Source organism: Colius striatus, chromosome 1 (assembly GCF_028858725.1).
Source record: "Colius striatus isolate bColStr4 chromosome 1, bColStr4.1.hap1, whole genome shotgun sequence".
Taxonomy (NCBI): domain Eukaryota; kingdom Metazoa; phylum Chordata; class Aves; order Coliiformes; family Coliidae; genus Colius; species Colius striatus.
In genome coordinates this window covers 97,928,529-98,000,617 of record NC_084759.1, presented here as the reverse complement: position 1 = coordinate 98,000,617, position 72,089 = coordinate 97,928,529, and the positions used below count along the sequence as shown (strand labels likewise).

Below are 72,089 nucleotides of genomic sequence, written 5' to 3'. Positions count from 1 at the left end.
TCATCAGGTATTTTAGCAAATCTGTTTGCTAAAGAGAGACAAAAAAATTTCACTTTATAAAACCATACATTTATATAATTGTAGTGATGCCAGCTAAGCTGACATTGCTTTATATGGCAAAAACTAGGACAGTTTTGTGAAGAAATTGGTAATAATGACAATAAAGTGAAACCCAATTTAACTGAGGGCCCTGCCTGCTGTATTAGTTTTTATTTCAAAGTTCTCAAAAAAAAAAAAGTTGTCTTTTTACCGTTTCAAAAGAATTCAAACGGAAACATAGTATCGGAAACAAGCTGAAAAACTATAAATACTCAAGCTATGACATTAAGACACCACAATCTCAGAAAAATGTGAGAAGGGACAGCATTAACTTTTGTTGTTTGTTTCAGGGAGGGCAGAAAAGCAAAAGTCAATTAAGGTGAGGACATCCGCTGCTAAAACTGCCAGCATTTATTGCTTTATGTTAATATCTGTGGCTCCATTCCCACAGTATTTTTCATGTATCCGTGGACAGCTGTGCTTGAACAGAGGCCCATTGATTTCATGTCATTTGAGCATCTCTTTTGCATTTGAGGGCTTTGATCTGTGTGGCTGGAAGTCTCTTCTATCCACAGCAGAGTCCTGACACTCACCCACCACTTTCTTAGCACATCTTCACTGCAATTGTTCTTCACTACTGCAGCTCTGCAAAGAACTATGGAAATATGTTGTGCCTTAGATCCTGTGAGGACTAAGTGGCTGTCCAGAAGACAGACGTTAAATGATTAGTGCCAATGAAAAGAGACCAGATTAGTGATACTGGAGACCACTGCATCCATAGCCTATGTGGCCTATGAGGTTTCATAAGGTCTCCTGTAGGTGCACGTAGATAGACCTGCTTTCCAGCAGGAGGGATGGAGACAAAGGGTGCAATGGCTGTTCAACTGAGCTTGATGAATTTCTGAACTGAATTAGACATATATCTGTCTCCTACCACAGCAGAGGAAAGGATACACCAATGAAGGAAGTACCTTCCAGACTCCTGTCCCTGAAAAGCTACTTACCATACATGCATGAGCTCTCTCCTTGGGCTTATTTCAAAATGCAAACAAGCTTGCGAGCAATGTTTGATTATCCAAGAGTAGGGGAATGCAAATGTTCTGACACCTCAAAAAAGCCTCCAACAAGCAGTTGGCCTAGGAAGCTGTGGCTAGGGAACATTTCCATACAGAGATATGTTTGATTGCAGACATCAGCATTTTGTTGGGGAGGCTGCCTTGTCCAAAATTTTGCAGTGTGTGCATATGTCATTTCAAGCATAACAGCTAGCAAAAAAGGATCAGCTGGTGCTCTAGTCCTCAAAGCCAAATCCTACAGTAAATGCTGCTCCATGCGTGAGTAATTCCTTTGGCTCTGTCTGTGCTGTCTCTGGGACCATGAGTCAGGGAGCATAGTACAAACCTTGGCCTGCTCTTTGTGTGCCTACATTGCTGGCAAGGGGATATCCAAAGCCGAGTAACCTCCCAAGCCCTGCGCTCTCTTTATCACATGCGAAATTAGGTTTTGCTATGGGAAGTAGCTCATTTGTCCTAGGGTAGATTGGGCTAAGGGGTAGAAAGCCCTTTCATCTCATTAAAGGAAAAGGAAACCCTGCTGAAAGCATTACTTACTTCATGACTCTGAATTAGTTCTAGCCTAAGGTGAAACCAATTGACCATTGACCTTTTCAAAGGGACATTGTCATCTTATCCTATTTTTTACCATCTGTGGAAAAGACTGGGTTTTATGACTAGATTTTGTTTATTAGCTACTGCATTATTAGGTTAGTAGATACCATGGGCATAGTAGTTCATGTACACTTCTGATCTGTGGCATCACTGGAGATGTTAAGTTGGATTTTTGAATGCTTGGCTTTTTTTGGTTTTGACATATGATCTGTTTTTAGAGCTATCATGGAATATGAAGACAAAATATAAGCAGTTAATTTAATGAGTTTACTGTTTGTCTTAGGAGTCAGAAGAAAGAAATTCGGTGATACAGGGCGTGTCTGAGATACATAGATAATGGTCTTATACTGCAAACATTGGCCAAAGTTGGATAAAACTGGGATTTCTAAATAGGAAAATATTTTGCTGATGGGGATTTGAGGATTTGTGTGCTAAGAAAGGGCTAGGGGATTTCTTTATGCAGCGTGGAAACACTCCCAGAATTCATCCTCACACTGAGTTGCTTTGTCATCAAACCACTGCCACTCAGCTGTGTATAGTCTTCATGTAACTGTGGCTGTGGGGAGAGCTGGAAGCATTTTGATGGTGAAAGAAGACTGAAATCTCATAACTGAAGGCACATGCCTTTTTAAATAATTTCCCCTGAAAAAAAAAAAAAAAAAAATGCAGGAGTTTTGAGCTGTTATCTAGGTGTCTGCTGCCTGTCAAGGTGATTTGAAGTGATCATAACCATACAGCATAAGCAGAAGGTGAAATTGGATTGATTTTACAAGGGTGCACATATATTCCTGCACCACAGGAGTGCCCTTAAGGAACTTGTAGGAACTGCAGTGTCTGTCTTTCAAAGAGCTACTGCGGGCAAAGCTCCTCCCACTCGTTTTGCCTTCAGTTCTCAAAGTAGGTAGAGGTTGCTACAGGCATTTCCTAGCCCTAGCAGCTCCACAACAGCTTTATGCCAAGAAAAATGCCTAAAAGTCTGTTTTTTTATTCCACTAATGAGCATCCATCTGCCTCTGTGGTGTCCTGCTGTCACTGGTTGTACCTCCTCATCTTCATCTCACTCGTTCTGTCAGGTGGGCCCCGGCTCCTGCACCCCCAGGTGAGGACAGCATGAAACCAGCACAACTCCCTTCATCTCGGCTCATCTGTTCTTTAGAGAGCTCATACACATTAGAAAGCAAAACCTTATGGAGAGCTGTAATCTAGGATAAAATCCCCACACTTTCCAGAAACAAATTTAGGGAACTAGTGACACATGGCCTCCTAGCCACGTCAATGATGGCAAATGTGGAACATCGATCTAGTTAAGCTGTCCTGTAGTATTAGGACCACCCAAAAGATGGCACTACACAACCTTCAGTCACGCACATACAAAACACACATACACACACACACACACACACACACACACACACACACACACACAGATGAAACTTGCTTGTAGTACTTGAATAAATAGTTTACCAGCTTAATTCTGTAACTCTGTGTGCAAAAGGAGAAGTCGTCTTGGATAATTCTATGTTAGACCATCAGGAAAACTGAGGACAAACACTTTTATATAAGCAGATAAACTTTGCACTGTAAATATTACTTTTGTAGGCCCACATGAAAGCCTCCGTAATTTTGCAAATGCAACACTTGGTGAGCAACCCAAATGTGTTAAAATTATTCAGAACCTAGGCACTGCACTGAAAATATTTTTTTCTTTAGAAACTACTGATGCCACTGCTGTACACTGACCTTTCAAAACCTGTGGTTATTGGGCCAAAAGTGCTTTTATTTATGCGGGTGCAATGTGGAGTCACCCCACCAGTGCTCACAGAGCTCCAAGGAATGAAAAGTGTTAGCAAAGGGGAAGCTCCAGCCTATTGTCAGTAGCTTTTTTTGATAGGTAGGTCTGGTTATTTTGATTTTCAAATTAATTTAGTTGTTTGTCTGTGAAGAAAGCAACACATTTCTACTAGTCACCATCCATCTTTTGATGGAATAGTTGAAAGTGGTTGCCTTTAAAACTGCAGTTAAATTAGGAAGATAAAAGGAAAATGCTCAGAAACTAGGAGAGATGTGGTGGGAATTGAGCAGTGTAAAGTCTGCCTGGACACAAAAATGTCTTTCACCACTTTCTCCAAAGCCTGTCCCTTCAATGACTCAAGTACTTTGCTCACTTCTGCCTTCCTTACTGCCACAGCTGGCAGGGGCGCATATGGAGTGCTGAGCTCTCCATAGCTCCATGCACTTGTGAAATTAAAGATATGTAAATCAACATTATCAGCTCAGAAAAGAGAGTCAAGGTTTTACGTTCAGGGAGGCATTCTTTTTCATATTTTCTTTTTGATTTTTTCTTGTTTGGTTTTTGAGTAGCTTAGGTAAGGCATTTGGCTCATATAATAATTTAGTTACAATATGGTTACATTATAAATACTGTTTGGTTATAACCAAATAAAGTAACTGGGGTGTCAAGAGTTTTCTTCAGGGAGTGAGATGGAGCATATTCACAAGACTTTAGTGGCATCTGCATAAAAACTATGCACAGACATTGAGGCAGCAGCTGCCTTGATTACATTTGTTCCCCATGGAGAAAAGAAGCCAGAAAAGAAGAGATAGTGGAAGTATACACACAATGAATAGGCCAGGAGCTGGGTTCTCTTTGTGCTGGTAGCACAGCAACGAGGTCTACTCACTGAGACATTCTGCACAAGGCATAGCATTCAGAGCCACCATATATTTCATAGTTACATTTTGGATCTCATTGTCACAGCTTGTGGAAGCTAAAGGCTTAGTAATATTAGATGTGCAATTGGGATATTGAGTTGTAATAATCAGCACTGATACATGATTCAACCGTTGACTTTAAAAGTACCACTCAGTTTTAATGTTGGATATCAAGGTGGAGTGAAACAAATATTATTGCATCTCTCCAAGGCCTTCATGAGTTTATTTTAAACAACTTCTTACTAGTAAAAAATCTATGAATAAGTCTCAGCATAAAAATTAGATCCCTCAATGGGAATATATTTTGAGTGGGGAGAGGGAAGCAAAGCATTTTTTCTGACCATCATTGTAATACATATAACTTCACCTTCTGAGAGGTTTTGAATTCGATGCAGATATTTCCTATACCGGATAGGATGTATAGTTTCTTACACAAGCTTGAAGAGAACTTTGCAATGAAGTAGGAGCTGAAAGATGTAAAGGGGAGGGATGATAGAGAGGGAGAGAATCTGAACTGGAGCATTACTAATTCTCACAATGGTAGCTCAGTGAAAAACAATGTTGCAGAACAAACCTGCCTTCATCCAGTCAATTTTTGGAAAGAATTATAGTAATTCAGAGCTGAGTTTTTTACTTAAAAACTCTTTGGAAACAGTATACTGCTCCCAAGCACTTTCAACCCTTTTGAGACCTGGAACAAGATTGATCTCACTCAGCTTCAGACATCTGCACTGTAACTGTCTGCATCTGAACCCTATGTCCCTTTGTCACTGGAAAGAAATACATGTTTGTAATGAGCAATTCATCTAACCTGTCATGGACATCTACTGTAGAATGTCATGAATAGTATGTGCTACGTGCTCATTTTCTCTCTGTTGAATCTAGAAGGTACCTATAAAAACAGTTTCAGATGCAAATTTGTAAACCCAGGAGAAGAAGCCACTTCCCAGTGTCAAAATTTTCTTTTATTATTGTTTTTAAATTTAAAGTTTATGAAACAGTTGCTACAGTTTTATATATTCAGACTTAAAAAAATAATAAGAGGAACAGTGTAATACACTCTTTGCAGACAACTTGCCACTGCAATAATTTATGACAGCAATGTTTGTCCTCATAGACCAACTTGCGTAGAAGTCAACCATTGTACTGTAGAGCAGTCTGTAGAGCAGTCTGAGGCCAGGGTTGAGTTTGTCTTCTCAAAGATGGAAGCCTTCTCCACGTTTAAAAACCTAGACAATGGAGAGAAACAAGAACCTGTGGGGTGCTGTTCATCTTATCCTAAGGTCAATGGCAAGAGCAAGTCTTGTACCTTTCAGGTGCCTACTCTGTTAGTCATCGAAAATGCCTGGGTTGACTGATTAAACACACTTCAAGAGTTGCTGTAGGCAAGATCTGTGCTCCTGTCTGCAGTAAGGGAAATGCTTCTGTGGATGCAGCTGCAAGTGGGGACCCAAATGAAAAAAAAAAAAAAAGAAAAGCTGTGAATGTCAACCTGGTGCTGAAAGCAGCTGTAAAATATCCCGGTAAAGGAGAAACAGTTGTTTTATATCTCTGTTTTGGAGCCTGGAAGACCACAATGCGTTCCTGCCTGTCTGTTCTGCTCACTGTGTGACTTAAATCAGGCTAGCGATGACTTTTATGTCTACCAGTTGCTTCAGCTGGAAACAGGGGTAGGGATACCTTCTGATGCCTCTTTGTTTGTCACCACTTCATTTGACCCACATAAGCATAGGCAGATTCTGAAATCTTGCAGCTCAACTTTACAGTTGAGGGAAACTTAGGGATGTTTCATTACCCAGTGTAACTTGTTTGGAAGAAAATCTAGGCGATGAATTAATCCACGAATCTTTGGAGATGCAAACTTCACTGCCTTTTGCGTCATCGTACGTCTATGCTTTTCCTTTTCTTCTTGTCTCTTTTCATTCTCCTGTTGCTGCAATGCATGCTGGCTCAAGTTTGGGAACTGGAGACAAAAGTAGAGAGCAGTCATCCATGCTGGAGACATCCACAGGAGAGGGCTCGTGTAACTCCACCATTAGCCACACCACTCACCTGCACGCTACAAACACACACGAGGGGGCCACTTTATGACTCTTGCCATTAAACTCAGCAGTTGGAAGGGATTGTTTAAATACACCGTAGTCCTATTGCAGTAGGTCTCTATTGTATAAAAGAAGCTAAAATGCCTAATGTACTTCTTGGGGAGAAAAGGGTTTTAATCAGTGAGAAGTGCATTAACACAAGATGCTAAGCAATGGGGGTCCCATTGCAGAGCTTGGAAACAAAATCATGGTAGTATCAGCCTCATAGTTTTGGACCCTGTGTCTCTTCTGTTACTTTTCCTTCCCCTCCATTTTTTCATAGTTTTAGGCTTGTGTGTTGTATGGGCTTTTGGGTGCTTATACCATCTACATGATGTTTCTGCCTTTTATTGGCAAAATATCTTGCGGACTGAAGCTACTGTGGTGGAAATTATTAATGATGGCTACGGTTGCATTGACTAATTAGTACTGGAACTCCAGTCCTCTCTTGTTCTCACACACAGCCAAAAATTCTCTGAGTTACTTGTGTCATAATGGTTGTGTTGCACTCTAATAAAACTTCCAAATTCAGACTATGTAAGAGAATTCCTGCTTTATAAGTGGCTGTTCACCTCATTGCTCTCACGATTTTTGATTCATTCTATTTTTTTAACATTCTTGTATGTTCGTATTCATCCGTTATACAGGGACTTGAAAGAGCAGCAGATTAAACTGTTTGCTCAAGTGGTCTGTTACAATGTTTTCTCATAGTAAGAGAGCATGAAATCATCCAACTATCTGCTGGAAAATGTACTAATTATTTTCTGAGTGGGTAAAAGGTCATAGCCAACAGAGCAAGGGAAAGACAAGCAAGCTCCACATAACTGTGCATTGGAATTACGCCTAGGGAGGGAAAAGAATATTTAGAAATACAGTCTACAAAAATAATTTTAAAGCTTTTCTAAAAGCCTTCCCATGTTGTAAAACAGGAAATTTAAGAATTATTTTGTGTCAAGACCAGAAAGGCCTGCTCATAGAAGCAGAGTTTTGCTACTGGCAAAGAATAGGAACATTTTATTTTCAAATTGGTAAAGTAAACTTTTATAATCATGCAGGAAATACACCAGGCTTAAGAAATCCTGCCATTGGCCTCTATGGTAGAATAAGAGAGAGAAGGAGAAATAACTCACCAATTTTTTAATTAGTATTATACCGAGACTTTTAAGAGAGTTTGAATCCCAAATGTGTGTTCTAAGAAAGGAAAACATTTTCTTTCCTTAGCCAGACCTGGGGGGTGGGGGAGGGTCTCTCCCCCTCCCCACCTCTCCAAGATTCTGTGTGGGTTTTTTTTGTTTTTTTCTTGCATGTATGTCTAAAAACAGAGTCATGTGTAAGAAGTTCACTTAATTCCTCACCTTTAGCTCACAGTTGTTACAGATTTTGTTTGGCTTCCAGTTTGCCAGAAGGGAAAGGAAGAGTGTACTCCAAGCCAGGGAATGCTACTGTCCACTGAAAAATGTGTTTGGATGGAGGAGCTCTTTTTCATGGATGGATTGCGGCTTTTGGCAGCAAAGGTGGCAGGAAGCAGTTGCCATAACTACTATACCATTAAAGAATTTTAAAAAAAGGTTTTAAGTGCAGAAGCATTTTTGGAATTACGAGTTTGTTAACCATCTTAGTAGAGTCAATCAGTTCAATATGATGAGTGACAGGATACCAAATGTGGTCTCTTGGGCGAATATTAAGGACATAGTTTTCGGGCTATATTCAGGCATTGGCTTGTAAGGTACATAGAGGAGGAAAATATGTAGACAGCCAGAGAACTGAACATAATCTGCCTTGCGTGGGATTTCAAGGCTTGGCTAGAATCACATTATGGTGTTAAATAGCAGACTTAAAAATAATAATATATGCTTTCTGAAACCTTTAAGAATGGGATTTCCAAATTCACTGAAATTATTTAGAAATGTGAATTACATTTTCATTCAACACTAAGGACTCTACCTTAATATTTATCCATGTTTAAGTGACAGACACTACTCAGATAAAAAGCGCAGATACAGTTGGTTAACGTTGAGTATTACTGGAGTAGACCAAGATATGATTTATCCTGGGTCAAACCCAGCTGAAGGTTTTTCATCCTCAACATTACACCACACATTATTGTCACTGGCAAATTGCTTTGGCACTTTTTTTTGGTGTGGTGCTGGGACTGGAAAACATTTCACAATTTCACACTGCTAAAATAACCCTTGTCTATTGCCATATGGATACTAATGTAGTTTTTGTGGTCTTCTAGCTACTTTCCTGCAGTGTTTTCAGATGCATCCCAGATTATTTACTCACGGGACCTTTCCTGAACTAGTCAGGTGAATTGGATTCATACCCCTGCTTAAACACTGGCTCCAAGGCAGGCTTCATCCCTTCATTCTCACAAATTTCTGGGATCAACATGTATGAGACTGTCCCTCAAAGAGCAACTCACTGATTGTGGTGCACCTTCAGCCAGGACCCTCACTCTGGTCCCATAGAGAGAAGAAATGCTCCCAAGTTCCTGTTTCGTTCCACCAACGGCTTTCTCTTGAACCAAGAGCCCTTAGGGGAGTACTTAGTCAAGCTTAAATCTTGACCTTTTGCCTCTGAGGTATATTTCCTGTGGTACATCTTACTAGTCAGAGCACGTGTATTGAAGCAGCTTTCCAGTCTATCTGCTCACCCTTTGCTTTCAAAGCAAGTGTCACATTACGAAGTATGTTAGGAATGACTGGTTCACTCCCATCCCTTTGTGAATTGTAATATATAGTACAGCTACAATTGCTTTCATCCAAGAGTAGGAACGTCCTGGCATATCTAATTAAAAAAATCAACTAAGACTTTATTTCAAGCTTTAAAAAGGCTTAAAATGATAAACCCATCTAGGCTGCAAGCTTCAGATTTATTAGTAACATTCACAGAATCACAGAATGGTAGGGGTTGGAAGGGACCTTTAGAGATCATCTAGTCCAACCCCCTACTAAAGCAGATTCACCTTGATCAGGTTGTACAGGAACGTGTCCAGGTGGCTCGTGAAAAACTCCAGAGAAGGAGACTCTACAGCCTCCCTAGGCAGCCTGTGCCAGGGCTCCCTCACCCTTACAGGGATATAGTTTTTCCTTATGTTTAAATGGAACTTTTTGCATTCCAGCTTTTGTCCATTACCCCTTGTCCTGCCACTGGATACAACAGAAAAAAGGGATGCTCCAGCCTCCTGACATCAACCATTTAGATATTTGTAAGTAGTAATGAGATCCCTCCTCGTTGAGAACCTCTCCTCTTCTACAGGCTAAACAGCCCCAGTTCCCGCAGCCTTCCCTCATAAGGAAGATGCTCCAGTCCCTTGATCATCTTGGTGGCTCTGCGCTGGACTCTCTCCAGAAGTTCCCCATCCCTCTTGAGCTGAGGAGCCCAGAACTAGACACAGGACTCCAGATGAGGCCTCGCCAGGGCAGAGTAGAGGGGGAGCAGAACCTCCCTCGGCCTGCTGATCACAGTCTTCTTGATGCATCCCAGGATGCCATTGGCCTTCTTGGCCACGAGGGCACATTGATGGCTCATGTTTAATTTACTGTCAATCAGGACTCCCAGGTCCTTCTCCGCAGAGCTGTTCTCCAGCAGGTCAACCCCAATATCCAAATTCTCATAAATAATTGGACTATCAAGTCTTCAGCTACTTCTCTTAATGATAATCCATATTATCACAATCAAGAATTTTTGTACCTTACATTTATCTGATAAGTTTAATCTTGCACAAAATTATTCTGAACTGTCTGAACTCCCTTCTTACTTCTTGTCCCTTGCACTACTCCATTCTCTTCTTTCAGCTGCACTGTTTTATATTTTACCATTTCTGGTTTATATTTTAAAGTTTATTCCAATTAATGGATTTCTATGAGAACTAAATTAACTCCCTGAGTTTTCCAAAGTTTTTAGATGCTGCCTGGTTGCGGCTTACATATCGATTCAACATAGAAGAGATACTGTTAGTTCTGGGAGCTTTTCCGCCTCTTTTTTCTTTTGTAGGTGAAAATGAGATGTAACTGCATTTAGTTGGACTCGATCCGTAATGACTGTATGATCTCCTATTTTTTTTGTCCACATCTTTTTATTTTTTCCTAATCTACTAAGTCTTTAACATCTTCTTTTACATATATCCAGAAACCTGACTAGCCCCAGCAGCAAACCAGGTGATGATTTAAATAAACATTATGAATGTGGGCAAAGGAAACGGGTCCTGGAGTAGAGAAGGTGCAGGCTCTGGGGAACAAAAGCCTGACACTGGAGCCATACTGCAAAGACCTTCAGCAGGCTGAGGCAGGCAGAGACCTTTCGGAGGCAAAGCTGTTTCACAGTAACCTCAAAACCTGCCTTAGGTTCTGGCTCTGTCTCTGCTTTGCGTTAAGAAACTATTTTGGGGAAAAGAAAAAGAAGCCAAAAATACACAAAGAACTCATCCTAAAATAATAATTACTCTGATGGAAGGGGAAATAAAACATCCTTTGGTTCTTTTTCCTCTTCTCTGAAGGAAAAGTTCTTAATATGTAACACTTGTGTTCAGCGTTTCATTGTAACCAATGAAGAGCTGGTGTTTCTATGATGATTTCCTGCATACATGAAGAGGTTGAGGTCCTGCAGCTTCCCTCCTCCCTTTGAAGTGATGCTGAAGAGTGTTACAGCGTGCCTGCACTACCAAGACTCTGACTGTGTATTTTGGCATTTGAATGCCAGACTGGTTGGTAATTTCCCCTTAAATCCTCTCATAGCTCAAATTCCTGTTAAAGGAACCTATATCCCTGTAGCTGCTGGTTTACCATACGGAGCCTGTCTCCGCTCTCTGCGGCCTCTCTGCCATTAGGTTTACAAACCCCTCAGAAGCAATGCCATTTCATCTGCTTTTACTTGGTTGTGTGCAGTGTGTATTTAAAATGAAATATTGGCCAAAACCCCTCTGGATGGCTGTCAGATCTTAGCATGCCACATAAATATCTGTGTGAAAACATTCCTCCCAGCCCACACAGAATGCATCCAACACTGTTTTTTCTGGACAAAACCAGCTCTAGTACAGCAAGGCCTTTAGCAAAGGACTGCTTCCAGTGGGCAGGGCCCTGTCTTAAATCGACCACTTTAAAGTGCTCTGAAAGTTTGCAGGGCAATTTTTGTTACCCTTTAGTTACAGAGCACCTTTCCTAGGTAACTAAGCCTGTTTGCCAACCTGTTGGGTAGCTGCCATCTAAGCAATTGCCGAGGTGGCCTGCTGCCAGCTCCCAACTATTTCAAGATGTGGGTTACCTGATGCTCTCAGGCACCACGAGGCCGTTGTGAAGTTTGCTGGGCCGGTGCCTTCCTGCTTACCAAGCAGATGTCTCCCTGTGGTACCTTCACGGCTTTATGGCTGCAAGGGGTTGCTTTCCATTGGGCCCCTGCTGGATTGCCAGTCTAGGGCAATTTGCACATTTTTGTTTTGCAAGGATGTGCACTTTATGTGCACGGCCCTTTTGTGGTTACTGGTACAGAATTACAGGCAGATTTTATGTCTTCAAACCTCACTGGGGCCTTCGATCATGATGGCAGAATTACCAATGGGCATGAGAACACCCAGCTTCCATCAGCAGAGGGCCCACACACAACATCTGCTGTTGCAGCAACTTAAAGATTAAAAGGAGTAAGTGCCTCAGTGCATCCAGAGCAAAAAAATGAATAAAATCCATTTGGACTGTGCTCTCAAAATAACATCACAATTGCATAGAAGAGGTGGAGGGCGGGGTGGGGGAAGGAAGGAAGGATAGAAAAGCAACTAGCAGAGCCAGCACTATGGGAAGGATTAATTTCTGATGCACACCTGTGTGAAGTGCTCAGATGAGCTAGAGAAAGGCATGTCCTTGCACAAACGTATGGTCCAGAAGTTCATCCACCTTGGCCTCTCGAGACAGCCAAGAGTGGAGGCCAGCAGGACTCTGGTGCAGTGTGGCCGGACTCACTCCCTGACTCTCCTCTTCTCCTGGCAAAAGCGAGGCATGCCATTCCTTTGGTGCCCATCTGGCAGCTGCCACAGCTCTCTGGGAAGCATGACTGCCAACTGAGCGAATGAATGTCTTTAGCAGAACTTGGGCTTATGCAGTCACAGGTGTGCAGGAGGTAATGGCTTTAATTCCACAGATTTGGGACCTTTATGTAAAGTTTTACTAAGACTGAGGAATAGAGGGAAGCAATAATATACACACAAGTGAATCAAATTACAGATAGGCAAAAATACACCCTTACAAGCTTCCTGGGGCAAGGTGCATTAAAGCCGGCGAAGGGTCTGAAGCACAGGTCTTGAGAGGAGCAGCTGAGGGAGCTAGGGTTGTTTAGCCTCGAGGAGGCTGAGGGGAGACATGATTGCTCTCTATAACTCTCTGAAAGGAGGTTGTAGGGAGGTGGAGATCAGTCTCTTCTCCCATGTAAAGAGTGACAAGACAAAAAGAAATGGCCTCAAGTTGCACCAGGAGAGAATTAGATTGAAGATTAGGGAGAGGGTTGTTAAGACACTGGCACAGGCTGCCCAGGGAGGTGGTGGAGTCACCATGCCTGGAGATATTTAAAAGCTGTGTAGATGAGGTGCTGAGGACATGGTTTAGTGATGGGCTTGGCAGCCTGAGGTTAGTGGTTGGACTTGATCTTAAAGGCCTTTTCCAACCAAAATGATTCTATGATTTTAAAGCTAGTAAAGATTACAGAATGCAAGGCTTCTTATCCCTTACACCTTCTGAGACATCCTTCTCTCCATACCTAAATGCACATGCATTCTCCAGAATTTCACCTGGCTATCCTATTTTCCTGTATGTGTTCAGCCACACTTGGAGCAGTGAGACTATGGTGGTGATGGCCACAGTGACCTTTTTAATGAGTACGTCCTTAGGTTGCTTGCTACAACACAGGTTTCTTGAGCTGCTGTTTAATAAAAATGTCTGTTTGCTTTCACACCGACATGCTTTTCCCAGAATAATCAAACGAAAGCAGAGAGATTGCTGCCCTGGTCCTCCAAGCATGGAAAATAGTAATTTTTCCCTGGCTTTTGTTAAGTTTTTTTTCCCACGCATTTACTTTTCAACCCTATCGTTGGGTCAGCTTAGAATGCCGAGTGGTCTAAGTGTGATGTATTTATTACTTTAAACTTTGCAGAGTACAGCATAAGGAGGGTGAGGTAACAGTGTAAGCAATGTGGAAAGACTTGAACATTTTCTAGTTTAATTACTGGATATATTTTGAGGTTTCCAAAATGTATGTATTTTTTTTTTAAAGATCAGTTTGACTAGTGGGCTGAAATTGGATCAAATCCATCTCACATCCCCACCTAAAAATGAGATTTGGGTCTATGAGTTCAGAGACTTGGGAGTAGAAGTCTCCCTCCTCATACATAATTACATATAGTTTCTGAAGAGGTGAAATGTCGCATTATGAAGAGATGGAAAATACATTAAGAGAGAATGAGTTCATCTTCTTGATACAGAACAGTTCCTGTACAGTAACGGGATTATGACAGTGTTGGACATTTGAGAAAGTCTATACTGCTGTCTCTGCTCTATGATTAGCATATGAATGGATTTGCATTCCCAGTAATGGCTTTCTCTGAGCTACTGCAAATGCTAAACTGAGAAATAAAAATGGAATTTTGGGAAGATAGGACCTGACGTAATCACTCAGTGACACTGCAGCTTGCTCTGTAAATAAAACAAAAATGCGGAAGAAACTGGGTGGTAGCACTTGGGGAGTTCTCTGAGGCAAAAAAAAATATCTAAAAGTAGAGGACAAAGTTGTGGCATAGTTTGCATGTCTGTCATTTCTACTTGCAGGTGGGCAGGAGGAGACAAGGAGTCGGTGGAGGTTTTGTTCTACCCCAGCATCCTGGCTGAGGAAGGATGCACGGAGGGATAAAAAGCTGTTAATCAGTTTTTCACCAAAGACTGCAGCACATGACTTACCTCCCATAAACCCTGTAGGCTGGGTAAAGGGTTAAATTGCTTCCTACCGCAGGTTGTTCACTGCACCCTTCACTGCTGCTGCGCACTCTACTTCTGACAGGCAGTGAGGAGTCTTCATACAGTGTAAACATAGAAGCATGCTATTCTGAAACACCTTGATATGCATATAGACTATGTAACAGTAATACTACAAATATGTAATATTGTGCATATATATAGACATGTCCTGCCCCAAGAACTATCAGGACAGTTCTCTTGTAACACGGTTCAAACTGCTTTATGTGTAGAGTAATAGAACACCAGATGGATTTTTCTGAAGGCCTTGGGCCTCTCTATAGGTACTGGCAGCTCTGCAGAGCTTCATGGCTGCTGTTTGAATAACCTAGGAAGAAAAATTATTCCTAGGCATATATAGATTGTTTCTGTAAATAAGAATCAATTTCATTTACAATTTGTAAAACAAAACAAAGCAAAAGCTCTGCATTAAAAAAATAAAAAAAAGGCAAAATCCCCAAATGGTAAGGATGCCAACATTCAATAGATTAGAAACGCACATGGGGTAAGATTAGACAAGATGGGCTTGCTTTCGCTTTTGGAAGACATGCATTGTTTTTGGGAACAGGAAAAGCTTCAATTTAGTGTTGTGGAATGAGAAACGATAAGCAAGAAATCAGCAAGAAAACTAAATTATAATGCATAATAATATGGTCCTATCAGAAAAATAAATCTTGGTAGTACCTCACTTTTAAGAGCCACACTTCAACTGGGACATGTATCAAACTCTGTAACTACCTAGCTCAGCCCAGTCCCCTAATTACTGGCCTTACGCGTCCTTTGACATATCTGCTGCATTCCTACTTCTGCACACAACATACACGCTGCCCTTGTCTGTTCTGACAGGTTTTTACTCCTCTTACATTTGTTTATCTGGCCAATTCCGAATCTCATTCTGAATATCTTAATCCCCTATTTCTGCAGGACACAGCTTTTAGACAGAACCCAGGCTCAGGAGGTCATGGGTACATACTGTCTCCCTGGGCCGCAACAAATCAGAACTTTGTTTCAGGCTCTAGGGAAGCACTTTTTGTTCTAGTTCAGAGCCTCCTCTAGTTGACAGAGCCCCATCCCAACTAACATACAGTATTTACATATAGAAAGAGTATTATAGAATCATAGAATGGGAGGGGTTGGAAGGGACCTTTAGAGATCATCTAGTCCAACCCCCAATATTGATGCCATCAGCTCAACCTTTTCTTGCTCCTCCGTCTGTAGGGGGGCACAAATGGCAAAGAACAGCCCACAAATGTACCGTATAGAACAAGCATCTTGGACCTATGATACAGTTTATATTTATTACTTTGACTGAAATCACAGAATCAGATGTTTTTAGATTACAACTGGTAAATTATACACAGGTAATAGTTTACAAAACAAAATATCGGCCTTCAACATGTCACAGTGCAGTGTAGACCTTGTACAATTCAGTTCAAAGGCATTTCTATTTCACATGGCATAGTATTTCCGATGTAAACTGGCTGACATAGTAGTGCTCTAAAAATGTGAACTCTCTTCGATTAGAGACATACTAGGATGAAAAGAAGAGTTTTGTGACACACCTTGTTTTTTTTCCAAGGGTACTGGTATTTCAGCCAAGTAATGCACCAAGTGACACTTTCCAGCGTATGCTGACACCAATGGTGTGCATAAAGAGGCACATGAAAAAAACTGACACCACACAGTGTGCTTTCCCCTTAGTCTGCCCTGAAACACCTCTCTGGTTGTATCTTGTCTGATGTTAGGCAGATGACCTGGCAATAGGGATTAAATGGATTTATTGCTATATGGGAGCATTACGCTGTCTCTAACTCACTTGAATTTAGTATATTATTTCCTGTATCTGGTGAGATTTTAGCAATGCATGTATATTGTCTGTCAATCACTGTGTTTTATATGATAAGCTACCTGAAAATGTCACAGTGTGTATGATAAATCATGTAAACCAGTTCATATAAATTAAAAGACAAATGACGCTGTCACTTAAAGTGGTTTAAGTCTGAAGCAGCTCCTGCAAAGCCAAATGATGTAATGCAGTTACTCTGAATTTACAGAGTAACTGTAAATTCATAGGCCTAACTCTTTTGGCCTGTTTTGTGAGTGGGAGTAACGGAGACCCAAACATTTGTTTGTGTGTATGTGTAAATGTATGTGTTGATATATACACAAACATACACATGCACATACAAACACCAGGCATTTGCATTGAGCCACAGTTAAGTTCTACCTGTGCCCACGTGTGTGTTTCAACACCAATTATGCAAGGCTGACATTCATGGAAATGATTTTAGTGTCCTTACGCTAAATGTGAGCCTCTACAGACAACTTTCATGACAAATGGCATTGTGAGCTCTACTGTTGACCTGCAAACTCTGCAGTGGGACAGTATCAAGGTGTTTGGTACAGTGTGTCTGGAGTGAAGTTCTTATGCCACTCTCCTGGAAGAATACATTTGTGGTGTTTCAAATTTTGTACACTATCACCGAAAACTTGCGTTTCTAGTAAAACCTTTTAAAGCCTGAAGGTACATTTTATGGTGCCAGCTGAGGGCCTGACAATTTCTCATTAAGAGTCATTACCGGTACACATGATAAACCAGAAGTATCCACACTCCCAACGTTATTTGAAATCAGAATATTGAAGTAGCTTTACTACACAAGCTCGTATCAGTGTACCCACGGCAAAAGACCCTCTTCAAAATGTTACCAATGACAAGGATGAATGCAATTATGTGCTCTGGCAGCTCTACACAAATTAACCACTTAATTAAAACAGAGGAACCAGCGTCTTCAAACCAGCAACTTTTTTTCTTTTTTTCCTGAAAACTGCAGCCCACACTCAGAGAATCTAATTTTGGCTCTTGCCATACACTCCATCTTCCTCAGTGACAAAGAACAGCATGGCATTCCTTAGCACCAGGGCAAACACCCACCTAAACATGTCACTGAAAACTCAACGTCATTAATGTTCTATCCTTACAAATCCCATTTAAAGCCCACCCTAAAGATTGTCAAAATTAAGGCCTACAGCTGTTGCCTGGCATTTTGGAATGGGTCTGAAGTGAGAAGGCACCACTCACTGACCATCACAGATTGACCTAAAGCCATGTGCCTGGCTCTGGGTCCTAGGGAGCACCTAGACAGCAGTAGACTCTGGGCAGAGAGGCTGAGCTGGAATTTAATGTGTGTGAAGGTGGACACTAATAAGTGAGATAAATTCCAACAGTTTGAAATGGATTTCTAGCACTGTCCTTGTGGTGAAGTGGCTACAGAAGCAATTTGTATTGTTAAATAAACTGACTGTAGGAAAGCTTCAGGTTTGTCTCTGTTGCATCTTTTTCCTTACCTTGGGCCCAATACAAGTTCCCTCGAGTTCTGCAGTAGTTGGACTGGATGAAAAGTGGAAGCAAAGAGAGACTGTTCTTTTCAAGGAAACACTGGGAACACAGGCTCTGCTGGCGGTTTTTTTTTTGCATCTAATTTTGCCTGATGTGGCACAAACAGCTAGAATACAATGCAGTAACACATCGCAAAGCATTCCACATTAGGTCAGCTGTATTTTTTAAGAGCCAAACAGAATTTCTCTGTAGTGTCTTCCCTTAAACAGAAGAAGCTGCATGATAGAAGACTCACTTGCCACCCTGGCAGCTCAGAGAAACTTCATTCACATATGCAGGTCTTCCATTTACTAGAAGCCTGAACTTGTTCCAACTGATGGAAAAGGAGAAGGCTCCTATCGGCTTTGCTGGCAAATCGCTGAGGCAGGTGGCATGACCTGCATGCACCTCTGCACAGGTGAGTGTGTTTTCTGACTTCTTTAGGATCTGGTATGGGGATTTTTTTTTTTTTGGTGCAGAGACCTTTATGTCTTGCTAGTTGAGAGATTTTTAGAAGTGTAACAAGGAGCTTTGAGCATGAAGTGTCACAAAATCAAACATCTACAACTTCTCTAAGATGGCAGCAGAAAAAGAATACACATCTATACGGTGTGCACACATGTATACACATATACTCCTGTTTCATGCAGAAAGCTTTTCTAAATAAAAAGATGCAAAAAAATAACCAGTGCCATACATCATGTAAACTCACAAGGCATACTTTCAACATAAATTTGAAGCATAAATTAAAAGACAGCGAGAAAGAGAGAGATCGAAGACGATAGCAAAACATTTTAAATAGAATTTGCACAATTGGTATTTTTGTTAAATAAGAATAAATAAATTCATTACATCCGTTCACATACCAGTTGTAAAAACAATAAATTATTTATTTTTTTCAGTGCTGTGTTGCTTTTTTTTTTTTTCTTTTCACAATTGTGATTAATCCACAAGATTATTCCCTCTCCCCTTTGTGATAAAACTGTTTCCACAGGAGGGCAGCTACATCGAAATTTTTGTATACAGTCAAACCAAAGACAACAGGCTTTTTCCTATTGAGAATGTCTTACTTGAGAAGCCCATGCTCTAACCCACACTGAGGCTTAGGGGTACAACTCCACCTAAGGGCACTGGAGGTGGTCCCAAGAAGCCTGCAGTGGATTTATCACTGAGGATTGCTGACTTCTATGAGAAGAGCAATACTCCGGGTTCCTATCCCCTACATGCTTTCTATGACTCTTATTTGGCAACACTCGGCAGTAATGTAGATGAGGAATTTAGTCAAGAACAGAAGTTGAAATGACACAGTCATGTACCTTGCAACAACTTTTCGTTCATCAGCTCCATGAAAGAGCTGTGACTGACAGAAGCAAGATTTGGAACTGGAGCCTGATTACAAAGTTCAGTTAAAAAGCACGTGTTAACTAGAGCAGGTTGACCTGGTTTATCTTAAACTCTCAGTGCGGCTTCCCTTTGCCCTCTCACTGTACAAAGGCAACTGCTTTTTCTGCATGTTAACTTGCTTTATTTTACACTAGTAAAATAAAAGGGGAAAAATCACTATAGTGGTTTGTTCTTGTGCTTATTTATTTATTTTTTAAATAAATAAATTCTTTCTACAAAAAAGATACTCTTGATCTAAGGAGTATCTTTTATACTTAAATTTATACCCGCATATGGAATTGTTCTTCTGGAGCCCGAAGAGCATCCAAAAACTTTACTCATCCTGTTGAATATATAATAAATTACTACGATGATGCAAACACAAATTCTTGCACATCCTGTCTCTATTATGATAAAACACTGGAAAAACAAATGCCACTTAGTACAGCATCTGTATGCAGAGACAAATGTTAAGTCTACGCTGAGACACATTAAGTCTCCTCATTTTTGCATCTCAAGATGGTTTCTATTTGTAATGAACTTTTATGAGAGGTTTTTATGAGAGGTTTTAGAACATATGCAATACATATAGGAAAATAAGACACTTCAAAGTGATCTTCCATTAATAGGTAGAGAAGGCCTAAATCCTGACTTTCCAGTACTTTGGAAATATTCAGGTGCCTTGATCTCAGCTCTTAAGAGTGGGATCAGAGATTAAGTGGGGATTTTTCCTCAAGATCCACAGTTTTGCATAGGACTGCTCCTAACAAAGTGGCCACACCATTTTTGAAAGTTGAAGATGACTAGTAACATTCATTGGTGATTCTTTTTGACAGAGGAGGTCGTACCCTCATTACTGTTTACTTAGAACAGGGTGCAAAAATAGACACTTCTTCAGGTTTCACACTTGCAGATGTAGCAATTCTGTGCTCTTTTGAAATCATCACATGCTTTCTAAGAGTTCACACAAACAAGCCACAGTTGCAAAAACATGTTTGTGTCAGCCTGTAGCGAGACCTGCCCTTCTTGCTACACATGCCAACAAGCTCTGTCTACTGATCTCATGATAGGGATTTTCAGAAGAGCCTGGGGTAGTTTCAGTGCTCAAGTACCACTGACTTAGAGCTGTGAGGCTTGTCTGAAAATCCTCCTGCAGTCTCATACTCTCTTATGTGGCGGAAGGAAGGAAAGAAGGAAGGAAGGAAGGAAGGGAGGGAGGAAGGAAAGAAGGGAGGGAGGGAAAAAAGACAGATGAGATTCTGTTTTCATCAATGTATTATAAACATTTCTTTCAGTACCTGTTATCCTAAGGCTTAATTCAAAGCTGGCTGATATAAAAAGAAGCAATTTTAACAGGGTTGCTATCAGGCAACCCTGCATAAGGTGAAACGCTCATTCTCGGTCATAGAATTTCTAGGAGACAACAATGGGATTCAGATGTTGCTGCCAATGAAAACTATTACCAGCTACTGCCTGTACTGTGGAAACAGTCTTATTGATATTGGGCAAGTCCTCCACATCCTGATGTGGTTTGACTTCCTAGTGACCCCTCTTCCTCCCAAATGTGGTAGATGTACAAAACATTAATGTCTTCTATAGCTTTAAAAAAAAAACAAACCCAAAACACACACAAAACAATCAAAAAGGACACAGAGTTACAAACTTTTGCTGGTAAGATGCATACCAGAGTTAGACATGATGGACAAAACAGTGATAAAATATTAACTGCTTGCTGTGTTTTTTTGACCTTTATAGCCTCTTCAAAAGATGTAGGTACATTACACATTGTTAGATTCAAGGTGGAAGCCATAGAGAACATAACTGAGAAAGCAGTTGAACACAGGCTCAGAATATCTGAGTCGTAAGACACTTGATCATCTTACCTGTAATTTTTGGTTCTCTATTTTCTACAAAAATACAGTATGCCTTTGTTTTCTGGAAAGGAGAAGCTAGCAGCTATTGTTCACTGACAATAAGGACTCCAAGCTGTGACATAGCTGGAACTAGTGGAAGGTTTGCAAGCAACTTGTACACAAATTCCTCCTAGCAGTCAAACACTCCTTCTGTGCGTATGTGACATACACCAGGTGAGGAGTCACGGATGGCGCTGGTATTTGAGGAATGCATGTGTGGGGATCCCTGGTTTGCAAGCTGCTGCAATGCTCCTTCTGAGAATTTTTTGGTGGAAACACAGCATTTGTCATAGAATAATGATCTGCTGTCAGTAAATTCCTAGCACGAAAATGTGTTTCCTCTTGTCAGAACTGAAAGGTGCTAACTTTTTAAAACCAGCAGCAAGCTCTTCATTTTCCAGTAAAACATCTGTGGCCCTTTCTGAAGAATGGATCGATTCCACAAGGGCTGCAGATATACTTTGGTCAATCACTTTGCCTAAGTAGTTTGAATTTTTAATAGAACCAAGTGATATAAAGTGTCATACCAAATGAAATATATTTACAAAACAGTACAAATGGAGCTACTGTGGTATCATGGGTACACATGACATTTTCTAAGGACATACTGTATTAGAGGTAGGTGAAAAAGGGGAGATGACTCTGCAATCTTCAACTATCCCAGGATCCTCCATTCACTAGTTTTTCTTCCTTTGCATTATTTTATGTCATATTTTTGCAGACACCGAGGGCTTATCAAAACTTTTAACACTTCGGGTTTTTTTGACCTATTAAGATCACTCTACTATTATTTAAAGCAGTGCACATCTTCATTTGGTCCAAATAGGCAGATTCTGCCCATAATTTGAGACTGTATGTAAGTACATTGAAGCCTTTGCTTCTCTCTGTCTGGGCAGACCTAATACCAGTATGTCAACAATGGCTTAATCAAACCTCCTTTAAAGAAGATCCCAACCACAGGTTAACACTTTTTCAGCAAGCACTGTTTAAATGCTGACGGTCTCTGAGAGAGAAGACATCCCTTAGCTAGCTTTCCATGCCCATCTTTGCACTGGACGGTCCTGGTGTGCCATCCCGTGTCGCACGTTCGAGAGCAAGAAAGCCACGGCCCTGTAACCCAGCGGGGCTGCGTGAGCTGAGGAGTCATTTTGCCGCTGCCGCCGCTGCCACTGCTGGTGACGGAGTTAGTCATTTGCCCCTGCTTCTTTGGCACAAAGAAACTGTAGCGCACGTCCACCGGCTGGGTAGGATCCGTTGCGAGGATCTGCACAATGAGAACCTCTTTGGTGGCAGAGTGTCCCATCGCGTGCAAGAAATCATCCCTGTGGCTCCAGCCACTGTAGTTCATGACGGTCCCGTTGATGTCGATGATTGTTTCCGAAGTGGAGATCATGTATTTTCCATTGACGAGGTACTCACCATTTTTCTTCTTCAGGGCCAGGTAGGCAGTGAACCTGCTCTGGTCCTTAGTCTTGAACTGGCGAACCTTGATGTGGGTTGCCCCTTCTGGGATTTTCACAACGTCTGTGTAGCCTTTGCTGAATGAAGATTAAATGAAAGAGTATTCAGTAGCTGGTGTGAGATAAGCCTTAAATCTTACTGCAAAGCCCAGTGAAGTCACTGGCATAACACATCTCGCTTCATTTTGCTTGAGGCCTGAATCCGCTTGGCATGAGCCTCATCTAAGATTAATTTAATCAAGTCCCACTGTTTGTCTATTGCGTTGTTTTTTATGTTCTTGAAGAAATTTCTACCATGCTAACTTCTAATTGCTTAATCTTTCGCTTTAGTAATGATTTTACGTCAGATACAAGAGGAATGAAAAACAACAGATAGCTTATATATTTCAGCAAAGGGTGGGAGATATGAAATATGATGCATGCTTTGCCTGCCAAGGAAAGATAATGAGATATGCATTGGTTACAGCTGTTTCTTGCTGTCTTTGCCATAATGACAATGAAGGAAAGCATGAGCAGAGTAACAGCTGGATAGAGGTACCTTGGGAACATTTAAAAATAATCTTGATCACTGAGAAAAAATTTGTTTACTTTGAATTTCGTAAAGCTGAAGATTAATCGTCAAGTGTCTAACACGAGGTGCACACAAATGCTTAATTTGTACCATCACAGAGTCCTCTCAGTTGCTGCTTACGAAGTACTTTAATTCAGATTTAGAAGAAGATACTTAACTCTTCTCCTGAAAGTGACAACCACTCAAAACTTGCAAGTGTGATGAGACCTGTGACAACCATTCTGCAAGTACCTCGTATCTGAAAAGTTTAGTGCTGAAACTTTGGGGCAAAAAAAGAATGAGAAAATACACTAAAAAATATATAAAATCCAAGGGATCTCCTTTGGGATTGTTTAAAAAACAAATTGCTAATTTTGAGAATTTTTGGCTGCAGAATTAGAGGCTGCACAGACTACAGATGAAAACGCTTGTGTCAGTCCTCTGCTATTTCCAGCAGTTATGGGACAACGACTAAAACTCTACTGATTTAGCACCTCCAAAAAGCTGAAGGAATATGGTGTGGAAAACAGGTTGGTGGGGGGGACTTCTGCTCTTTGGCATCGCATAAGTATTTTTACATAACAGTTGCCAAAATAACTCTGTTAAAACATGTTACTAAAGTTAAAAAATCATGTGGTCAAAAATGTAAAGCAAAGCAGTAGAAATGTAACGCTTGATGTGTACAAAGAAGCACATGAAGCCTTAATTCTCCTCTTTCCCAACCTCTGCTGATTTGGCTTTACAGACTTTAAAAAAAAAAGTTTTCCAGAAAATTATGTTTTCACTGCTTTAGAAGACAAAAGTACAAACAAATGATGATGTGGCAATTGTCTGCAATGGGAAATGCTAGTTTCCCCTTGTACATTTAATAGTTTCCCTGTACATTCAATGCATGGATTGCTACAGTTTGGTTTATAATGGACAGCAAGGAAGGAGCTGCTATTTTTCAGTGGAGAAAAGATAATTTTGCTACAGTCACTGCCCTTTTATATGGAAGAACAGCTTACAGACAACTAAAGTTTCGCTATTTCAATGAGGGGTTTATTTTAAAGTAAATTACTTGCATTAAGGGAATTGTCTCAAACAGTATTTCCAGTGAAAAATAAATACTCATCACTCCAGAATTCAATCAAAATAAATTTAGAACATATTTGTTACTTATGAGTTTACTGTTGCTTTCTATATGAGGCAACTTTTTGAATGCACTGAGGTTGAATTTTGAATTTTACTCTCTGACCAGTCTTCTTTCAGTTAAAGGCATGATTTAAAGAGTGAGATGATAACAGAATCTCTTTGTTTCCAAATATATCTATGTCATAAATCTGGCCTCACTGAAATTCATGGAGTCCCTTCAACATTTTTGCTAGAGCTTGGATTCCAGCACAAGAATCACTACTGAATCGTATGAAGTACATCTCACACCGTCTTCTTCATTTAGACATCCCAGACATTTCAGTATTTACAAATTGGAAAATATTTCATTTATTTAATTACTAATTTGGATGGAAAGTAATTCTTTTTTGGCAGAGGTATTTTGGCATCCTTAGGTGAGTAATCATTCATGGTTTACCATGAAGAAGATTAGTTATGTTTATTTTTAGAATAAATTCAGTCTCAAGGCCATTTTTTACTGCTATTAATCAGAACCTCGAGATGTATAGAAATAGAAGGTCATTTCAGGAGTCAGATTTCAACTTCTGGCAGTTTTCAATATGTTATGTAAGAATTTAGGAGATACAAACCAAAATCAAGTTTATGTACATTTTAAAAGATGGTATACTAATGTAGCCACGGATACTGAGTAGAAACTGTCAACTAAAAGTTTCTAAGAGTAGATCACTACAGCGGTCCTTTGAGAACTTGCAATATGTATAAATGAAAATTGGAAATCCTCATTTTTTTGATGAATCTTAAGACTTGAAGGAAGGAAATAAGAATTTAGACAGAAAGCAGACTTAATTGATGCTGGTATCTTAGTACAAAGCTTACTGCTGCCCTTGGTGTGGTCAGGGAAAACCAGGAAGACAGTTCCTTTTATTTTATCTGTATTAAGTTTTATTATAGCTAAAAGTTGGACGGTGACAAAAGGCTTATGGATAGCTGCTATAAATATTTTGACTAAAAACCCCATCCATCTGGAGGTCAATGTTTTCCCAATTGATGTGAAGGGATACAGCAAAGGTCAGACATCTCATCTAGTCATCTAAGCTCCATATATCCTCAGCAGTGTGAAAAAGTACTGTTAGGGTATAGGTTAGGGTGTAATGCTGTCTGCTTCTCTCCACTAACTACCCCAGGAATCCATTTAACTAAATCAGGTGGGATGTCCCCATTGTCATTCAAAGTTAGATGAGGTGAAACATTCTCAGCCTGTAACTTGCTAAGCAGTATCATCTGGGAAATGCAGATTCAGAGATACCTGATCATTCTGACCCCAACAACTTTCTGATTAACTCTTCTCTTCCCTTTCTTCTCTCCTCTAGAGACCACAAGCCACCTGACACAGCAAGATTAGCAAGTAGCACAAGATGCTATGCCTTACTCTAGGCAGACTTCCTATTAACAGAGTGCTGGTCTGTATCACTGGCACATTGTGTCAGAAATGAACTGGATACAGTGTTTTGCCAGTTGATTATTTGCCAGGGGTAACGTTAAGAGGCTGGCTTTAAACATCAGGAAAGTGCAATAAAGCACAGACAACACACTTGTTTTTTTTTTCTCCTCACTCTTCATATGAAAGTAAATGTCATTTAGAGAGAAAGCAAGCAAGCACCTAGTAAAGTTACTATTTGCACCACAAGATTATGCTGAGGAATACTCAAGACCAATACCTCTTTTTGGTAAAAGTTCCCATGACTTTTGTGCAGCTGGAATTGTCTCCTCCACACACCCCACACTTGTCGTACAGGAGTTTTGAGCCGATGATGCCATCACAGCCAGTTCGGATGCACTTTCCCCGGACGCAGACCGAGTTGCTGTATGGCCGGCACTCAGTGCCATCGGTTACCTGTGCAATCCAAGGACCCACAGTTAAAACTACCATGGAGAACATTTGCTTTTGTGAATCTTTCTGCAGGGGGGCTGGATTAGATGATGTCTAATGGTCCCTTCCAACCCCTACCATTCTATGATTCTATGATCTGACTGGCAAAACCATTACTTATGTCACCTACTCAGAATAGACAAGCACCTACTCTGACCAAAAGCACCGAATTTCTCTAACATGCCCAGTACAAAAGCAGACGAAATTTAGCAAAAGGCTGAAAGCAATGACAGATAACTCCACTGTAAGACACTAAGATGACCCTGGCTTTAATGATGATCTCACAGCTTATTCATAATAACAATAACAGTACTCGTAGATAGCCTTGTACTGGTGCTATCTACATCTGAATGTTTCCTTACTAACATTCAGAGGCAGAAAACTCAAAGTATAAGCATGGGAGACATTTCTGTTTGAATTGCATCTGATAGAAAAAACTGACCACAAGTCATATCTGTACTAATTAGTGAATTATTCTGTATTAATTGCATCCATAACAGTTACTCTGGGCTCCCTTAACATAATTCAGTGCAAAACTTACTCTTTTAATTATAGTACTCTTTGTACTCCAGAAAAATCTCAGAATGACAGATGACTCTCCAGGCATAAACCCTTTTTACCCACTATTGGAAACAAATTAATCCAGAGTGCACTAAGAGCTCCATATTTTTCATGAATCCACACATTAAGACGTGGAAAAACTTACCTCATTTTACAGGCCAATTCTGGTCCTAATATACAACCAATCCATCAAACTGTTAAATCCAATTACACAGTTAAATCTTTGAATCATATGATTTACTTCTTTTCCCTTGTTGTAGGGAAAGGTTTCTAAGATACAGGACACTCTTAAACTGAAGGATGAAATCAGGAATGGGGATGCCATTACCTTCTGAGAAAACACCACATAATAACCAGTTCCTTTGGCTCGGCAGGTGAGCTTGCAAACATCTCCAGGAAGTACTCCAGCATACTTGGGGACCCATTCAACAAACGTCTTGACACCCTTAGCATCAGATTGATAGCCATTCCTTGCTTCACACTGCTCTTGTCGAAAAGATTTAGCTGTAGAATTATTCACATTGTTAGTGATCATTTCAGACAAAGTTGCAAATATCATAATGCTCACCTACTATTCAAATTTCTTTTTTACCTAATTTTTAAGTGACATCACTTAATCTCTTTACTTTGAACTGGCCTTCAAACCCTTCAACTGTTTTAGCTTGGAAACCTTCCCATGACACAATAAGCATTAAAGGACTAAAGTTTGCATTACGGTTCATTTTCCAGAACTGAAATTTCTTCCCATTCAAGTGTCTCTTCTGCATGGTGTCAGGGTAGGGACGGGGGAAGAATTACTGTATTAACGATGAATGTCTTGCCTTGGTAAACACATTTTGGAGAAACTACAGTGGGCCTTTGTCATTTCCTTTCACAACAGATGTTCAGTATTTACTCTCTGCGAGCGCAGAGGCTAGAGCACAAGAGCACCTTACCGTTGGGTGGGCAGGGGGTGACGTTGCAGGAGCGGTAGATGGCCCTCTTGCCGGTGCAGTACCGGCCGTTGTTCCTGGGAGCCGGGTTGTTGCAGTGGCGGTGCGCAAATTGAACCCCACCGCCACACGTACGGGAGCACTGTCCCCAGGGACCCCAGGACCCCCAGTTACCGTGGCTTGAAGCCTGAAATATATGGAACAGGGGAAGGTGAGGACATCGTGTAAGAGTGAATAAATCCACTGCATCTCAGAGGCACTCCTAGAATCATAAAATGGTAGGGATGGAAGGGACCTTTAGAGATCATCTAGTCCAACCCCCCTGCAGAAGCAGGTCAACCTAGATCAGGTCACACAGGAACGTGTCCAGGTGGGTCTTGAAGACCTCCAAGGAGGGAGACTCCACACCTTCCCTGGGCAGCCTGTGTCAGGGCTCTCTCACAGTGAAATAGTTTCTTCTTATGTTTAAATGGAACTTTTTGTGTTCCAGCTTCATCCCATTACCCCTTGTCCTGTTGCTAGATACAATAGAAAAAAGGGATGTCCCAACCTCCTGACATCCACCATTTATATACTTATAAATATTAATGAGATCCCTCCTCAGTCTTCTCCTTTCTAGACTAAAAAGACTTCTCTATAATAACAAGTCTAATAAAGACTTGCCTTCTCTCCTACATGTTCTCCTCAATTGAAGGCAATTCCTCAGTCATTTTAATCTGGGATAATGGGTCTAGGAGCCTTCCTTCTCCCAGCAGTTAGCTTCTGTCTTTTGTTTGCATATTGATGACATCTCATTTGACACTGTGCGTGCCTTGCTCTGCACAGCCACCTTCAGCCTGGTTCATGGAAGACATCCACGCACCAGAAATTGCACTCACAGTCTCATGTACCGCTCTCTTATTTTTTGCTGTTCTTAACAATTGGGCTTCTTAAACAAGGTCCAAGGGATTCGGCTCCCAGAATATGTTCATGAGGCTAATCTATGATTGATGAAATGCAGTTATTGTGATGTGTAGGTATTGCTCTGAATTTATGGCAAGAGATGCAGTTGTCAGATATAGTTTGCAACTCTGCTAAATTGAATATCTAGAAAAAGCATTGCAATAGCATGTAGAAGTATATATTTCCACATGCAGAAAAGAAGGGTGTTATAAGGGCTATAGCTTGTTTTGAATGACTCTCACAGTTCACAAATACCTTTATAAAGCTCTGCAAGTCCGTACCTCTACCATATGTGCAACAGAAGGGGCAGCGCTAATGCCCACCTGGTAAGTTTAGAAGTATCTGAACTGTGCAGTTGACAGTTCTTATGAGCCAGGGGACTCTTTAGATGTATAAAGTTGAGAGAGGTGACTGTCACCAGAGCTACAAACTTTCCTGCTTCAGAAATTATATTCTGGATGGACTTCATCCACCTTTCTCTTCCACTAGAGTTAGGGCACAAAAGCTTTTCAGATAAGAGCTGTAAATTAAATTTACAGATTTAATTTACCTTGCAGACCATTGCTAAAAAGTCAGGAAGTTAAGAAGGGATCTTTGACAATCTTTCCCCATGTCCTGAGACCTGACTTACTGAATGGGCAAATCTTCTACTCTGAAGGGATACTCACAGTTTTTCACTAATGAAGGCTATCACATTTCAAGAAGAAAACGTACTTTCTGAAACTCAGCAGCATTTTTGCTATATCCCTCACCAACAACATTCCAATTACATGCTAAGAGCAAGGCAGCTTTCAGTCTGACTTCCCTAATGTCCCTTTCACACCCACAAAAATCAGCGCCTTTGAGGATCATGCCCTCTTAAACTCCCCCGCGTGAAAGCTGGTAACTTACTGAGTAGTATTTCTTCTTGGTTTTGTCAACACATTTTCCCTGGAGGCAGATCCTCCCTTTTCCACATGGTGTTCCCTCCACAGCAGGCAGCTTCTTAGTCAGACAAACCATCTGACCCTGGCGCACTACTGCACACCAGAGGCGAGAGCACACATCCATACCAGGACACACTGTGTACTCGGGTCCAAACGCCAGTTTGCACTGGCGAATAGCATCATAGGTCTGTCCCGGAAGCTCCTCGGGGCCCAGGATCTGCTTTCTTGGTTGGTCCAACAAACAGTTACCTGAAAGAGCAAACCAACCCATTATTGCAAAGAAAGCAAAGATGTCATTTGAATCACAAGACAGAACACGGTAAAACTGCTAAAGGGATATCAGAGAAATCACAAAAAACCCCAGACCTGCAGCCAATGAGGCACTTAATAAAAACAAAAAGAAAAAATATCCCAACAAATCAAGGGGAAAAAGTAACCTGCATATTAAACTTAATGTTGGTGGTAAATCTAGACTGGGCTTTCCTTGTAAGGCATGATACTCGGTTGTTTCTGGTATTAGTTTGAAGAGCGCTATCCATTTTATAATAAAATATATAAAAAACAGAAAGAAAAGGAAAAAAATATAATATCAGCATGAAGAATTGTATCTGTTTTGAGATACATTGCAGAAGTCAGGATTTGTCTGGCACACTTTAAAAATGAGAATTCACATTTAGATTCTAGAGGATGTACTGATATTTTTAAAAAATATTATTGAAAACTCACTTGTTGACATTAAGAACTATTTATTCAGTGTAACCTCTTTTATACTTCATGAAAGGGATATGTGGTCTGGGCAAGCTTCACTTATCCTTGGCCAAAATAACTTACCACCATTTACCTCACTTTAGAACTTATGCTGGTATTCTTCAGTTTGGTCACTTGTGAAAAAAAGGTTATCTATAAAAACCCCACTGTTTATACAAAATGGAATAGAATTTCAAGCCATGTCAGTAAATTTAAACAAACCAAATACCCCATCTCTCAATGTATTGCATCTTCTTTCCAGAACACACACTTAATGCAACTATTCTTTTTTACCTCAGAAGACTTAAGGACATTTAGCCAAATCAGCCAAAAATTCCTTCTGCATCATCACTACCAAAAAATTCTTGCCTTGTTAAAGCTGTTCCATTTGTCCTTTGCTGACCCTGCTATATATCTTTATCCTTGATCTGCATTATGCTGACATTTTACAAGCTGTGCCAATGCTAACTGATAAGCAGAGTGCCATGAGATAAAGATAATTAAAAGTACCTTAGTGTTAAAGCCCATTGTAGTGTAAATTATTAGACATAGTGGTGAAGTGTGAGGAAGCACAGATTTTTTTTTCTGGAATTTATGAAAAGCACATAATTGGCAAAAGTTGCTGTCAAAAATACACTTTCTAAAAATAAGTAAAAGTGGAGGTCCTACTTCATATAGCTTGTGATAAGGGAGGAAGCTAGAACAGTGTTAATGAGGTGATGGGAAGGCACTAGCATGTCAGCATTAGTATACAGTACTATATATACTGCAGTTTATTAAACTCCCAGATGGAACTGTTCAGTACTAGAAAACATTGTAATAACACTTAAGTTTCACCATTACAGATACCACTGCTCATCACTGAGATCTACCAGGATTGACATGATTGGAAGTATGGAGAAAAAAGACAAAGAAAAGTCACATCATCCTTGCATAGACCCAATCTATCAATTCATTGTTGTTAACACCCACTTGAATACCTTTCATATGGGAAGAACTTACACATTTCACAAGCTTATATAGCAAATACAGCATTTTTTTCCCCTCCAGAACACAGGGGAATGAGATCCAAACTTCTCCTTAATCAATACTGCTCTGAGGAAACAAAGTGTAGTTTCTGCAAAATCAGGTGTTCCAGTTGATCTTACATGATAAATTCAAAATTGAAGATCGAAACATTTTACATTTTTATAGTAGCAGTGTCTACATTTAGACAGCTTGCAGTGAAGTGCAGGTGTTTTTACCACCAGCTGGTTCAACCTCCTGCTTGTAATGGTCAGTAAAGACAGTTAAGAAGCAGGTGGATGGTTTGCCCTGGGCCCCTGGTTGAGAGAAGAGAGGGCTTCAATTGACCACATCACGTTGCAACATACAGAGTGTGAGAGTGTGCATTTCCCGCTATTCCCATTTTTTGTTCTGAGTAGCAAAGAACATCTGTGTGCCCTGGAACAGATCAACATTGTTGTCTGATGACGGTGTTAATTAAGCCATTTCATTATCTCTCCTTAATGTTATGTGTAATATATCTTAGGAAAAAAAGAAAATAGAATAAGATGTGTGCAGGAAGCAGATAACCGGGATATAAATTAATTACAATAGAAATAGTTCTTGTTTCAGGTTGCACAGAGCACTGAGCACTCTGACTAAACACAATAAACTGCAAGCAATTGTACCACAGCCCAGTGGTTGGCATGACAATAAAGACAATTACTACCTTCAGAGAGGGTTGGCTAAAAGCAGATGGCAATAAATGTTGCATTTTCTGGACAATAACTGAGCCTTTTCTTCCTAAATGTCAAACTTCTCTCTGGGGTCATCTCATGAGTGTAAAACAAACGGTGATATCATGATAATCATGCTTATAGTTCTCAGAGTGGGCCTCAGGAGACAGGGAATCAAGCACCTTGATCCTCCCCAGACCTCCTGGTTGACCTTCGATGAGACATTTATAGTGGGATTTATTTAGCTGACTTGAACTGTATGTAACACTGGTGTCTGCAACTCAGTCAGCAGTCAGATGTTTCACTGCTCAGGCAAATGACTTTATGGTGTAAGTCAGCACCACTAATGTAACTGATGAGACTAGTCAGATCACTGATACCATTGATTAGACCCCTCTGTACTGTGACTGGAACCTAAATGCCCAGTTTAGGAGTAGCTACCTACATGGTAAATACGTACATATTATGGGTCTGCACCCCAACATCCCTGTTCAAATATAGAAAATGGTAACATCAGTACCTGACAAAGCAATGTTAAGGAATCAGAGAGTCAGGATTGTGATGGTTTCTGTACAACAGTGTGGGGTGAATATCTAAATTTATACAGGAAACTTACTTAAAGCTTTGCTAAGACATTGACTGTTCTTTTGTAACAGAATACTCCTCATAGATCCAAACTTATGAATTTAATTCACATTTCATTACTCTTACCCATAAGGAGCAGCAGATGAAACACTTTATTTCCTCACACCAATGCTGCCAAGCCGCTTGTCACAAAGCACAACTCATAAACTTGTGCCCTTCTGACCAAAACCCTAGTACAAACTGCTTTTGCTCCCTATCAGAGAATGGAAAAATCTCCTCTTCTTCAGTGTTTCCCACATAACCTTCTTGTGACTATCCAAAATCTGGTCACAAACATCCTAAAAGAAACCCTGGTATGCAAATACCTGTATTTTATTTGTTGCAATTGCTATTTCATGCCTTTCTTATCTACATTATGCCTGCAGCACTACTCAAAATTATACCCTAATGGTCAAGGTTTTTTTTGCTTCTGGCTAGAAGTACTTAAGAGAGATCAGGTTTTCTTCTTTCTGCATGAAGTTTGAAGAGAAGCTCCTCTTTGAAAACAGAATGGGAGGGAAAACACTGCAACTATATGACAGTACATCTGCTCCAGCTAAGCAAAAAACAATGAGCAACCCAAAAAGCAGACACATGCTTATTCTGAAGGAAACATGGAAATATGGCACACTGGCACTGTTTTACTATCAGCCCAAAGTGGTCTGCAAGGCCGTGTCATGCTCTACTAGGATCCTGTGGTTTCTGGTACATTCAGAGTACAAAAGAAATGGGAATTATGGAGCTATGGATTTATTCACTGGCTGGAATAAAAAGATAAAACCAGAAGTTCCTTTCCTAAAATAATGCAACAAATAAATAAATAAACTGCAATTTAAATGCTTTATTTTCATTTTTACTTCATAGATAGTGTTTGTGTTAAGATAAATCGATGGTTTAAATAATTAATTGAAAAATTATAAACTTCAACAGAGAATGTTACTCAGACAAGATCTCTGAAGGCCTGATCTAGCAAGAAAAGAGACTCCCTAAAGATCGTATGTTTAAAATCACACCAATAGCATCAGTAATAAAACAGATTCCTAGGAGATTATGAAGAGGTTCAAATTCTCTATAAATCATTTAATTATGTTGATAACTCTTAGAGACTACATGCCTGAGTGATAACTATTTAGGAGTATTAGAAAGGGCAAGGTACCCTAACCCATGTGTTAACAGACTGAGAGATCCTAAGCCCTTTACATGCAGCAAAGAATACATGACTTTGTGAAAAAAGTCTGCAGTTGAAGACTGTCAAACTTCTTGTATGAGAATTCAGCATTTGTGTTAAACAAGGAGACCATAATGCAGCTCTGAAGGATGTGAAGCTCCTACTTTTACCGAAAAAAAATGGCAGAGTTGTATTCTTATACTTGCAGGACTGAGTGTTACAGACCCTCCTACTTCCACATGGAGACTGGGTCCAGCTCATGGACAAGGATCCAAATTTCAGCCATCTCTCTAAGTACAAATAAGCCAAAGGTGGAAAAAATACTCTCTGATTTCTTTATTTTTGAAGTAAATAGCTAGCTGGATGTATAATAAAGAGAAAAGTCACAAGAAAAAGGGAAAGAAATGACAACAACCTTTCTACTTGCCTGCAGCAGGAGAGGAACAGGTGGTTCAGAGCTCCTTGCAGGGGTAATTTATGGATGATGAGGGAGGTCTCTTTCTTTTTTAAGCCAGTGAACTGTACTGTACCTCAGTAACTACACTCAAAAAGAAAAGCTCTCTGTCATGGTTTGACATGAAACCGTTTCTAGTAAGGGGGAAGGGACTGTAAAGATGGCTCCTGTAAGAAGTTGCTCAAAACTCTCCCCAGCTCTGAGCCAGACTCACTTCTGGGGCTGTGCCAATTAGACATCTCCATGATCACTTTTTAAGAAGCTGGAAGATGAGTTCTTCCTGTTTCTTCCTTCTTCTGCCCCTTCTTCTTTTCCGGCTGGTGGTGGTCCAAGGAGTGGGAAAAGAGAGAAAAACAACCATGCGGACTCCAAGGGCAGTGAGGGAAGAGAGGAGGAGGTGTGCTGGAACAGAGACTTCCCTGCATCCTGTGGAGAGAACTGGTGAAGCTGAGATTTGTTTGCATTTTATTAAAGACTCCCCATCAAGGGCAGTGACTATGGCCAGAGGAGGCTGTGTCCCTTATGAGGGACCCCATATTCACAGAAGCTGTGGGGAAGAACCCATGCCAAAGAAGCTCACTAAAATTATGCCCAGAAGAGGCTATGTCCCAAGGGAGGGACCCTGTGAGGAAGAACACATGCCAGAGATTTTCACTAAGGACTGCATCCTGTGTGAGGGACCCTGTATTGGCAGAAGCCACAGCTGCTGGGAAGAGCTACACCAGAGAAGTTCGCTAAGGACTGTGTCCCATGGGAGGTACTCCATATCAGAGCAGAGGGAGAATGCCAGGAGTTATCCTCCTCTGAAAAGAGAGAAGTAGCAGAGCTCATCTGTGACAGACTGACCACATCCCCCATTCTCTACCCCCCTGAGCCATTGAGAGGGGAAGAGGTAGAGATATCAGAAGTAGTGAGCTGGGCCCGGGAAGAAAGGAGAGATGGAAGAGGGAGATCTTAAAGTGCTGGTGTAATTTTATCAATCATCCTACTCCCTTTTTGCTTTTTGTTCTGTTCTGTTTCTTGTAGGTAGTAGATAAACTTTCCTTACTTTCCTCTCTAAGTTGAGTACTGGAGTCTGTTTTGCCCGGAACCATAATTGGCAGTGAGCCCTCCCTGCCCTTGTCTCAATCCACAACATCCTTGGTGATCTTTTTCCTCCCATTTCACTGGGGTCTCCACCATCATAAGGAGGATAGGGGGTGAATGGGGGACGCTGAGCAAGAGACTGTTGTGGTGCTTCATTGCTGGCTGGTCAAAACCACACAATCTTCATATGAGGAAACTTACTTGGTAATATTAAGCCAACGCCAGAGTAACATAGACCATAAAACAGGACAGTACAGATTAATGAATATAATAAAATTGAGAGAAAAAGTGAAGTCATTCTCCAATAGAGGAAAAGAGGAGAAAATATTTCAGAGTGCTGAAATTAGTGCACAAAACATTTAAAAGTAAAAAAATCTTTACATCCAGCAGACATACCATACTTTTTATCCGTAAGCATTTTGGTTACCATAACAACTTGATCCCTTCACTCAATTATGTCATTTTTATCTCAGCATTTTGGAATTTGAATAGTTTGTTTAAGAACTGCAGTTGCTTTGGGAGCACAATGAAGTCTTTAAAATTCATTAAAGAGTCAAGACCATGCTCTTCTATTACTTTTGGAAAATCAAAGTTTTGCACTTATTCTCCAAAGGGTAAATGACATATTTAACAACTATTAGTTAGATGACTTGGAAGGTAAGCTCCTGGGGCATAAGTAATCTTTTATCATATACAGCACAGAGGAGTCTTAATTCTAGTTTACAGCCCCTCTACATAAACATAATAAATATAATTGCATTATAAACATAATAAATGTTACTAATGGTGACAAGAACATATACACTCTGTTCATATCTGTAGCCTAATGCTAAGTAGACCATATCACCCATTTCAATTTCTGTAAGGAATAAGCCATTTCACTGTGTCCTCTGCTTAAAGTACACTCTGAGCTCATACCTATGGCATTTGGGAAGATAGGACTAATTTAATGCTTTTAAAAAAACCTCTCCATGTTGCAAACCAAATTATTGCCAACAAACACTCCATCAACTCTTTCTTTTCTCTTGCATTGGAATTATGCAAAGGGCGGGTGAGGCTCTGCCAGCCTTTTAGACCTTTGCCTTGTTTTGCAAGCACTTCCAAGATAGGCCTGAAGATGAGTAAGAAATAAACAATCTGGTATAAAATTTCTTATTAAAGAATCTGCTTACAGCAAATGCTAACAAGCAGCTGACACAAGGTGTGATAATACATACCATGACCATCATCAAAAAATTCTGTTATAGTTGCTGAAGTGCACTTGGACCAGGGCTTGGAAGCATCGATACTAGTCAGAATGGAGGACATCAGGCGCTTGTCTTCCATGGAGCCAAAGTTCTCCTCACAAAATTTGGAGTCATCATGGGAAAGCCCAAGCAAGTGCCCTATAGAAATGAAAAAATAAAGAAAGTGGAGTGACTACCTATAAGAGCATTTAGCAGCTGGAGCTCACAGTCAAATATACAATTTATACAAAATAAATTGTATAATTAATTCTCAAATTTTAATTAGCAGCCCAAAGCAGGCCACTTGAAACATGAGGTCTCTGCTTGAAGACAAATAAAAGCTGTGACAGTTTACACCATTACATATAGCAAGGAAGCAATGCCTTCAGTCATTGAATTGGTGCAATCTTTTCTGTAGATCAGGGATCCTCATCTTCTCTAGTCTCTGCGCAACAATTATAGGTTGCAAACAACACACTTTCTCTATGTAAACAGTAGCTTTAACTTTAATTTCCTTTATTTCACAGCCAATTTACTGTCTAAGAGGTAGAAGACAGAATAAGAACCAAAGGTACAGGGAACCCAAGCCTGAACCTAACACAGTCTTCAGCCTAGGCCAGGAGATGATCAATCAGACATCCAAGGCTAGACCAAGATAGCTTTAATGGCAAGGACAAAGACATCAAAGCTACTGCTGAGAAATAAACCTGATGTCCTCAAAAAGCATCTGAAAAGACACCTTGTATTATTCTGCAGTAGCTAAAAGTCATCAGCTTTATATTCTGGTATAACTGCTGTAGACCAGCTGTAAGGTAACACAAGTAGGGACACTGATGGCAAGACATCGTATTCTGATATTCATAGTAATAGGTATGACAATAATAATACCAACAACAACAATAACAACACCATCACCTACAATGAAGGCTGGAAAAGAAGAAAATCAGCTAATTTCACCTATTTGCTTTATAAAAAAAAATGCTGTTACGTTTTTATCTGCTCTGGGAGAGAAGCCAAGAGGAAAGAGATGGAGGCAGTACCCGCTCCCAAACTCTATTTGAGATTAGGAGATTAGCTATCTGACCAGAAGTGTGTGCTAAGGCTGCAGGAGATCAGAAATCAGGGTTTCTGTCCTGTTAGAGAAGCCAAGGTATCAGCTGGAAGCCTTATTCACATGCTGAGTTCCGACCTAAGGATGGAGCTACAGGAAAAGTGACAAGAAAATCTTGATCTATCACTTCTAGTTGTACCAGTGATGACTGAGAACAGTCTGTCTTCTGCAGCTATTGGGTCCCTTCTGGCAGGAAGGTGGGAAGGAAAATGGAGAAATGTATTTCTCTTTTTGACTCTGTTCCCTTGATGTGCACACACTTACCAACGTCATTCAGATACAGCTACTATTTGACTAAAAGTAGTCTTGTAGCATTATAAATGCTAGGAAGAATTTTTTTGGAGACCCTGGGTTAACAGTGATGAGAGCTAATACTCCTTTCCCTCTTATTGCTACTTTTTCTAACTGCTGTTGCAATCTTATAACACAAATATGTTGCTGCAAAAACATAATGAATCAAACTTTCCTACTAAAAGCATGTGTAATAACTGGTGTGTTCTACATGCAAGGTTTTGGCTTATTTTTTTCTGATAGGTAAACTCACATTCTTTTGGCCATACTTATTATATATGGGTCAAATAATTCTGCATCAGAATAAATATATGCAATACTCTGTACTGAGACATGGCTGAATATCAATATGTACATGTCAAGTTTCAATTTGATATAGCACTACATAAATACTTGCTCTGAAGAGATGGCATCTTTGTTTTATTTAAGCTTAATGCTGGTGCTGACCAAAATGGTTCACTATTAAGATTATTATTTCAAACAGATACATTTCTCTGACACAGAACCAAATAATCAGTGCATCACTTTTAACCTGTGGAGCAAATTCAGCAGAAGTGTCAGGGGCCAGCAGCTACTGTGCCAATGAGGACTATCTCTTGCATCGCCAAAGTCCAAGGCACAGTCAATGAGCATCCTCAGGAAACACAAAGATGATGTTATTTTTGGCTGCTGTTCTATATAGAAAGTGTTATCACTAACTTTGCATTCATACTCATGTACTGAATGACACGAGGTCACACCTCATGTCTGAGAACTATGAGCAGAGCTGACAGGTTTATCAACCTCAACACATGCCTAGCAGTCATATAACTAGAACAATTTTCTGCTGACATAGAGTAACTTCTTGCAACACATTTACCAGTGTTCCACTAACTTAAGCCCATATTTACTAGAGAGAGCTTTAGGCCTATCCTCTATCTACTGTTGACAGACCCTTCAGTATGTGCCACAGCTCCCCATTCAAATCAGGACCACATATGCTCTGTTTTGCAGAGCTATTCAATTTCTTGTATTTGACTTCAATCTCTGCACTTGAATATACTACCTATCAATGAAACGGAAATATCTGCAAAACAATTAGCCTAGCAAGCAAGAAAACACTGTGCTGACTAGACCTAAGCCTACAGCAAACTTCTCTGAGATAACTTGTATGCTTAAAGGTTGCAAGAAGAATGCTTTTGTGTTTAATGTCCCAAGACTGCTTAAAGTTGTAACTGTAAGAAATTACTTCACTGCAGCATGCTTGTGAAATAAGGCAATGAAATTCTCTCAGTGGAAAAGGAGTTTCATTTCTAAGTCATTTGACTTGGTAGTGAATAGTTCTGAGTGAAAAGAAAAGCTGGAAAATGGTTCTAAAAAGTTTATCTGAGTAACCTCATATGGCACATAATGCATGTTCAAGAGGATATGAATAATAGATGGGTGCAAACTAGCAAATTGAGAACCCCTGCTGCTTTGCATACATAAACATGCTGGTGTTATATTGCTCAGGACAATATTGGGATTGTTTCTGGCTTTTACTGGTGGAAGTTTCCTTTCACAAGAACCAAAGTGAAAAGGTTACAGGTGATTCTTCAAGTAACCCTGTATGTAAGCATAATACCTTTATCAATGATTTGGGTGAGGGGGTCAAGTGGGCCCTCTGTAAGTTTGTAGACTGCACCAATTTGAGTGGGAATGTTGAACTGATTGAGAGACCTGGACAGGCTGGAGTGATGGACTGAGGTCAATTGTATGAGGTTCAACAAGGCCAAGTGCCAGGTCCTGCACCTGGGCAACAACAAACCTGTAGTAACACTACAGGCTTAGGGATGTGTGCCTAGAAAGCTGTACAACAGAAAAGGATGTGAGAGTGCTGATCAACATCCACCTGAATGCGAGCTGGCAATGTGGCTCCCAGCAGCTGTGTAAAATGACTGATTGAGAATGGGTTAGTAGATCATCTGATGTTTTCTACTTAATGAAGCATCTTACTGCTGTTGACAGTTCCCACTGAGTGAGAATGACATAATTTTGCCAGCAGGATGGTGTTTAGTGAAGTTATGCTGTAGGAATGCACCAAATGGTAAAAGAAACAGATGGCGAGGAGGCAGGGTTTACCCTCATGCAAGTGAAGAGGAGCTAGCCTTCTTGTAAATTGGTTCCTTCCCAAACAGCAAAAAGACCAACCACCTAGATGGACTGACAGACTTCCTCACAGCCTTCCCTCTCCCCTTGAGATGAGACAAAATGTACATCAATAAACTGTTAAAAGCGGTATGAAAGAAACCTGCACACTTTGGACTCGAGTATATTTTGGAACAAGGGGCTCTTGGCAAAGTTCAGACTGCTTAGATCCTGAAGCAAGAGAGAGCCAACAGCAGTCAGCAGTCACCTGCACTGTCTGCACTACTTATGGTGGACCTTGCACTGCATAAGCTCCCCTACCCCAACAACTATTGAAGCTCAACACCTGTTATAGCCCAACAGGAAATAATACCTTCAATGGGTTTAAAAAGAATTCTTACACCTTGTAGGAATGGGGTGTATATTCCTAATATAAGGTGGGAATACTCCAAAATGATTATGATAAGTCAGCTAAAACTTAGATTCTTTCTAAATATCAGGACACAAAGAGTTCTGCAAGTAAATCAGGTGGCCATCAGAGCTGTGTTGGATGTGCAGTGAAGCCCATTGCACTGCAGCTATTTTCTTCCCAGAAGCACTGGAAAGCAAAACAGAAGTCTGGATATTTCTGGATTTTCTTAAAATATGATGCTAGATTATCTCTAGAGGTTCTCTGAGTGAAGAGCATGCAAAATTTACTCTAATCTCATTTATTTTCCGCTGATATCTCAAGCACAGGAATAAAAAAAAAACCAAAAAGGGTCCTCAGTGTGCAGCAAATAAAACACAGCTTTTGCTCAAACACAAATTGTGGTGTCTCTTCTGGAATAAAACCCAATAACCTTGTTAATATACATACATAGATCTCTATATGCTTGAACTTAACAGCATGTCAAAGTAAGCTCTTGCACTGAATTTGACCACAGGATACATTCAAAGTGACACAGTATGCTAAAAAATGCTGCAGATATTGTAATTTGTTTTCTTAAAAAAGCTCAGCTCTGATGAAGCATGTGTTTTTCAGTGAGGTCATGCCTTTCACCTAATTTTCAGTGAGGATGACTAGGGTACAAAAGAAGGTCAAGTGATTTGCCCAGGGTTACCCAGTTAGTCACTGGCTCTCATGGGATCACACTTCGGGAAGCTCCTGGCTCAACATTCCTTGGCCTGACGACCATCCCAAACCTTCTGTACAAGCCTCTTGCATTCTCTTTTACTTGACAAAGATTGCACGTGGTAACTCTTTTGAAATAAAATAATTTCTTTCTGTATCACTCAGAAATCCTCTTGGAGTCATAGGAATTCTGCATAAAAAATGATAGACCTAAGAAATAATGGCTAATAAAGTGGAGTTTTTTTATACAAGTTTTTTGAATTACACAAGCTTACAAAAAGCATGCATAGAATATAAAACTGGCTATTACCCTTTCTTCACACTTGAACTTTCCTTTAAATTTTCTTTTATTTTACTACTATCCATCACTTACAAAATTAAAAAAACCCAAACCCTCTATCTTTTAAATCACCAGCCTAACGGCAGTTTTTAATACTTTGGGCTTAAAAAAAATCTTCAGACTGAAGGAAACAATAGTCTGAAGTGCAGCTTCTTTTCAGGAGCAGACATTAAAAAAAAGACACAATCAGACATTCACACACAAGTCCTGCAGACTTAATACAAAATAAACTTTTGGTGAAACAGCTTCTTAGAACAGACTTCTGTGGGAGGTCACAGATACATTTCCCCCAATTTGCAGGCAAGACTGTCCAGGTAATGTCGAGTAGGCAATCAGAGACCTCTATGTCCACATATACTCAAATGATCATTAAAAAGATGTGGTCTTGGAGGTCCACACCGTATCTGCTATGCTAGTTAAGGGGGCACGTATAAGACACATATTCATTTTAACTAAAGAGTGGGAGATAGTGACACCCATTTTCACATCTGTACAAATCAGAGTAATTCATAAAGAATGTAATTCATGCCAGCTCATGGTAAATGAATGAACTCTGGGAGAGTAGATAGTGCAAGAACATAAAAATTGCATTGCCTGCTGCCTGTTTATTGTGTAATTCTGCCTTCCTCTCTGTACCAGAAGTACTTGTCACACACACAAAAAAACATTGGTAGTATTTAGCCGTCAAGGAGGAAAGTAATCCCTACTTTCCCCTGCAATTTGGAAGAGTGGAACTCAGGCACACACAGTTGAATCATAGAATCGTAGAATGATAGGGTTGGAAGGGACCTTTAGAGATCATCTAGTCCAACCTCCCTGCAGAAGCAGGTCAACCTAGATCAGGTCACACAGCAACATGTCCAGGTAGGTCTTGAAGGCCTCCAAGGACGGAGACTCCACACCCTCCCTGGACAGCCTGTGCCAGGGCTCCCTCACCCTCACAGTGAAACAGTTTCTTCTTATGTTTAAATGGAACTTTTTGTGTCCCAGCTTCATCCCATTACCCCTTGTCCTGTTGCTAGATACAATAGAAAACAGGGATGCCCCAACCTCCTGATATCCACCCTTTAGATATTTGTAAATGTTAATAAGATCCCCCCTCAGTGTTCTCTTTTCCAGGCTAAACAGCTCTAGTTCCTGCAGGCTTTCATTTTATGAAAGATGTTTCAGTCCCCTGATCATCTTGGTGGCCCTGCGCTGGACTCCCTCCAGAAGTTCTCTCTCTCCTGAGCTGAGGAGCCCAGAACTGTACACAGTACTCTAGATGAAGTAGACGTCTTTTAGAATCACAGAATCATTTAGGTTGGAAAAGACCCTTAAGATCATCAAGTCCAACTGTAAACATAACACTGCGAAGTTCACCACTAAACCATATTATTAAGATAATTTTTGATAATGATTGCTCTGAAACATTACGCAATTTCACTCTCAGTTCCCTTACAGTTGCAGAGATACTGATATTTCACTCCATATATTTGGCTTTGATGTTTTAGGAAGTGTACCAGCTTTTCAAAGCATAATGTTTGTTTAATCTAATTCTTCATGAGGTTACGTCTACACAAAGATCAGCACAACTCCAGAAAACCACTGAAAACTCGGGCAATGTTAGTAGTATGTCTGAGTCACTTCTTGAAGTCTATGGTTGACAACTTGTCTATCCATCTCCTTATTGCTCTGTCAAAATAACTTCACATATGTTAAGAGGGCAATGGTTCTCAAAGTATGTGGTGGCTAAAGAAAATCTCCAGCATATCCAAAACCTGAGGTTTCAATTTTTCTACATCATATCTATTTCTTCCTTCCACTTCTCCACTTTCCCATAAAAATTGTCTCAACTTCACTAAAAAGGGTTTGTTTTGTGCACCATGTGTGCTGCAGGTGCAACAATTATATATTACACATAACATTGTAAGTTAATATAAATATTGTTGGGCAAGCCAAGAATTTTTACCCAACATTTGAACACGCAACCTTCTGTACAGCTAATTTTTGTTTTTTGAAGCACCAGTTAAATTTTCTGCCCCACTCTGCACCTTATGTGAAGTCTTAGCTTTGACTCACTATCTTTGCTGTTAACCGAAGGGGATTGGTTCACGAGGGCTTAATTCAAGAGCTTCTGCGAGCAGAATTTTAGACAGAACTTTGAAAGAGGTTCAAAGAGAAGGAATCAACCAATTTTCCTGATGTCTGTCATCAGCAAAGGCTGGGATGAGTGTACTTTCTCTCCCTTTTTTGTTGGTTTAAGGAAGCTAATCTGCCTGATTACGATTTCCTGGATATTTGCCTAAACTTCATCTGTCACGAAGGAAACATAATATGAAAGTCAGATAACCTTCACCATTTTTTCATGTGTCTATGAGATTCTGTGCCCCTGGCAACGTATCCCTCTTGAAATGAGAGGCTACAAAAGACTTGTACCCGTCAAATCTGAAGTTTGTCTTTATCTGCTTTATCTTGACAGCCTTGAAATCAAAGGGCTACATGTTCAACAGTGGAAAAGAAAAGGTGATTGTATTTAGTTACTTTTGAGTGTATATAAAATGAGCATATGTAGTAAAATATGGAAATAGAGTATTTTTTGACTCTTCTATGAACATCAAAAGCAAGATTACCATTTCACTAGCATACACATTGTTAATGGTTTAATTTTTTTCTGAGGAAGAGTCAGACTCATACAGTTTCCTATGAAGGTTACATAGGTTAGACATGGGAAATACGTCCCTCTTTCCACAGACCCTACAACTCAAATACAGGCTCAGGCTCTGAATAAATATTTTCAGTCCACCCAGAGCAAAATGGTATTTTGATGTATTTTGGTGAACACATGAGCGGGGACCCCAGGAGTGATGCTTCAATTCTAAAACAGCTTCTTTACATAAAATTATGCTCACTTATAAAGCACTGCTAAAACACTTTGCTGACAGCGCTCACAATATTTTGTCCTCGGTGGTAGCAGATGCCACAGCATGATGGCACGCTGAAACAGATTTAGTATTAAAAATGTTTTCTAGTTTAAAGTTTCTGTAAAGTTCCTCGATTTTAGGTGATGCACAGTACAGCTGTGGAGGAAGTTGTGGTAACTCCACATAACCACAGAGAATGAGGCTGAGAGGAGACCCTGAAAAGCCATCTTGTGCACTTCTTCCTCCACCCTAGGGTAGAATCAGCGTCCTCTAAGCCACAACTATTTTAGCCAGTCAGCTCCTGCTAACCTCCAGTAATGGAGATTTCACAGCCTCCCCAGGCAATTAATTCCTGACTTTAACTGTCCTTCTGGTTAGACAATTTTGGCTAATCCTTAAAGTAAATCTCCCTAGCTGCAATTTAAGGCCATTGCCCTTTGTGCTCTCCCAGGTGGACACGAAGAATGATTTATTACGTAAACTTTTGCCATAATCTTTAAAATATAATTGAAGACTGCTTTTATTCTCTGCTTTGGCCTTCCCTTCTCTAGAGTTACATGTAAAAAGATAAAAGGAAACTAATGAACAGAGGTTTAATTAGTTCCATGTAGTAATTTTAAAGCTATATTCTAAAAATAAAATACTTGGAAAGAACATCAGTAAACCATATTACTCAGGAGGATAGAAGGAGTAATAGCATGCCAGAATGGCTGCATAACAGAGAAACAGGAACTTTGCAAAAGGTCAAACGAACATTACCATTGAGCAAAAAGGCAATGCTTTCACTGTATCTTCTCTGTAAAAAAAGAAAAAGAGTTCTTCAAGATTGATAGAAAGAATAAAGATGAATATAATTTAAGTTATTAGACCCATGTAACTCTCGTTGAACTAAACTGGAGCTTTGTCTGCTACAGGAAAGATGCTTTTGTATTTAAGAACTAGATCGAAACTGCAGAGACAAGTTTAATTCCTGGCTTCATTCAGACTTGCTTTGTGATTTTGGGAAATTACCTATTGATAAAACAAGCAGCAGCTTCACTTATTTTCTCTTGAACTCTTCTCATTTTGCTTTTGTACATGATAAACCCTTTAGGATGGTTTGCTGTCTGTACTGAAGCATGCAGGATTCCAGCATAGGAAGAACCAGAGTCAGTAGAAACTTCTAAATGTGACTGCATCACAAAATGCAAGACCAGGCTACTAAATAAGGAATTGCCATGTATTGGATATATCCTATTTCAAGAGATATCAAGGGTAACTTAAAATTTTTTGATTGTGTCTGTTGGTAATGTTGGATCATGCTTTTCTTCATGGGATGCACAGCTTGCCTTAAAATTCAACACTGTATAAGCGACAAATCTCCAACTCAAAAGTATTAGAGTAGGAATCTAGTTACCTTCTGTTTCCTTATGGGTATTTAATATGGGATATATGGAGAAACAATATGCTAGTGCTGAACTAAGGAAAACATTACATACAAATCTCTGTGAAGCAGGGAAATGCATGAAATAAGAATTATTTTATTTATTTTACAGAGAATAGGTTGATAACAACGACTTGGAGAATGTCTACTTATTGTGCCTAAGCTAGCTCAGATATCCCTGCAAAGCTATGGAGACGTAACTGAAGGAGCTGCTTAAAGTCAAAAAAGACATTCATATGCCACAATATGGAGCTGAACTGATGTGTTTAAGCAAGAATCAATAAGACTGTATTTGTCACAGCAAAGCTACTTCTATCCAAACTGACAGCAGCATGGCTCCTGCTAGAAAACAACTATCTATAGATTTACCATTAGTAGCTGAATATCTTGACAGGCTATAATTTAAAAATAACATTTATGCTATCAGCACTGCTCCCCTTCTTCTGAGGAGAAACTGGATTATCATGTTCAAAGTTACAAAGTTTTCTCCTGTTTTTTTTGTTGCACGATTCTCGTTTTCTGCATTTGACATTGTAGTCAAATTATTCCCAATATTCCTATTTACAAGTAGGATAAGATTCAGGTCCTACCTCTTTTTGTCAGTTAATTAGTTGTACTAAGAATTTGGTTGCATCTATTTCTTTCTGTGCTATCATTTACAGCTCTTTGGAGATTTTGCCCATTAGTGCTGCTCACTCATACTCCCCCTTGTGCCCCTGCCCTCAATTCACTGGTCAATTTATTTTATCTGAAAGAAATAAAACAAACATCTAACACACGATGTAGTAGAAACCCTGGCAACAGAAGCGGCAGGCTTTATTCTGTAGCAGGCTGCCTTTTGGCTTCCTGAGCATGTATGCAACCTGCACAGCTCCTGGGGTGTGCATCATCTGGTTTGGTTGAGCTGCAGTTCCATTTACTTTGGTGGCCTTCCAGAGAAATAACCTGATCCTCAAAAATGCTCTTGGATCCTTCAACGAGGAAACAAGAGCATTCAGATTGTCTTGGATGTCAAAGTGAGCACACATGGCTAGTCTCCCGATCACGTTGATGATGCTGCATCTGCTACCCCTGCACACACAGCAAGATTATTTAAAAAACCTGCAGACGGCCAGTCTGATGGACTCAGCAGCTCACTTTGCTCTTCATGCTGACAGAAAGGAGCACTTTAGGCTCAGAGCCCTCAGCATCCCCTCTGTCTTGCAGGGCATCTCCTATGTTGCCAGTTAAATTCCACGAATAACTAAGCCACTGTAAAATTAAAGCTACACCCTACCCACAGGACAGGGGGAACTTTAAGACTTCTGAAATGTAGGAAGAAGTCTAGTCTCCAAATAAAATAAAGCAGGGTTTTCCCCAAAGTGCTTAACTAAAGGGTATCCATGCCACACTCTTATTTTTCATCTGTTTTTGACCTTTAATTTCATGTAAGTACTAAAGCAATTTTAGCTGTGTTTTCTTCTCAACTTCCCCCACTTCAGGCCACACACACAAAGATCATTCTGTGACTTGACACCCTTCCTTTCTTAAAATCCTATGGCAAGCAGAGAAAAAAAAAAGGATGTTATTCTAAAAAACCCTCAAACTAGAATTTTTCTGTCCATTAGGTTACTTATTTATTCGTTTCAACTCATGCCTTTTTATACATTTAAAATTATAGCTTTTACAGATTCCTGTAAATGTCTAGGTAAGAAAATGGCTCTTTTTCAAAAATGTGCTTCTAGATCACTAAAAATAATTCATTTTTGTTTATATTTTCTTTTTGTGGAATTCAAGGTAAGAATATGTATATTACTGCTCATCCGTATCTTTATTGATCTGTGTTCTTCCATCATTAACCTATCTAAACATGTACTTATTGCTGATTAAATAGCTGAGATACATTACTCACCTCCTCACACACTACATACACCAAGACTGGCACCCTCATCCAACCTCACCAATGCCTGCTAACCTTCAGCAGTACGCATCACTTCTAGATGCAAGAAGATAAAAGCAGTCCTTCTGGAAGACTGGACTTTGAGTGACAGGCTGAGTTTGCCATCCATCTACTTGTCTTAGTTCTAGATGAGGTTTATTATTCGTCTTTGGCATGATCATTGACATAATCATTCACAGCATCCAGGTTTGATGCCACTAAACTCATCTGATGTGAAGCTGTATTTGATATATCTCTGTACTCATCTCCAAATGTTCTAAACTAGTGATTTCAGAAGAGTTTTTTATTTTCTAACTATATTCTTGTCTATAAAAATAAAAGTTCTGGTTTGGGGACCCATACTGCCACAACATTTTATGCTTTTATGCAACCCATGATGCCTTTCCAGCCACGACTGATTCCATGTCCTTGTAGCACCATAAGAGCAGTAGGATCAGGTTCACTAATCGTTGAAGGGTCAGGTCAGTGACAAGTCAGCTGCTTTTTTATACTTGGTGACCTCCGGTTACTGAGCCAGATGTATATGTAAAGCACACAACTCTTAGGCTCTACCTGCTAGCTACTTGAAAACTGAACTACTGCAATGATACTCCCAAAGCAAACTTTACTTTGGTTTGGCATGAGGTATAAGGCAATTCAGCAATTGGCTCTCTCTGAAAGTTCTCCTTTCCTTGTTATTTCTTTCCAAGAATTTTAGGGAAACAAAAAAATCTCTACTTTCAAATTCCAGTTCACTCACCAAAGTGAGCCTTCATATCAAATGTATTTACAGTGAACATTACATTAGTAAATTTAAAAAATACAAAACATTAGTAAATTAAAAATAATCAAGATGGCAGCAGTCTCTCTGAAGGAATACATCATGCTAGACATAATACCCCAGAATATGAACTTTCTTCTGTCACTAATTCTACCTTACCTCCTTCTGAAGGGTACGTGTAAGGCCCATCGAGGTGGAAATCAAAACAAAGTCAAACAGCTTATTTTACCAAACCTTTACCACCTATTTTACTTATTTTAGGATTCACATCAGTATTGTATTTTACCATAAACGTGGAATTTCCATATACTTGGAAAAAAATTAGAATTATGCGGTTTTTTTTTCCCACAGTAACCTTTCTCTGCAGGTCCCAAGAAAAAGTTTGTAACTGTCAAGCACAGACGTAGTTCAAAAAGGTGAGCTATTTTCCACTGTGTGAGCACTAAATGCATGTGAATTACAATAGATGGGTCAAATGCTTTCTCAGGAGTGACACATATTGACATCTTTGGACAGTAGCAGCAGCCTTTGAATTTTCACTTCAACTACTGCTTAGGAATGACACTGTCAGAAAGGAAACACCTACTGTGCGCCTTCACTTGCCTCCTGATCCCTTATTAGTTAACCCTGAAGTGCATATGTATACAGCCTTAATCCCCAAGTGAGTATCTGGACCAGGGGAAATCTGGAATTAATTGCAAAGTATTTTGGTTACTAATGCAGCTGTTACAAGTGTTTGATTTGGCAAGGGAACAGAAAAGGCACTGCATACCAATTTCGTGAGCCACTGTAAAAGCTGCATGGAGGCCGTCATCTTCAATCACTGCACAGCTGCGCTCAGGAGAGCATATGGTCCCAACGTCTGCCATTCCCAGAGTATCACATGAATGATGCCCACATAAATCCTGCCCAGGAAGGAAAAAAAAATAAAAACATTAAAATAAATTTTTACAGGGATTGGTAACAACAGGTTAAAGTCAACAGCCCTTTGGAAACAGCAGAACCTGGATAAAAACATCAGGAAAAAGCTTCTGTCTAAATATGCTGATGCAGTTTAAAAGCATGATGATCCAATCCCACTCCTGCTAAGGTCAGTGAGAGTACTTTCATTGAGTTTAATGGGATTTGGATACTTTCTGTAATTAACTATTGTTAGGTAAATTTGTATTTTTGCTGTGTATACAGAGGCTCAAACTTGCACTTGAGTTAGGTACTCAAATTACATGCTGTAGAACCATGTCTTCATTGACAATAAAAATAGAATCTTCTCTTTATTTACAGAAGGTGACCATGAAAGCTTCAGATTCCTGACCAATCCTTCATCAGAGACCATCTTTCTTTTCCAAAAACAAGTCTTACACTTGTACATGAAGAAACGAGACTGTTATACATTAAACCTCACAACACATCTGTCAAGTAGTACAATGATTAATAATGTATTACCCAACATACTAAGTATTTAAGCAATTCTCAGAGGTTGCTTAAAAAGTCAGTGATATGACAGAGTGTAAAATCCTTTGATTCCTAGTCTTGTTAGCGCAACAACTCAATCATGTTTTCTGCTCATAGGCATGGGATATCTCCAAAACTCATGCATGTGGCATTAGCTGCTTCTTCTTCCCACTCTAAGATGATAATGATAATGATAATGATGAAGGCAGCTTTGGTCAGGCATAGTGTTTTAATCCTCAGCAGTTACTTTTCAGTGCTCTTGCTGAAGCAGAGAGAATTCTTCTAGTCTGAATGAACATATATATGTGCTCTTTGGTTGAGAAGGAAAAGTAGGTATTGTGGTATTTGGAACACTTCCACAATTCATTGTGGTTGAATGAAATTGTCATTTTCAAGGCATAACAATATTATCAAGTTGTTGTTATCAAAATGATCCAAGAGTATTTTTCCTTAATTTTTAAGTCTCTTCTCCTCTTGTCCTTTTATGATGAATTTCTTTCATAATTATTCCATCTGAATAACAGATATCCTATACGAGGCTTTGGGTCAACAATGTTCTCTGACTACGAGTTTCAAATGTAGGCAAACTTGAAAATGCACAAGATTCAAACACACTGAGATTCAGGATACTGTGACAGAGCACCTCTTCCGAAAAAAAAAAAAAGTGTCTGAGTGCTTTTTTTTTTCCCCTCCAAGAAGAAACTAAGAAATTTTCAAGCTAAAATTACATAACAATATTACATTTATAGACCAAGAAACTTAAAATCAGTCCTGGCTTCCAAGTGTCTCTGAACTCTTTTTGGTAAGTGCATGTTTGGTGCTACTTAATGCCAAGATTTAAATGTCACAGTACCAATGAACAAGACAGCCTCACAAGGAGAGAGGAGTAAAGTTCATAAGGACTTCAGCTTCCCTATTTTTGCAGGTATAATCTATGGCTTAAGAAAAAATTTGATTCTGCAGCAATACAAATAATATACAGACAATTTTCTTTCTAACCTCACTGGCTCCCACCGTTGACATCCAATGAGAGTCCCAGAACTTGCTTTTGTCTCTGCATGGTAAGGTATGGAGTAAGGATGCCCATTTTCAGTTACTTTGAAAGAAATACAATTTTCTCCCTGTTTTATTTCGGAAAGTAAACTTCCTATCATTTTCAGCATCTGTGGACCAATGCTGGAAGAGGCCAGGAGTGAGGTTGTGCTATTACAGCGTCAAACATCAGAGGAATATTCATCAAGGAAGATACTTACACTCCCATCACTTTTGCTTGGGTTCATAAACATTTAAACCTTTAGGTATCACTTCCGAATCTGTCCCTTTCAGCCTAAGGGTACATTTTACATAGTAAACTCTACATAAACGTAACTGTAAGGGGTTTACCTACAGCAGCATGAGTAACAAAACTCTGAAAAAATGCCTGTGTGTAGTATCAATAAAAGTACCTTTTCACGGTGATATAATTCATCTAAATAAATGAATGTAAACTGTACAGGAAGTAAGATCCCTTTATATTAGCATAATTTGAACTGAATCCACACAAGCACTTGAACTGAAAATCTCACAGAAGTACCAGAAAGCGCATCAGTCACATAGAAATCAGCTTACAGGAGGAGGTCTAAATTATTCCCAGGTTGACATGGTCAATAACAGTTAAAAATGCATTAATTTAGAGCTTGTCTCTTAATGAAGATTCTGTGTCCTTTTGTCTTTTGTTGTATTTCAGTGTCATTATTATGTAGATACTTACATTGGTACTGCTCCCAGTGTGGGCACAATTATATCAGCATACACATAAATCAGTGCATGACTATTTCCATTTGCATACAAGAAGCCATGCCAGTGATATCGCTATGAAGCTCTATTAGCAGATGCAATTGGAGCTCAAAAGGATTCTCCAGACTTGATGACACGAGTATAATTAAATGAATATAATATTTCTAAGCAGGCAATCTCATAAACTTTTTACTTCTGATGGGACATGTGGAGCATGGAAAGTTACGACAGGGATGTTAACTGCAAGCAGCCCTTATAACTCTTGGCTAGTTAGTAATCCCACCCTCAACATTTTGAAAGCTATGCACAGGATTGCATTATGCTACCCTCATTAGACATAAAAAAATAGCTATGCACCTATATAAAATGACCATAGCAATGTTTGATTACTTTTCATATGTTACGTGCTACTGACATCACACTGCACTGGGTCTTCTTCAGAAATCCAGTCCCTTCATCAAACTGCTGCTCCTCCATTTCTGTCATTTCTGAGAGTATGACACATACACACACATTTCAGCATCCCATTACTAACTTCCAAAGCACTGCTCATTTGCGTAACAGTTGTCTAGACAAAGCAAAGCAGGCTTTACAGTTCCTTTATGAAATACCTTAACTTTGAGTCAGATAAACTGATTTTCTTGAAGGCTTGTATCAGTTAAACATCGCTCCAAGGAAATCCCACAGCAGAAAATAAATCCTTCTGAAAATTGCTTCTCTGGAAAATTACCTAGCTCTTCCAATACCCCATGGACAGCTAGAAAACAGCTGTCCTCAGACAGTGTGGAACCAATGATCCCCATAAAGGAATAGAGAGCAGAGTGATCACACTGTGGTCAGAAAGTGGTGGGCAGTGATACATAAAGCCCTTGTGACTTACATCCTCACTGCCTCCCCAGCATCTGTCTACTGAATTTCAGCTGGGCAGCAGTGAAAGAGTCTTGTAAAGGACCTTGCAAACAATGACAGGAAATATTTTCTGGTGTTATCTTCTTTGTATGAAGCTCTTATTTATTAGAGATGTCTAAGGGTTGCCCATCTGCTGCTAGAGCGGGGCATGCATTGGCTGTGCTTTGAACAGTGACCATGTGCTGAGCCTTCTGCTTTTTGTTGCAGACTTCAGACCTCAGTGAGGGTTTTTTTTAAGCTAATGCTGACATTGTCAATAATCACTTTGGCAGGTTACTGAAGAGTCAGCTCCATTATGTTCCCAACTTGTGTCATTTATTCTTTATTTTTCTTGCCTCTGCATGATTTGAACCTTATTTCTATTTGTAGCATCACATAGTACATGTGATGTATATCTCATCTCTGCAGAGAAGGACCTGGGAATTCTGGTGGACAGCAAATTAAAACATGAGCCAGCAATGTGTCTTCATAGCCAGGAAGGCAAATGGCATTCTGTGGTGTATTAAGAAGAGTGTGGCCAGCAGGTCTAGGGGTGTTCTCCTCATCCACTACTCTGCCCTGGTGAGGCCCCATCTGGACCACTGTGTCCAGTTCTGGGCTCACTCAGCTCAAAAGAGACAGGGAACTTCTAGACAGAGTCCATCAGAGGGCTACCAAGATGATCAGGGAACTGGAACATCTCTCTGACAAGGAAAGGCTGAGAGACCAGGGGCTGGTTAGCCTGGAGAAAACGGAGGGAGAACCTTATCAATGCTTATAAATAACTAAAGAGTGGTGTTGAGAGGATGAGATGAGTCTTTTTACTGCAGTGCTCAGTGACAGGACAAGGGGTAACAGACACAAGCTGGAACACAGGAAGTTCCGCTTGACATGGGGAAAAGGTTTTTTCCTATGAGGGTGATAAAGCACTGGTACAGGCTGCCAGTTGTAGAACCTGCCGGGACATGTTCCTGTGTGACCTGACCAAGGTGAACCTGCTTTAGCAAAGGGTTGGACTAGATGATCTCTTGAGGTCCTTTCCAACCCCTACCATTCTCTGATTCTGCCAATATACTGTATACATAATTGAAGCCTATCAAGTGGCATCTCTGAGACAAATATTCTGAAAAGCTATTGGGTCAACTCACCATTCTCTAGCTACATAGTCCTTCCCAACTGCGTAATTTCAACTGATGTTATTGAAAATCACATCTGTGTACGCTTCCACTGACTTAAACCTTTATGGCAACATTTCTTTTGACTTAAACCTCCTGTAGCTGTATTGGCTATGGATTACTTGTTACCAGCATCAGTAGCCAATTTTATTTTTCCTGGGCAGTCTTGGAAAATGGTCTCAGACTCCTATGAAGTAAAGTGTCCAGAAGTACATTGCAAGTTTTTATTTCCCTTGAAAATATTTTTTTGTTAAAAACAGACTAATAGAGCAGATACTCACATGACACTTAAAATCAGGTTTTGCTCTGGTGTGTGGCATCTATTTAAAATCTAACTCAGCTCTGCATACTCATGTAATTGCCTCCAAATAGTGGCAGAAGAGTGTTTCTTGATACTTCTAAAGAAAGAATGAAGAGGCTGGTCCTCTATTTGCATTACAGTAGTTTCAAACTGTGAACAGTTTGGTGGAATGTAAGGGCAGAAGAACAAAATTGGCTGACACATCCTCTTGTCTTCACAGGGCTTGCAGTTTGTGACCTTATGGGCCACAAAGTGCCACAGTTTTACAGTCCTGAGTAGCTTAGCACTTCGCTCATACTAAAGCATGATTAGGGTTGAAATGCTTAATGTTTCTCCATCTTTGCCCCTGAGGGAAGCTAAGCCTACTGACTTTACCAAATGTATGAGAAACCAACAGGATTAGGCTTTTCACCAGGCACAGTTGCACATCCCCATCTTTTAAAGCTCAGCTAACAGCTTTTACATCTCTGTGTGTTTCATCCCTTGCTTTTTTGATTTCTTTATAATAGCTCATCAGTTAAAGCTTTTGCCCAATACGGTGGTGATTAGCTTCAGATTCCTTTTAATAATGATGCATGTTTCATAGGAGAGTGTCCTATGGTCTACACCAGACTATGTCCTAAAGTGAAGGTCTGCACGTGCCAAAGGTTACCCTAGCCCTGACTGCAGCTACTGCCTATGCTATTTCACAAAGGGATAGAATTTTTCATCCCAATTTCTCAGTCTGCCTCTGTATTTTACATAGAACAGTCCTTCAGTAAATTACAGAAACAGTCTCTGTGTTTTGGGAACCCAGACTGCAGTGTTCTAAGTGGTGCTCTCCAGTCAGCAGCTTCAGGCCACGATTTCTCTCCCTCTCACCATATGAATCTTAAATTACTTGCTAAACAGTGACATAGCTTTGGTTAGAGGGGTGGAAAGTTTCCTTAACACCTGGAACAGCTTACAACCTACCGGCTAAGGAACCCTCCAGGGAAGTGGGCGATACAGACTTAAAATCCCTCAAGCAGAGGAAGGAATTAAATACGACTTTCCGACTTCCTGCAACAGTGTTCCCACCGCAGGCCCTGTGAGAGGAAGGTGGGGTTGGGTGGTATTCAGAACTCACACATCCACCGTCTCATGCCTCACTCTGCAAAAGGGCTAAAAGTTGTTCATTAATGTCACAGCAATGCAGAACAGCACATGTGGAGGAAAGTAAGGTTCACTCAAATTGTATAATGGGTATCACCCAAGAAGCATGTGATGTCTGAAGTCAAGAGATGCACAAGACTTAAGACAGAAGACCATATATTGATATTTGAAAATATATTGATATATTGAAAATATGGGGTAACTGGTGAACATAACAATTAGGGAATTGTTTATTTTATTCCTCAGCTGATCTTATGATACTCAAAAAGAGAGACTTTACAAGACAAAATGGTGGAAGGCTGCCCTGGAGGAACACTGTTGGGAAAAGTCCTCTTCCTGAGTTACTCTGGAGTCTTACTCATGGGGATGTACAGGCTACTGCCCCTGGGAAATGGCACGGCCATTGTTTTGAAGTGAGGAAGGACTACCATCAGATTGACTGGGTTACTGCTTTGACCTCCCATGGCTGCATATTGAGAGAAAAGACCAAAGCCTGCTTGCTTTTCTGGGAAAACAGGAGTGGTGATACTTGTCATACTAACGAAAAATGAAAGTCACATATTTTCTTCTCATAGTTCAACTTAAAAGTTTAGGTCATCTTCTTTTCAGGTTAATATGCTAAATTCAGGAATGAGTTTTGGACATTTAAATCTCAAATGCCCAGAGCTACCTGAATTCTAGATAAGGTGAAATTTAAGAAAACTCAACATATGGCTGATGTCCTCCTGGGCTAACTTTAGCACACGCATGCTACATTTGCTGGCTTTCCGAAACTACCTCACAGAACCACAGAACAGCTGGGGTTGGAAGGGACCTCTAAAGATCATCTAGTCCAAACACCCTGCTCAGTCAGATCCACCTAGATCAGGTCACACAGAAATGCATTCAGGTTGGTTTTGAAAACTTCCAGAGGAGACTCCACACCCTCCCTGGGCAGCCTGTGCCAGGGCACAATCACCCTCACAGGAAGTTTCTCCTTAAGTGGAACGTTTTGTGTTCCAGCTTTTGTCCATTACCGCTAGTCCTATCACTGGACACTATAGGAAAAAGTCTCACCCCATCCTCTTGACATGCACCTTTTAAATACTTGTAAATATTAATGAGATCCCTCTCAGTCTCCCCTTCTCCAGGCTGAACAGTTCCAGTTCCTGCAGCCTTTCCTCATAAGAAAGATGCTCCAGTCCCCTGATCATCTTGGTGGTCCTGCACTGTTCTCTCTCTAGAAGTTTCCTGATTCTCACTTTCTCACTCAACTGGATATTTAGGCATGTTCATGTTTACAGGGACCCTAGGCACTCATTATTCCAGGACACTATGCGACAAACCATTAGAAATAAAATCTAAACTGGATTAAACTTTTATGCTCCAAATGTATATATTAACAAAAACTCTTTTTTTTTTGTCCCAAAGCACATAAAGAAAACTCAGCATTATGCAGACCCCAGATTATTTTAAAACGTTGACAAAACACATATAAAGTTTTGGGAATCTGTAAGGGAAGGGAAAGTGCAGACAAAACTGTAGTCATGAAAATGGTGATCAGTGAACAAGGTAAAATGTGTGATTTAACTTGCCTAACCCATAGTTCCTCTGTGGAGAAACCCTACAGAGTTGGAAGGAACTTTAAAGATGATCTAATTCCAACCCCCTTGCTGTAGGCAGGCACACCTTCCACTAGATCAAGTAGCTCAACGCCCCATGCAATCTGCCCTGGAACACTTCCAGGAGGTCTACTAATCTTCAGTAGAGTGACCTGTTGTACTAATATGGATAATAATTGTGCAAAGATGAAAGTATAGAAAAAGGATCTAGAGCCAACAAAAGCATGTGATCCATGTGATGAAATTATCATCTATAGAGCTGAGATAATCCAAAACTTGCTGTTAAATGTCAAAAGTACTGTCAGATTGACAGTAAAACTAAATCACATAGACAGATCCATATAATTACTGTGTGGAAAAAGGCTGGACAGTGTCCTTTGGCTCTAACACAAACTTTCTGTGAGAACCACGCATGCTCATACTATCATGGCTGATGCTAACAAGCACTTAGGAAAATATTTTTTCTTTTTCTTGTTGCCTGTATCTGCTGTGAGAAATATCTATTTTAATTTTCACATGATTCAGAATTGGGGGGAAAGGAGAGGAAGAGAACTGGATTTTGACCAAATGCATTCAATAGTTCACTTCAAATTTAACTAAGGGTCACTAATGAAACAGACTGAATAATTGCATAGCAGGCTAGACCTCAGCAATGAACAGCCTGAGTTCAAGCACAGTTTGCAAGTCACATCTAATATGGTTTTCTACTGTAACAAATAATCTGGCAAGTATTTTGTTGCACTCATAAAAACCTGAAGACTGAAGATAACCTGTGTCCAGCTTCCAAGAACTCTTCACAATAAAAAAGGCCTGAAAAGGACAAAATTCTAAATTTGCTGTTGACTTCACTGCCATTGAGAACAAAGTGAGCTAATCTCCAGACAAAGAGGCCTTCATAAGCTCTTCCTCCTTCCCACCACACAACCGCTTCTCCACTGCCACATGGGGTGGAGGACTCACCTGGCCACCAGATGATGGAATCCTTCCATCACCATATTCCACAGATGATGCTCTAAGGATGTATGTTGCCCAGAAATTTACAGCTGCCGTCAAGGACTCAACCACAGACTAGTCAAACAGCAGGGGACCCATGTATTCTCTAAGGTTGTTAAGGTCAAGCTGCCTCAAAGAGATATCTTACAGGACTTACTAAAAAATGATCACTGTTCAGTTCTGACAGATCAGACCTCTGTCAGGCTTGATAGTGGCCATCATGGCTTAAAATAAGAGATAGAGACCACTGGCAAAATGTACTTCTCCTTACTGGATTTTTGGAATTTAAAAAAAATCCCTGTGGAACCCAACAAAGTTTCTGCAATATTTAGAGACAGACAATTTCTGTGTCCACTGAAGATTTTTTCACCATCTCCTACACAGGTCATAATAATGACCAGACGCGTTACCGTAGTTTTCCTTGCAGTCACAGAGTAAACGTAGGATTTGCAGCAGCTAATGGATAGTTATATGGCCCTTGTGACCACCAATAATCAATAAAGAGTCTAAAAACAGCTTTAACCCTGTATCACCTCAAACTGAACTCATGTTCTTATTTACTATTTTCTGTGCTCTGCTGCACAATCACTTTAGAGCTCTCATCAAATTAAATACAGATTATGACTGAAAGTTATTGGATGTTTTAATCCAGAATCAGTAAATTTCCTTCTAGAAATCTTTTTGTGTGAGAAGTACTTGCTACTATCAATGATGATGATGATGACTGTAACTTGAACTAATTAGATAATAAGGGAGAGCTGCCACTACACTCTTAGTCTACCAATGGTTACTAATTTATCTTTAAACAAGTAATGACAACAGAACAGGAGGAAGCAATGGTGCTGAATTCTGACAGGATTCATCCTTTATAAGGAACTCAAGTAAGGCTACTATCTTTTCGAAGAGCCTGGATGTCAAAAATAACATCCAGGTAAATGTCACTCCTGAATGAAGATTATTATTATATTAGAGACATGTATGGCAATGGGGATGCATAATTTAGATTCTAACTACACATAAACAGTTACATACGGCTGAGGACACACATTCAGCTGACAAATTATTTGCAAATATTATTCTGTTGACGCAGAGACGCAAAGTTCAAGGTGGCCTCAGTTAGTAAACAAAGACGGAAAACTACCTCACGCATTTACCCCATGCCTAAAAAACAAGCCATTTAGGAGAAGACATCTGGATGTTCAAAAATTAGCATGACGGTATTCAGAGCCCATCAAAACATGCAGCCATGGCTTGGCGTCTAGTAGCTAAGCAACGTACTTCATACATTCAAAACATAGTTGTAAAAGCTGGATCCTCCTGCCAACTGCTGCCGCTCTCTGTGAAAAGCTAAACTGGAAAAAATCTCTCTTTAGTTCAAAGTGGGGCTGTTTTCTCCGGGAAACATCTCTACTGCTTTTTCATCCTTTAACCCTTTTTGTGTTTACATTCCACGAGGAGCAAATAGATTCATGTTGACATTTCAAGTGTAAACACATAAAAAGCGTGTGGACTCACACATAATTCCCTGCAAAGAACATCAGGAACACATGTAGTAAGAAACTACAGTCTTGTTCTTATTGAGTCAAATAATGAAATATAATGCCAAACAATGTGTGTATGTACACAGCAAATCATTGAAGCAGATCAGGTTATACTGAACTGCACTGAGGAGCTAATCCCACAGTTAAACCTGTTAAAATGTAAACCAAAAAAGCTGGAAGGCTGTGTTTTTTTTTCTTGCAAAGCATTTACATCCCTAAGTAACAGTGCAAGCGATATTTGCATCTTAAGAGTGGAAGGAGACCACAGGAGCTGTGACATTTTGATTAGTTTAGGCATTGCCTACATCCCAAAGAAGAAACTCTATGCATGGAAGATGCATTGCTGAGTAGTCTTTGAAAGTGGATTACTGATTAGCAGAACAATCTTACTCTGGCAGGAAGGCATCCATGCAAATAATTATACACAGATAAGCATCTGTAAAGCAGTGCACTTTAAATCCACATCCTATCTCAATCCAAATTAACTTAGTAACTGATGTTAAGAGTCACAGTCTGCCAACCCTAGGAGTTTCTGGCTTGTAATAAATCCCAGGGAAATAAATGGGAATACTGGCAGAGAAAAACACCTTTCAATGAAAAGTGATGGATTCTGGTCCAGGCTTAATTAATAAGCCATTAGAAAGGATGTTTATAGAAAAAAGCAAGAGCATTCTGACCTAGACAAGTTAGCCTACTTTCATTCAGATTATAACGATTAAAAAAAAAAAAAAAAGCTTGCAAATTGGACTGATGGGTTTTAAACTGCTAAAAAAGGCTCCTGCTGTACAATTGATGCTGGAGTGACACAGAACCTAATGTTTCAACTATTTACAGCTATAAAAGCAAGCCAGGCACTTTTTCCCCCCCATTCTGGAGCAACTCCTTCCACAAACCATCCAAAGCATTCTTTTTGGCAGGCTCCTATGATGTAGAAAAGCAGGAGAACTCAAAATGAACGGAAAGTTATGCAGTTATTTTTTTCATACTTGGGGGAAGGGAAAAAAAAAAAAAACCCGCCAAACCCAAACCACTGAAGGGATATTCTTACAGAAGAACTTCATTGCATAAACTCAGACACATGTCTACTAGAGCAATGTCCCTTAACGACCTCTGGCAATGCAATTAATTAACAACCGGGCAGGGAGCAAGGCACAGCTCTGCATGGATTGTATCTGCCGGATCTGACCCACGGTGGATCAGGACACTAATTTTTCACATGGGGGGTGAGAAAGAGTCTGCATCCCCTTAACACCAGCCCAAATCGCTCAACTTCTGCAGCTCTGTTTACCTGCGGTTTGCATTTATGCCCTGCCCTTGAACCACTAAGTGCTGCTGGCTTCCAGTTCGGTGGAGCTATTCTTGCTGGAAATAGCATCTCAATGCACCCAACAAGGAAGTCGCATGTTCTCCCCCCTTTTCACTAGCAGGTTTGTTTGGGGACCAATTTAAGATAGTGAGTGCTAACAGCTCTTTTTGCCTGGACCACCTCTTGGAAGAGAGCACGTCTGTATGTGAAACATCTCACTGGGAAAGATGGAACAACGTCATCTCTCAAGCAGAGATAAGTCTGGCAGCTCCAGATGAGTCTCCTGATCAGGCAAACTACCACCTCTCCACCCCGGCAGGAGCCCCAGCACTGGCATGAATGACTGTGTTCCTGCAGTGGGGATGACCTGGCAGGGAATGGGGCACATGCAATTCCAACACAATTTGTTGGGTTTTCAACCTCTTTTCCATCTCTGTCAACTGTGTGTGGTGGGTGTTGGTTCCCAAGACACTGTGCAACACAACAGAAAGGCTGAAGGCGTGAGCGGCCGCAAGGATTGAGCAAATTGGGGCAAGGTGGCTGGGGGTCAGCAGGCTGGCCTCATCACAGCCTTTCCAGCCAGGGATACATTTTTTGAGGGACACCAAGTTGCCATCTGCATGGATTGGTTGGGATGATGCCTACCTCGCGGGTGAAAAGGATGGCGGCATCGTAGTGCTCGTCGTGGTCGTCATCGAGGCGATTGTGCTGGTGCTGCCACTTGCAGAAGTTCTTGAGGGTGGTGGCGGCGTTCCTGTTGACCTCCAGCCCCTTCTCCTTCTCGCTCAGGGCCACCACCTTCACCACGGCCAGACGGACGTGGTTCTCCAGGCTGGCGTGGGCGTAGAGCCGGGAGGCGATGGAGGCCAAGGTGAGCAGGTAGTGCTGCAGTCCCTTCCCGTACTTGCTGACCATGGAGGCGTCGGCCACCAGCAGCAGCTCCACCTGCCGGGCCCGGGAGACGGAGCGACGCCGCCGCCGCCGCCGCCGCCGCTCGTCCCCCGCCGCCACCGCCGCCACGCCGGCCGGGTCGCGGGTCTCGCAGCTGGTGCGGGCCGGCACCGTCTCGAAGCTGAAGCGGTCCCTGCGGAAGAGGTGCGGGGCGCGGGCCGGACCTTCACCGTAGATCCGCGGGCCGCCCGCCTCCGCTCCGCGCCGTGCCGGCCTGACGGTGTAGCGGGAGCGGCCCACGGCGAAGAAGCCGTCGAGGCCGCCGCAGAGGTTGAAGACGGCCAGGGAACGCGGGCTGCCGTCCACCGTGCCGCGGTAGTAGCAGCGCGGCGGCCCGCCGGCCCGCGCCCCCACCGCCTCGTCGCGCTCCAGGTCGAGGAGGAAGCGCTGGCCCCCGGCGTAGAGGACGTAGCCCGCCTTACCGCCCCCCGCGTAGGTCGGGTCGAGGCGCCTCACGACGCCGCTGGCCCCGCGGGGCGGCCCGGGGGGAGGGCCGGGTCGGGGCCCGGGAGGCGGTAGGGCGGCGGCAGCGGGCGGCGGCGCTCCGTAGTCGGCAGGTGCCGGCGGCTGGGCCAGAGCGAGGTGTAGCTCGGCGGCCAGCAGCAGGGAGACCAGCTTCAGAAGCATGCTTGCCTCACCGTCAGGAGCGGCCACAGTGATGGTGATAATTAATAGTAGTAGTTATAACAACAGGAGTTGGGGAGGGGGGGTGGAAAGAGCCGGCCGGCAGAGTGCAGCAACGTAGTTAAGGGAAGGAGAGAAGGGGGAAGGAGGGGAGAAAAAAAAAGGAAAAAAAAAAGAAAAGGAAAAAGTTCAGCCTCCCAAACTGGAGTCAAGTGTGAGTGGGAGAGAAAAAAGTGTCAACAAAAGCCGCTCGCGTGTGAACTTTGTGTTTCTCTGCAGGGAAGAGCCGGGAGCACATGGAAGGGGAGAGAGAGGCAAAAAAAAAAAAAAAAAATCCCCAAATCGCTGCTGCTGCGGAGGCAAAGTGGGGAGAGAGGAAAAGGAGGAGAGGAGGCTCGGACCCGGCAAGTAGAGAAGTTTGAGCACTTCCCACTCCTCTTCCACTTCTCTGCTGTAGTCACCGGATCAGCAGCAGCAGGGACAGGGGGCAGATCTGCTGCCACTCGGCACTTTCTCGGGCTTCGGTAGGTCCCTTTCCTTATTTTGCCTCCTTTTGTTTTGAAGAGAAGGAGGAGAAGGGGAGAGAAGAAATTCAGGCACCAAAACCCGCTTCGATCGTCGCCGGTGAGATGATTAAAAAGAAAAAAAAAAAAAAAAAAGGCAAAAAGCCCAAGAAGCAGAAAACGTCCCGTTTTTTTGTAAAAACCCCCTCCCTGTATCTTTTCTGTTGTTGATGTTGTTGTTGTTGTTATCCCCAGTCTCTCGATGTGAACAAGAGGAGAAGGGAGAGAAATGTGAAGATGAGAGGAGGTGGAACAATGAATTTATAGCGGAATGCCATCCTGCAATGGCAATTTCAACAATTCGTCACTGCAGGCTGCCTCTTAAAGGGAGAGCTTCAAAACCACCACTCCCACACTTCCTTCTCATTTAATCAGAGGGAGAAACTTGAGGGGAGGGGAAGGGGGGGGGGGAGGCTATGAGGGGAGGAGAAAAGGAGTGAGAGTGGAGCGGGAGAGAGGGAGGCAGGAGAGGGGAAAAGCGGGAGGAAGCCAGGGAGGGGAGAGAGACTTGAGGGGGAAGAAAAAACCACGCCATACCTCCCCTTCTGAAAAAAAGGTTTGTGTGTGAAAAATGCAAGATTTCCCTCGGATCGCTTAAAGCCACAGAGTCACCCGGGGTTTGAGGTGTCACTGCTGGCCGGGACCGGCGAAGGCGCGCTTACCTCACGTCCTGCCCGCTTTCCCCTGTCTCCTGCCTGACGCTGCTGTTCATTTTGCAACGTTCAGGGAAGGAGGCAGGTTTACGTCTGGCTCTCGGAGGGGAGGGCAGCGGCTGGGGCTTTTCCGAGATCGCCAGTGATGCGGGGCGGCCGGGGGCAGCGGGGTGGCTGCGGGAGTTGGGGGGAGCGCGTCCCGCCGCTGCCTGCCCTGTTCCGCAGCGGCCCCGGCCACTGCCCCTGCACCTTTGTCGGGTCGGTGGCAGCACCAAAACTTCCTTCCTTTGTCTGGGCGGCCGCGGCTCGTCTGCACCCAGCCTGTCATTAAGTCCCGGCAAGCTGTCATCTAGTTTGGGCGGACTGTGATTTCCCCCGAGCCCCTGAGGAGCAGAGAGGGCGGGGAAGAGTCAGTGCTTGCTTTGACCTTTCGAGTGACTACAGATACTTAGATCACCCCCCGCCCCCCCAGCGCGCTGGCAGACACACGCTGCCCCCTCGTCTTCCTTCCCCCGATTCGTGCTCAGACAGAGACACCACAAAGGGCAGATGTCTGCATTTACTTTTTTCATCTGCCCTTTCCACCTTCACCCTGCACGGAGACTTTGACTAACAAACGGCTGACCCTCTGCCCAGATCAAGGGCTGGAAGGCAGCCCGGGCTCCGGGAGGGCGGGAGGAGCGGAAGGGACCCCGGCGTCCGTCTCGACTGAGGGACACGATTCAGCATCACCAGGTTCAAGACAACACTGACGCATAGGAAACAGAAATGTTTATTATTTCGTGTTTCCTCCTCAGGTCTCGTGACGCTGCCAGGAACAGGTGCTCTCTAGCTGCAGATCTCCAGGGGGGATGCAGGTGTCCAGTCTCGTCCTAGCCTGCAAACAGCATCTCAGCCCGACTAGTCTCCCTGCAAGTGAGCGATGTGCGCATCTGTAGTACTTTGCAGAATTGGTGGTGGGATGTGCAGAGAATGGCAAACCAGCACTCACCTCTGGAGCTTCCAGAGGCTGCTTCATGAGTTTAACACTTGTGTAAAGAACAGGTTAACTAATGCAAAAAACGTTTCAAAGATTAACATTCCCATGTAAATGGTTATATTAACATAACCCCGAGGTTATGCCTATGAAATATTTAATGCACCAAAGTTTTGCAGGTGTTCTTTCTTCTTTTTCAGGAAATGGTGATACCTGCAAACAAAAGTTCATTTCTCAACCTCCTGGTATTTCTTTTTCTACGTTTCAGTATTTTATCATCAGCAAAAATTCTTGACTGGAGTCGGTAAGTTCCAAAATTAAAGAGTTATGTATCAGGAAGGTGACATGACATTTTTTGGGCATTGGTCCAGCAGTATTCAACATTTTAAAATTTAAACATTTTCTCACTTACTTTAAACTAGTTATAAAGTTAGGATGGTTGAAAAAATTTTGAAGGGAGAAAGAGAGATAGGAAGGCAGCATATTTTGATTAAAAAAGAACCTATAATTTGTCTTTCACTTTTTCTTGGAATGATTTTACTTTTTGTTTGAGCCTAGGCTCATTTGAACCTATCTGTTCAGCACCACTAATATTTCTGTTGACTTCACTGGGGCCTGATCGAGCCCTGGATACACATATATGTCTGCGTCCAACCTCTCAGAAACCTCTGGGAGAGGTGCTAAAGATGAGATCTGGGATAAGGAATGTATTTTGGATAACAACCTCAGAAACTCTCATTAAAAAAGTGTTAGTTTGTCAATGAAAAGGCATATGGTGCACAAGAGGCCAGTGTAATGTTCTCCCATGCTACAGCATAATTCCAACTGTCCGGCTGTATAAGCCTAGGAATGCTTAGAAGGGTTAGCAGTAATTAAATGGTGGGCCTTACTGCTCGTCTCTTATGTTGTCTCTGATTTTCCAAATGACAGGAAAAGTTGATTAAACTTCCACAATGCCCTGTTTCACTGAGCAAGGATCTAGGCTTTCCAGGAAGGTGCAAATTAGCCCATACAGATTACCCCATAGATTATGAAGTCTTTCCTATTTATGTTTTGAAACTGTAACAGCTCAGTAGTGCAATAATGGAAAGATAGGTCAGTCATGCCTCATGCAACAAGAGGAACCTTCTAGTCTGAGAGTCTTGAAGTGTAAGGATAAATCACTTAAACAAATCATCTTCTTTTTCCTCTCAGTTTTACCCTCTTTGCCTCTTTTTACAATTACAGCCTTGCCTTTAGATGATGCCTGATAGCATGTCTGAAGTTGTGGATGACAGTAAATCCTTGTCAAACAGTTCTGACCTGGAAGTCTCAAAGCTGACCTTTCCCAACTGAGAGACGCAAACCTCATTTAGCTTTAAGGCATAACACAAGTTTTGTATGCTTTGGACCAAATTCCATTGTAATCTAAAAAGACACAGCCTTCTTGAGTCTCTAGGAGCTGCAAGCTGCAATCTTTCATTAAAGTTGTGTTTCTCCCCTTGGGTTTGTTCATGAAGCCCTGTAAGATCCTTCAAGTAACAGCTTTGATAGCTGAGGATTTCTGATTATATACTATTTAAGCCCATAACAAATATTGTTCTAAGCATTATAAGCATATGAAGGAATAGTGTGAGAGACATGGAGATAATGACAGAGTTGCTCATCATTTTATCCATGTGTCCTTCAAACTGTGTTATGGAAAAGTTCCATTTTCAATTCTCAGTCACATTGCTAGGGGTAGAAAAACATGAATCCAAACTGTCAACAAAGTAGCTGTGTCTACCTACAGCACTCTGATAGCAGTCAAGGCCTCGCAGAGATGTTCTACCCAACACTATCTGTCTTTCACCATCAACTTAGCTCTTCCTCCTTGGAAATAAAAATATTTTCAGCTTTTATTGTTCTGGTGCTAGGACCATAGGATGTTTCTATGTGATCGTAGAGGGGAGATAGCAATTATTATGGGAGGTTTAATTTTTTTCTGTAACATTACAAGAAGATCCAATCAAACCCAAGAAAATTGCCTGCTCGATGTTTTCTAAAGTAATATCAGCCAAACAACATATGGTAGACCGGTAATTAACATAGGCCCATAGCTGGGAACTGGACCGGGTTTGATTAAGTTCCTATACAAGAATCCACCTGTAGCAACATGCTTCTTAACATGGGACAGCTTTGCCCCTCCTGAGAATTGAAAGCCTCTCTTGACTTATGGGACATTTATAATATTAATATCAGCAAGATCAAACTTGCCTGGAAAAGGAAGGTTTTTGAATCTTTATCCCCCAGAAATCTAACAGTGATACTTTGCTCCCTCTTAAATCTACTGTGGTGTATTGGTCTTATCAGCAGTTTTAACAATACAAATGTTACAATTGTAATATTCAAGTCTATTAGTTTTAAAGCTTTCCTATGATGATGCATTAAAACCACTGAAGATATTTATTTCTGAAGTGCTCATTATTAAATAAAATACTCATTGTAATTAATTTTTCAAAGAGCTCTTAAATATTAATTTTTTTGGTCAGCTTCCTGGAAAGGACTAGATATAATGACATTTGGAATAAGTTATACAGCCTTTGGCCCCCACTCTAGAGCAGTGGCATAGTTGACATTGTTCCTTGTTTGGACTATGTGTCTTTACATGACTTGAATGCTATGAAAACCCAGTCATATGGCTGGTTCTAACTTGCTTGTTGATGTTGAAATGTATTTGTGGTTGATAAATAAGCCAAAATCACCATTATCAGTGTATCCTTTCTGCCAGTCTTGCCAGATGCGTTGGGAACTGAGTGCTTCTGGGGACTCAGCTAACTTCATCCTTTGCATATTCCACGTGGAAGCTTGCTCTGGCCTGCACGTTCTCCTATTTCCACAACTGGCATTTCCTCCACACACAGCTGGCATTTCTACAGAGCCTAGTCCAAAGTTTTTACAGGCCCTAAATTATTTATTTAAAAGTTAAGTAATGGCTACTTAACAAGTAATGTCTGTTTTTATGAGACACAGGCTGGTGTTCCTCAGTGCTCAAGTTCCTGGATGGCATTGGTCAGGTTGTACCTTTGTGCACCTCACAAGTCTGTTGTCCTCCCTAGTAACAAGCAGTAGAACCAGAGGAAATGGCCTCAAGTTGTGCCAGGGGAGGGTCAGGCTGGATATTTGGAGGAACTTCTTTACTGAAAGGGTTGTCAGGTATTGGAATGGGCTGCCCAGGGAGGTAGTGAAGTCACTGTCCCTGGAGGTGTTTAAGAGATAGTTGAATGTTGTACTTAAGGAAACAATCTAGTGGTTGATAAGGCTGGGATAAAGGCTGGACTTGATGATCCTAAAGGTCTCTTCTGGATGAAATGATTCTATGATTCTAAGCCACCACTGCATATTACCAGCATCCATAGTTGTTGTAATTGGCCATATTTAGAACAAAATTATCTTCAGTAACAATAAAATAATGAACTTAAAGCAGTCATATTTGGTAAGAAATTTAAATCTTTTTGGTGTGATGCACTGTAGCTTTAAGGCCAAATGTTTTACTTGCTTCTTTATGGTCAATGACATCTTCTTCAACTACAGCCATGTGGGAGCAAGGGAGACGCCTTTGGCTTGGGGTTTTTGTTTTTATAAGTGGCATGTGTAAGTAATGTATCAAGTATATAACAGTTCCAGCAGGCTGAAAATTTTACTTTTGACATCAGCTTCATTTTTTGTATGAGTTAAGGAGACAGCAGTAAGGGGTACAGTGTCAAAGCTGGGTTGGGCACTGTTTAAATTGCTGCTGTAGTGTAACAACACAAGTATATTGAGAATTTGTGCGTACAGTGTCAGATTAAAATAGGAAGCTCTCTGAGGCCTGGCTAGAAATCAAATTGCTAGGATATCCACTTATGGAGGAGGAAAAGATTTCTGGAAGATTAATCATATATAAAAATATATCACATAATAAAAGTATACCTCTTGCCTGCATAGCATGCTCCAGAGGAGGAATGAATTTACTGACCAAATGAAGCTAAGACATTGTCCAGTCAGGAGGAAAAGGAGAAGCAAATGACAAGCTGTATTTCTGAGGTATTGACCTAGAGAACAGACCAGAATGAGGTCCTCACCTTCTTACAACTGATGTCAGAAATGAACTCACATAAACCGTAACATAAATGAATGATTATGACCATTGAACCTACTATGAATTTTGTTTAAAAACACATGTTGGGTGGAGGCAGTGCTCTGCAGGAAGTATCAGATGTTAGTATAGCAAGTATCAGACCCTTATCCTTTATTTTTTTTTTCTTTTGCTGAACAGCAGCAAGATAATCAGAGGAAGGGTAAGATGTTAAACTTCCCTTATTACAAAAATGACACTTGTTATAAAAATACTTTCAAGGAGTGCAAGATATGCACATGATGTATTCAACAGCTGTTGTTTTAGAAGACTGGAAGGCCTAAAAAACTCCAGAGTCTAGTGTGTATGAGAAGCAGCAGACATTTAATTAATCTCAGTCCTAGAATTTTACAGCCAATATGTGGTCTCTGAACATCTCTGCTCTAGTTAGAAGAACATCTGTAGTAGAAAAACAGAACTAGAATAAATCCAAGTACTCCTGTACCCCTCCAAAGCTTAGCTCTTTTTATCATTATTTCTTTAAGTCTTTTTGCAAAGATTTGTATGTTCGGATTCTCCCTGACTTCCCAGCTCTGTTCATGAATCTACTCTTTCAGCCAGCTATATGCCTTAAAATTTTTAATGAGCCATGTCTAAACAAAAAGTAAATCAATGCTGATTTAGCAGACAAATAACCTTCCTTCACTTTTACCTCAAATCTTCTTTGTTCTTTTTTGCACATGTGCTGGATATATATTCTTGCATATGTTCTTAAATAGCTGCATCTGAAATACCAGGGCAATTATAATAAAAAAATGCCTCCAATGTATTAATGTATTTTTTCTTTTCAGTCAGGTTCTCAGTTGATGTAAATTGGGATGGTTCCATGTGGGCAAACTGTTAGAGGCATAGCTTTATGAATTTATACATCTATAAATGATATTCCAGTACTGTAGGTGGAATATCTTTTTCCATGTCATCTGAAGGATAAACCAGAAAATGTACTTCAGTAGACTTCAAAGTTAAAACTGTAAGAGTGATTAAAGAGAAATTTAAAACAAACATTCACTTGCCAGATCTCACCTGGCATTAATACACACACTGCACCACTTAAGGTATCAAGTTCTGGTTGCTGTGTACAGGGATTTTTCCATTTGAATCCTGGTTGCCCCGACTCTTGAGGAGAGAGAACTTTTCAGGTCCTCTGTGGCAGGAGTCAGGGGGAGTACTGTCAGGTGGCACTGTTGCCTGGCACAAGGCTTCATCTGGCTTGTCCTCACTTGAAATAAAAGTCTTTTCTGTGAAAGGGAAATATGGAAACCCTGCAACTTCCTTTCTCCTAGAGAGACTTCTGCAACATTAATCCACAAGTAGGATCATTTTGGGACTGTTTTGTCCTGTATGTTGTCTAAGAGGGCATGTAGGCGTATACAAGGTGCATCTAGAGTAGCATCATGAATACACTTTTGGAGGGACTCTATTACTCAATTTATTGTGCTTTGCTTTGCACCAGGTAGGAGGAACAGAGCACGCTAACAGGATGCCTTTGTGATCAAAATAAACCAGAAGATTTGTTCCCATGGGCATACAAGGCACAAGACTAGACTAGAGCTAGACCAAATAAATCCACCTAAAGGCATACTGAGTGGATGTTATACCCTTAGGTTTTTAGACACTTTTGCAGGCTAGGATGCTGCATGAAGAAATGATGAGGGAATACATATGTAAGACAGGGAGGTAGTTTTCAGGATGTATTTTATTGTCTTTAATAGTGGAAAGCAGAAATTTTAACAATTAGCATGTATCTTGTAATGCATACGCTTATGTCAAAAAGGACAGGAGATCCACACAACATTTAAATGCTATGTTTGCCTTATTTTAAGGGCTTAAATGAGTCTTAAATGGTGCATAAGGCTTACGCTGGCCTTGGGCATAAGGGTACAATTCACCCTGAAAGAAGAGACCAAACAGAAGTCTCATCACAGCTGCAATATTCATTTCTGGAATGCACCCAGCAGGTCTTATCCAAGCCACTACAGACAGGCAGTTTGAGTTTTTCCAGTTCCTAATGATTACACTGTATCCTGGAGTCAGCTGGACAATTTCCACTGAGAGTGAAACTCTTTGTATTTAATATCCCCCTAAAATAAAAATGGTATAAGAGAAGGGCCTCAGTCTTTTTCTTCTTTTATTACTGTTGTTGAAAAGGTTTAGCCCACAGGGACTGGAGCGCTGGGCAAAACTACAAAATATGCAGTACATCCTGTTACACTAAAGTAGGCAGATCCTCTCCTGTAACAGCCAGACTGGTACAATGGAAGACTTTGTCTAGTTTTCCTGACCATGCGGTACTATTGCGTGTGTGGTATTTCATGATGGTTTCCATTTCAGGAAGTTAAATGGTGGAAATTGTGTAGTATCATGACTCCGTTTTCACCATTGTTCCAGGAGAGGGTGTGTTTAAAAGGAATGGGTAAATGCCCCTGGAGCTCTATTAAAAGATACTGCAATGTACCACAGGAAATTATTTCCCTCTTTGATGGACACCCAGCTTATTATCAAATATGAGTCCTGAAAATCTTCAGCAGCCATGTTGCAAAGAAATAAACAAATTGAGTGCCTATCAGGTATAACATACGGACAGAGCAGAGAGTAGCTGCTTGATCTGTAGCTGATCTGAACAAATGGTCCTTTCAAAATCCATGTATCAAGATCTTCAGCATGAAAAAACCAGAGCAGGTCCACTAGACAACACCACCACCTCCTCTACATATCACACTACAAAATGTCTTTTTTATCTCTTGTGACTTGAAATAGATTTGCAAAGCTGTATACAAAATGAATGCACTCATGGAGGCAGCTAACCTTCCAAGGTATTAGAAGAACAGGGCAAGAAAACTCTAAATCAACCCAATTTTTTTCTCTCCTATGCAGTCTGGGCTACAGAGATTTCATCATAGCCCCAAGGCTGCTTCGCAAATTAACTACCCTTTCTCAGAACCCTTCCACTCCTCTGTTCCCTTGCCTGCAATATTTTCTTTCTTTTTTTTTTTTCTCCCAAGAGGACATTTCAAAATGTGCATGTCATGGTCCAGATCATAACCACACCAGACAATCTTCTTTCCTCCCTGATGTTTACTGAGTTGTATATTCTCCAATATGAACTGAAAAATGTGTGTACTCAAGCCCTTGCCAACAAACAGCATGACTTTCCATGGTTCATAAAAAATCACCAATCTCCTGTGTAGGAAAACCATTCTCCTTTACACAGAGCAGGAGTTCACTACTTCAAATCATGGAAACCATATGGTGACATGTTTTAAAAGAAAACCTAACAAAACTATGTCCCACCCATGACCCTTCCCAAAAAAATCCCACCCTTTTCATCCTGGAAAAATGACCAGTACAATCTCCTGGTCTACCACAAAGTTCCAGCTGCTGTTGTGTGAGGAAGGATGAACAGCTGGGCTTGAGAAGGACTATGTATTCAT

The 72,089-nt window shown here is 40.9% G+C and overlaps 1 protein-coding gene across 1 annotated transcript; it reads right to left on the bottom strand.

The window, feature by feature from the left end:
• Positions 1-21,728: 21,728 nt before the first annotated feature.
• On the bottom strand, positions 21,729-62,334 carry ADAMTS5 (ADAM metallopeptidase with thrombospondin type 1 motif 5). Its single transcript, XM_010204730.2, has 8 exons — positions 61,402-62,334; positions 49,362-49,494; positions 36,594-36,761; positions 29,542-29,825; positions 27,712-27,895; positions 27,105-27,280; positions 26,004-26,179; positions 21,729-22,700 (listed from the first exon to the last, which is right to left on the bottom strand). The coding sequence occupies exons 1-8, from the start codon at positions 62,332-62,334 to the stop codon at positions 22,124-22,126; spliced, it is 2,631 nt and encodes an 876-aa protein (XP_010203032.2). The 3' UTR covers positions 21,729-22,123.
• Positions 62,335-72,089: the final 9,755 nt, after the last annotated feature.

What these genes read in the sequence shown, in the direction of transcription:
- ADAMTS5 (XM_010204730.2), bottom strand. Translation starts at nt 62,334, where the DNA reads ATGCTTCTGAAGCTGGTCTCCCTGCTGCTGGCCGCCGAGCTACACCTC. An exon ending in ATTTTTTGATGATGGTCATG is followed by an intron (nt 29,826 to 36,593) that starts GTATGTATTATC and finishes TTGCTCTTTCAG; the next exon opens with GTAACTGTTTGTTGGACCAA. An exon ending in CCAAGAAGAAATACTACTCA is followed by an intron (nt 27,896 to 29,541) that starts GTAAGTTACCAG and finishes CATATATTTCAG; the next exon opens with GCTTCAAGCCACGGTAACTG.